The following is a 72089-nucleotide window of genomic DNA, read 5'->3' as shown; positions in this document are numbered from 1 at the left end:
TGGGGGTTCACTGGTCCGTGTTTGATGATGGAGTAAAGCCAATATGTTTAAAGCATTAGATGGTGTTTAGTGTAAGAATGTAACTTCAGTATTCTATATATGAAGTTCTGTAGCTTTAATAGCCTCTACATCAAGTTCCTGGCATCCATCTGGGGTAGGAGTGGGGGGTGGGCGGAAGGAAAGACTGATTTGGGTGAAGGGGAGAAACTGGCCCGTGCACCCTGTGGCAGAAGGGAGTGCAGCCCCTCCAGGGGGCGGAGGGAAGGCCTGAGTGGCTTGGAGAGCGAAGTGAGGGGAAAAAGGTCATGAGCAGAAGCCAGAGTTTAGGCGGATCAAGGGCTGTAAAGGCCGCGGTGAGGATCTCATAGTGTAAATCCAACCAGGCTCTCCTTTCAGTCTAAAACCCTGCAGTAACTTCACTCTAGAAATTCGTATTTCTCGTTCTCATGGATTCTCTCTCTCTCTCCCCTCACCCTCTCTCTTTCCCTCTCTGCTCTTCGATCCCTAACTTTCCCTTCAATGGGCTCTCCCCAAATCTTAATTCATGAGGAGAGCAAGGTGTCAACAGGATGTTGACCATAGGTCAGTAACCACATTTTCCCATCAGCTTGACAACACTGAAGGTGATATTTTCCCATTCATCTATCTGACTCCTGTGTCTATGAGAGCAAGGAAATATGATTATGTATGATCCTGCCAAAAATCCCACAGTTTTAACAGCTGTGTGACTTTGGATATTTTGCTTAACCTCTCTGAATTCCAGTTTCCACAACTGTTACAGTGAAGATAGTAGAAACTTCCTTCATAAGGTTGTTGGTGATTTTAAGGAACTTGAGGCAGCAGCTGGCACCCTGTATGTGCTCCCAACACAATAGCTATTAACAGCAGGGACCATAACCTAGGCACATAAAATGAACAATGCAAGGTGCCCGACCTCAAGAAGTGCACAGTTATTTCTGCATTCAGAATGTTTTTATACTGGTAACTCCGTCAAAGCCTGCCCTTCAGAAGACACAGGAAGCAAGTGACATTGACACAGAATTCATCTGCACAGCAGGTTCCTCCGCCCCTGTCTGCTGAGACTGGAATGAAATAGAGGCTCTGGGAAGGGAAGACTCCTGTGCACTCTATGGAGAGCCCACAGGGCATCGGTCACAGAGGTGAGTTTTTGTCTAGGGAAGGGCAGAGGGGGATGGGGAGAGGAAGAGAAGAGCTAAAGCCATTCAAAATGGGCACAAATGGAAGCATATGCAGGAGGGGGGAGAGAGAGAGATGAATGGGGTAAAGGGACATAGGCCATCTGCAAGGTAATCGGAGTCAAGAAGAGAAGACTGTGATGGGGGATACGACACTTGCAGCACCTTTGGATTGCCACAGGTGTGTCAAGTAGCAGGGACCAAATCCCTGTTTTCTTGTGATAACGTGCAGACAGCACCGTAATCATGGCCGATTTTTGTGGAGCTCTCACTGTGCACTCCACGTGCCTTATTCAACATTCCTGACAACTGTCTGAGACATCTTCTAGTCTGTTGTACCCATTTTACCTATAAGGAAACTGAGGGTCAGGGAAGTTAAGCCTTTTCCCCAAAGTTACAGAGCCAGTGGGTGGAGGAGCTAGGACTCTCGATTCAATCTAACTCCACATCCCCATGTTCTAAAGCATATTCTGGGTCATTTTCATGAAGAAATATTCTATGGCGGATAGCTACTAAGTAAATCAGTGGCCTTCCGACATAGGGAGTTCCCAGTCCCTGCCAAACAGAGGCTGTGTCAGTCAGAGGGTGAGGTGGTTATAAATGTCACCAAACAGAATAAGGCTAAAGTTTTCCAAAACCACAGCTAAGTGTTCTTCCTACCCTGAGACTTGTGACTTGAGAAGACACTGCCTATGCCTTCTGCAGCAAACCTTAGGACTTCATTATTAGGGGTGCAGCTCTGGGGGTAGAGTCCCCCAAAATAAAATACCAGCAAGATCAGCATGTCAATCTTTAGACAAGGAGATCAAATACATTCATACAGAGGAATACTATTCAGCCATCGAGAAATAACATTGCAGATACATGAAAAGGCATCTTTGATATTAAGGAAGTTTATGATACAAAGTAGAATATTATATATATTGCATTTTTGATATATGTTTTATTTATATATTCACACATACATATGAGAGAAAATAAAGAGGAAAGGAAGAGGAAAAGGGAAGAATCTATATCAAGTTTATAATGGTAATATATCTCTATATAATAGAATATTTGGGGATTGCTTATCTATATCTTCTGTATTTTTATTATCTAAATTTCCTGCTTTTCTATAATTATCATGCATTTATTTACTAAAAAGGAAAAAAAACCACAGGGTTAAAGCTAGGCAATTTCTTATTCCAAGAATACAAAACAAGCCAGGTGTGGAGTCTATTTTATGCAATGTAATCACTTAGCCACCACACCTTGCACTACTTCTGGTTTGGCTTATTCTTTGCACTTCAAAACCAGGCTGAGGACACATGCCTTTATTGGTGACCTGTGCTCAGGGTAGGTGCTGCTCCAGTCCCCACCCCCCAAAGATGAGAGGTGTCTGGGCTCTGCCACCCCCTTTTCCAGCCCAGCCCTTCTTCACATCAGACCCTTTCCCCAGATCGTCAAGAATCCTGGCATCTCTGGGCCTCCTCACTCCGTTTGCAGCCCGAGGATACCTTCAGCCTCTCTGCTCCATCCACCTGTGCCGTTGTTGTCCTTGATGCTAGCCCACAGCCGTGCCTCCTCTTTGTTTTGGGTGGCCAGGGGTTTTGTTGTGTGTTTTTAATTTGTGTTTTCTTTGCTTTTGCGTCTTAATTCTGAATATAATCCTACCCTACCTCCAAGAGGTGGAAGGGCTTCCCTTCTTTGCCTGCAATGGGATGTTTGAGAGGAAAACTGTAACTAAGGCACAGATGGAGAGAGGCCACAGCGGGGGGTTAGGACAGCACAGCGGAGCAGGCAGGAGAGAAGGCCCCTCCCAAGGCAACACAGAGCCCACCACACAGGCTGACACTGGGGGCCTGCTCCAGCTGCCAGGGCTGCTGGTCAGAGTAGGGACAAGGTTCACGCTGTCCCAACTATGGTGACTCCCTGGGCTGTTCTGCGGGGACCCCAGACCTCAGGAGCTCTCAGAATGTTCTAACCAATTCTGGAAGATGATGGAAGCACAAGAGGAGACCAGCCCATTGGCATCTGCTCACCAGGCTCCCCGCCCCTCACCCCAGCATGGCGCTGCTTCCGCACATCTCCACGCTGGCCAGGCCGAAGCCTTCCAGAGCAGGAGCAGCCAGCCGCTGAAGACACCCTGGGAGAGGGTGGCTGTAGGGCCCTTTGCACCACCCTGCAGGATGTCCTTCTAGAACCTTCCTGACCTCGAAGATCAGTGCCCACGTGATCTTTCCCACCCACAGCCCACAACTGCCAGAAGCACAGCAGACGTGCCCTGGCTGTTTCACGTCTCCAAACTGCCACACGAGCTGGGTCTATATTTTCAACCCACCGAGAAAACAACTCGATATTGGTTATGAATTTAAGAAACGACCTTACTAATGGCATCAGGCTATTGAGCAGCATTCACTGGCTGTCGATTTACATTATGTAATGCAATGTGAAGCCCGATTTCCCCGTGTCACGTGTGTAACGATTAAATTATCAGCAGATGGGAAGTTGTTCTGAGCTGTAACAAGGTCCTATAAGGTGCTAATTAACTTGGCACCTTTCTAAAGAAAGAACTTCTGTCACATTTTGATAGGAAATGTTGCCACTGGGGGATACGTATCGGTCCTCAGTAGCACGAGGGCTTCCTGGGGAGATTTTTTCCTTGTTGTTAGCTCCTGAGAAGAACAATGGGGCCTTAAACTTACTGACTCTCCCATTTGGGTCCAAGATCCACACTGCAACCAACCCTACTGGTTCTAAATGAGAAGGAATCACCCTTTACCAGTGGGACAGTGATCACTAGCATTGGTGTCCGCGAGTCTTCAGAAACTTCTGGCTCCCTGAGTCTCTGCTGGGGGGAGCTCAGGAATGCCGTGTGGTTGCTCCACAGGCTCCCCTTCTTTCTCCTTCATATCATCAGATTATGCCAGATTCTTCCAGCCTGCGGGTAGGGGTGAAGATCACAAAGTGCTCAGGATTCACCAGTCCTCCTTTTCTCAGTCTGCATGGCTCAGTAGTGAACCTCGACTGTTACACACTTCCCCCATTCAAAATCATTGGCATAACATGTTTATATTATTTTGAATTTCTGTTGCAATAATTGCATTGTAGTTATACTTTTACAAGACACCTTTGTCATTTTAAAATATACATATCGGAATGACAAGATTATCTTGGATTTGTCCTGCAATAACCCAATGGTGAAGATAGAAATGAAACAAAATTACCCATAAATTGGTAATAGTTAAAGCTGGATTCTGGGTACATGGGACTTTATTATACGAGTATCTTTTATCTGTATTTTGTATGTTTGAAGTTCAAATAAAATCTTTAATTCAACAACAGAGAGAGGTTCAGAAATTGGGTTGTGATGCTTTCAATAAAGATTAAGGAAATTTATTTAGATTGATTTCTTTTACAGTGAAGATTTTCCCAAGGTGTAGCTCAAAAAAAGAATATTAGGGCCTGGCTGGCGTAGCTCAGTGGATTGAGTGTGGGCTGCAAACCACAGTGTCACAGGTTCAATTCCTAGTCAGGGTACATGCCTGGGTTGCAGGCCATGGCCCCCAGCAACCACACATTGATGTTTCTCTCTCTCTCTATCTCCCTCCCTTCCCTCTCTAAAAATAAATAAATAAAATCTTTTTAAAAAAAGAAATCCAATGAATATATTTTTTAAAAAAAGAATATTAGGCATATAGGACCCAATTTGGGCTAATCTTAACTCCTTTGAACAAAATAATCCAAGATCTTCTCCCAGGCCCTGATGGACAGAGACACTCTCAAACAGGCACACGGTGTCTCTTGCTCATAGATGTCACGTGTGCAGGAAATGTGGCAATGACACAGCCAGGGAGTCTGTGTGCTGAACTGAAGAGAATGACGAGGAAAGGAATTTCAGTTACAGGGAGGAGCACAACTTCAAACCATGCGAGCAATCGATGGATTCGGGGTAATAACTTGGCTTTGGATCATCTTGCATTTCAGCTTGCACAGACAAGACAGAGAAAGACATGCCTCAACTTTCAAGTGAGGTACATGGGTATTAACCTTCTAATTCTGTAGACAGAAAAACTGAGGGCCAGAAGGTGAAATCCTTCCCCAAACACGTGACATCGGTAAAAAAATAGAGAAGGTATTCAAAACCAGGTTGCATTTGCTCCACAGCCACCCTCTACACCATCATGCCTCCCAGAGCTGCCAATTTTAGGATAAAAGGAAGAAATAAAGGAAGAAATGCATTTCCATGCATTTCCAAATATAAGGAGAGAATAATTATTCATGAAGTAAGTGTAAAATAAGTACAACTCTTACATACCTGAAACAGAAGTGGAAATAGGTGTGGTGAATTACTATGCTTAAAACCATTCCTATACTCAAGTAGGACTGAAAGGGTTCAGCAGGACAAAACAGTCGGTCTCCTTTTGAACGAAGGTTTGTGGGGTGAGGGGGTTGGCAAGAATCCTTCTGGTGGATAACACAGGTTATGAAATCCAGCATTTCATGAAGTAAATCCTCAGTGTTAATTGCTGACATCCCAAAGGAGGAGTAAGAACTGGAAGACAGCAGAACACACTTCATAGTCACTTGAGTAAAGATTGGTTCTTAATGTAAAATGAGAAGTCTGAGACAGAGCATCTGAGAAGAGATGTTTCTGGAAGATATTTATTGAGTAACAAGAGAAGAGTAAAACATCTACCTCTAGAAAACCAAGGAGTCCAGTATTCCTGAATAAATTCTACAGAAAACAGGTCAATCAAAATACTATATGAAAACTATATATTATATCCTACTTTTGAAGAGTAGTAGAAGCATGTTAAAGGCTCTGATAAGTCCCATACTATAGAGACCTAGTGGGTTTGGAGTATTTCAGCTAAAGCATGAAATACCCAAACATATTTCATCACTGAGCCATTTTTCATAACACCTATTAGTATCCCATGAAACTACAGTTCATGGAGACATCGCTCATAAAGGATGGGAGTATGTCGGTGGAACTCCTGGGAAGCTATATACAAAGTCTACACTGTAACCAAAAGATAGGAATGGGCATTAAAGCCTCCTAGCTCCAAGACACTATATCCAAGTAGACCTCCAACCCAAAGCTAAGCTGTAATTAAAGTTAATTTCATAAGGAGACAACAAGTAGTATCTAGGCCAGTATCAGAGAAACGACCTTGATTCTGTTGCAGTACTCAGAAGCAACTATGTGAGGGGAACAGAACTTGAAATGGGCATCGCAGGGTGGGTAAAGCTAGTGGCGGGGGGAAGAGGAGACAGGACTGGCTTCGAGCATGGGCAGTGACGGTCTCAGAATGCTCTGGCTTCACTATCACTACATGAGCCATGTGGAGAATTTAATTACTGGCTGCATTAAATTCAGTGTGTGCTTTTTAATAACATGTGGCATAGCACAGGTGAGAACAATTCTGTTCCTCAGAGCAATTACACAGAAACACCTTATTTTTCCATCATTGTCAATAAACAAAAGCAGGTGGTAAATGTGATTAACTTCTCCCAACTTTTGTGAGTGTGCCCTAACAGATTAAATAGAACTCCTTATTAAAATAAAGGTATTATTTCTGTCACTCTTTCTGTCTATCACAATCATAAATTCATCCTATAAACCTGTTAAGTGAGTCTTATGAGCTAATACTTTCCCAACTCATTATGTTTTGTGGATTTTACTCAGAAGGCCACATGCTTCTGGGTACTGTTTCCAAATTAATTTGGCTACTCTAGAGCAGTATTTCTCCACGTGAAGAGCCTGGGCCAATGATAATGCCCCTTGTAGTTGTTTTGTATAGATATTTTCCTCAGAAATTTTCTCCCTGAGCCTTGTTTATGTGTTCCTTCTGCCTGCCAAATCTTACCCACCTCAGTCACTGGCCTTATTTCACCTGATACATTCCCATCCATCCATTAAGACTCAGTTCAGGCGTTATATACTATAGAAAGCCTCTTACCTGCAGACAATATAAATCTAACTTAAACTTAAGTTAAGACTTAAAGACTAACTTAAAACTACTTTCGGGGGGAAAAGTGGGAGGAGTAATTCGTCAAGTCATGTAACAAGAAATATAGGACCAAAGCCTAGCTTCAGGCATGGTTGGATCCAGGAGCTTGAATGATTTTATTAGGGCTTTGTCTTTCCCTCCTTCTCTTGAGTCTGCTTTCCTCCGTTCTTTGGTTTCATTCCTAGGCAGATTCCCCCAGCAGTTCATCACTGTAACCAGATACCAGCACTCTCAAATTTAAGGGTTTATTTACTAGCTTCCATATAAGTCTTTGCAGCTAAATTCTAATTACCTTAACTTGATTGGGGAGGTGTATCTTCAGCTGCTTTAATGTATGTTCTATTCATAGGCAGACTCTCAATGTGATAGGAAAGATGACCAGTGGTCACCCAAATTTATACCCCATTGGATTAGCAACCTAAAACAAAATGAGTCTCTGCCAATAGTTGCATCATAAAATTTCTAGGGGAGACACTTATTTGTCTGGACCACACATCAGCATCAGGGTTTGCTGAGCTGGCCCCGCTCAGACCATGTAGGATTTATTCTTAACAAGAAAGAGGTCTGTTGCCTGCAGGGAGAGGAGGGTACTGGAGAGACAAATGCAATAGTTGTCCTTGACAAGTGTCCTGAGCCTCCCAGCCTGGATGGAGAGCGTCTTTCTCCAGCTCTCACTGAATCCTGGGCAAACTCTTATTGATACAATTAACATAAAACATTGGTGCCTGTGTATATCCAGCCCTAAATGACTGCATATTTGTAATGGGGTGGGGGAATGAGGGACGAAGCCACCTCATGAAGCTCCAAGCAGAAGTTATCAGTAAAAAGTCTTCCAGGAGGAAGTTATCAGGAACATCAGTAAATCAAGGTGACGGCCCTGGTATAAAGGGGTGTGGACTTTGCAAAGAGACGGTGAGAGGGCGCTGCTGCCAAAGGCCTGGGTGTGAGAACGAAGGGGCCTTCTCCCAGCACACACATTCTCCTCCCGGAAACCTGCATGCAGAAACCTCCGCAGCCTGGCAGCCACCTGCCTCACCTTTCCCAGATCGCATTTTAAATACGCTTTCCTAGTCTCCCTGAAAGTGCACCTATACGTATCAGACCGCCTATGATGTATTCTTCCCTCCCTCTCCACTCAGCCTGCTTGGTGACCGCTTGTCACTCCTTGTCATGGACACACAAGTTATAAGGGGTAGGTGAAACCTTAAATTTCCTTGAGTATAATTGGTCCATTTTACAGGTAAGGAAATTGACTCCGAAGATTCAATTTGGCCATAGTGACACAGCTGCTTTCCTTTAGAAGGCCATTCTTGATGGTCCCCATAAGTCACCATAATTGCTGTAACTGACTTAACCATCACTGTAATCAAAAAGTATCCACATGAAAAAGTGAGACCGTGCAGAAATGGGACAAAGGAGCACACCTGTAACTGATGTATCCTGAATCTATAAAGGCCCTTGATTCCATGAGTTCTGGGTTTTGCTCACCTGTCCAGTTGTATTGTATTTGGCAAAATAATACTGAACTAGGAGGGAAATGTCATGAGAGAAGAACTTTTTGCCTATTTTTTCCATAGGTATGCCCCTAGGACCTAGAACAGTACTTACCACATAGGATGTTCTCAAAAAATACCTATTGAATAAATGGATCATTGCTTTAAGTACTTTATGTGAATTAATAAATTTAGGCCTCACAACTGACTTATGAGATAAATTCCAGTATCCAGACTTTATTGATGACAAAACCGAGGCACAGAAATTCACATACTTTGCCTGAGACCACATGGCTCCTAAACCCTGGTGGCAGGATTAAAACCCAAGCAGTGGGGATCCGGAGTGCACACTCATAACTAAACAGGCATCGTAAGTGACAGATGGACCAGTCATCCAAGGCTGTGTAACAAGTACCCCAAACCTTAAGGGCTTAAAACACCCATTTTATTTTGGCCAGAAATTCAGGAAAGTCTGGGCCAGTCAGTTTGTCTCTGATCCATGTGGCCCTAGGTGGGGCAACTGGGGCTGGAGGAATCTATTTCCAGGACTGCTTCTTCGTTCCCTTGTCTGGCGCCTTAGCAGCGGTGACTGGAGAGCTGGGCTCAGCTGGGCCCTCTGTCTTCACATAGTCCAGAGCCTGTCCACACGCAGGTTAAGGATCTCAGAGGAAATATTTTAAGAAGCAGGAAATGCTGCCTCAGCCCAGGTCTGGAAACTGGCACAATGAGACACGGCTGCCCTGTTCTAGTGTTCTGAGCAGTCAAAGAGAGGGAACCCATCTCCGTGTGTTAAAGAAACTGGAGCCATTGTTAGCCCACCAGAATGGAAGGCTGACCTAGTATGGAGACGGTGTACACTTACTTCACCCAGTGTTATTGATACCTCACAGTTCGGAATCATGGTTCCAGAAGAATTCTCCTCAACAATGAAGCATTGCTGGTCTCCACGTGTTAGAACTCTGTTTTGTCGTTGTGACAAGACTTCACCATGACAGAACCTAAAGAAGCATTTCCGGATCTTAACACAAATCTTTGCAACCAAATTTTAATTACTTTGATTTGGGAGGGGGGGTCTCTTCAGTCATTTTAATGTACATTTTATGCTTCCAGATGCTCTGTCCTAGTTTCAGAAGGAAATGCTTCTCATTATCATAAAATTTACATGCTCATACATTTCACTGAAAGACTTAATCTTTCTAGGTGATAATAAACAATTCAGTAATTTGGAGGAAAAACGTCATAGAAATAATTGTGAAAAGGTACTACAGAAATCTCCAAGACAAGAGAGGCAGGATGATTAAGAACAAAATTCATTTCTGTTCCTAATTCATCCCACATGTGAAAAAGTCTGCTCAACCTCTAGGAACCTAAGTTTAACCATACGTAAAATAAAATACTCTTGTGGATAGAGTCCTCGACTGTGGCTCAAAGCTTCTTATATTGCTTCTAAGTCCTCGTACTACCAATAACTGGTTCTGTAAAATAAACAGTGTTTCATAGCTCAGATTTGGTAATGACGATGAGTAGTCAATATTTCAAAAATAGTTGACCGAATAGTCTGTGTGGCCCCGTATTTCTCAGACTCCCCTGCAGTTAGGATCCTGCCTTGTAATTAGTTCTGACCATAGAATGTGAGCAGAAGCAACAGCGCCACCTCCAGGCCAAACCAGATGAGAACCCAGGCCTGCCTAACCCTGAAGTCCTGATGTTTAACTTCCTTCCAATATGGCTTCCTGTATTGCTTAACCTATGTGATTAGGTGTTTGTTTCAACTGATCTACAAGGACTTACCAAGGTCTAAAATATTTTGTTCCCTATTATAGCTTTTGTGCACAAAATTTTGAATTCTGAAATTGGTGTTCAGTGTTCCACAGGTCTACGTTGACAACAGAAGTAAGAGTAACTGGATCTATATTGATTAAGAAGAAATCACACCTACCTTCTCCCTGTCCCACCCATGTTCATTGAGTTTGGGATTTTTCTTTACCATTTGTTTGATTGTTTGTTTGTTTGATTATTATCATGCAGTCTCTGGTTCCATCAATTCCAAGTCAATGGGTTTAAATGGAAGGAATCAGATACAAACAATTCAGATTGTTTCATCTTTGATCAAAGTTCACTGTTCTTTACAGACACAGTTTCTACAGATTCAAGCCTAAAATCAACCTGAACAAAGTGGAAGTGCCCCAGGTCTTGCTCTTACTAAAATATCCAGGGCTGTTTCTAGTACGTGTTGTTGGTTCACAGCCAACCTGTCTGAATCCTAGACTGTTTAGCAAGCAAATGTGTCGCTCTCTTGAAAAATTCTGAGTTTTGACCATGCTCTGTTAAACAGAGAGAACTGCAGGAAGGTTTGGAACTCAAACACATCAGGACATCAATGAGAAGAGGAAGGAAGGAAGTGGGGTTAACTAAAGTTGCACACACGGAATCGTGGGCTCCCCCTGCTGTACATTCAGAGTGCCCAGAGGCAAGGGTTTAGCTGCAGTGAAGACAACCACAAAGAAAAACAATAGCAGTGACAGCCACAAGGACTCTTCCTCTTAAAGAATTGAATGAACAGAGAAAACCCAGGGCAGCTAGGGTGAGTGTGACATGGACAGCACTCTCTATGTTGGCTTCGGGAGTTCCAAGTCAGGTGTCCAGATTTATGCCTATTGTACCAAAGCAAATACCTGACAGTCAACCATCCCCTCCTTACCCACCCTTCCCATTGCCTCCTTCTCACATAGAAATGAATGAAAACCACCTTGCCAGAAAAGGATCAAGATAAACAATAATAAATGTGATAACAGATGTGGCACCAAAAAAAGAGCCCTAAACATGTTCAAAAACATCGGGAAAGTATTTATATCCATAAATAAGAATAGGAAGTTGCATAAAAGGAATAACCCGAGAATACGAAAAGACAAAGTAGAGGGACTCCCCCAGAACACAGAACAAAGCAACAAGGGAATGTAATAAGGAAGCATGCACTCATTTCTATGTTTATAAATAAAAAGGCAAATATCTGGAAGGAGCATACCCAGCAGTGAACTATTTGCCCCTGGAGAGGGTGATTAAATTGACTAAGGATAATTCATCTTTTATGTTACACGTTTCTGCATTATTTTTATAAGCATTTATTAATTTACAACTAAAATGTAGTCTTTTCTTTAATCTCACTCATAACAAACAATTTTTAAGAGACTGTTGCTGCACAGACCTCACAACCAGGTATATGATATACTGACCCTCTGAGAAGATACTCCTATTTCTTTTTATAAGCTGGTCTTTTTGAGGACTTCATTTAGCTGAATTAATACTTTAGAGCAGACTTTCTGAAAATGAGGTTTTCCCCATGCACTTACTAAACCAGAATTTCAACAGATGAGGCCCTCGAGACTGCATCATAACAAGTCTCTCGGTGATTCTGAGTACCCCAAAGCTATGAGACCCTCCACTGCAGAGTCCAGTTTTGTTTGGGACAATCGATGATGCTGAGCCACCAAGGCACTGCCCTCCTCAGCAAGCCCGAAGCCTCCCAGCCAACCGTTTCTGGAACTGCCGTACAGCTCTGCTGATTTCCAGATCAAACTAATGCTTGCTGGATGGAGTCTCCAAACCTAGATTTGTAGACCTTGAAATCTAAAGAAACTGGGGGGCTGAAGGATGCTCAAACATAAACCAGATTTGAATTTTCCAACTTAAAGAGCACAGCGAAGGCATTATTACAACATTCTGACCCTTCGGGCTCAGGATGGCCCAACACTTGGGGCTGGATTGCGAAACCAGGGAGCACCCTTTTCAAGATCAGTATCATTGCCTGACCTTCCAATAGAAACAAAACAGGCTCCCAAACTCAACCTAGCCTGGAAGTCAGGCTCTTTAGATCCCGAGCGTTTGTTTACTCCTGAATAAATTCAATACAGCACAGTAACCATTATAATAAATGTAGATGTCACTAATTACAACACTAGATTTTAAGTGCAATGCTAGTGTCTCAAGTGGCCTTTAAAACTAAGTAAAATCACAGCCAATTCAAATTTAATTAAAACTATCAGTTTAATTTAGTTTGCTTTTACAATAAAAACTACACTTACCCATTAACTGCATTCCGAATCTCCCATTACACAGAGCAACCAGCAGCTTGCGGGCCTCCACTTCAGTGACTGCTGCGATGCATTCATTTGCCTTGTTATCTAGTGAAGTTTACGTTGTTCTAAATCCAATAAATGACCAGGTTCTGTCTTTGAAAATGAGCCTTTGGACTCATTCAGGTAATTCACCCTGTGATTAGAACAGGCTTTTGGCCAGCTTCTTGGGTTTTTGCAAATTCATCCCAAGGCACCTTTGTTCATCATGGTATCTGTTCTTAAGCTGAACTCACAGTTGCCAAGACAGAGCCTTTGCAAACTGCATGCAAGAACACTGGGAAACTGGGCAGTCGCGATCTAACTCTAGACCTGCAACCGCCAAGCTGAACGGCCTTGGACAATCCTCTTCCCTTTTCATTTTTTGTTTTGCTTTGTTTTGTTTGGCCTCAAGAAATTTATTTGTATTGCTTAAATATTCCTCTTACTTTCCTTTTTTTACTTATATTTTATTGGTCATGATATTACAGTTGTCCCAATTTCCCCCCTTTTCCACGCCTCCACCCAACACCCCTCCGTGCCCTCAGGCAATCCCCCCCACTATTGTTCATGTCTAAGGGTCATGCATATAAGTTCTTTGGCCACTCCAATTCCTGTGCTGTATTTTACACCCCCATGGCTATTCTGTACCTACCTATTTGTACTTCTTAATGCCCTCACCTCTTTACCCATTCCCCCACATCCCTCTCCAATCTGGCAACTGTCAAAACACTCTCTGTATTCATGATTCTGTCTCTATTCTTATTCACTTAGGTTGGTTTTCTGATTCAATTGTTGATAAATTTGTATTTTTTGCCATTTTATTATTCATGTTTTGATCTTTTTTCTTAAATGAGTCCCTTTAATATTTCGTAGAATAATGGTTTGATAATGATGAACTCCTTTAGTTTTTTCTTCTCTGCGAAGCTCTTTATCTGCCCTTTGATTCTAAATGATAGCTTTGCTGGGTGGAGCAATGCTGGTTGTAGATCCCTGATTTTCATGACTTTGAATATTTCTTGCTAATTTCTTCTAGCCTGCAAAGTTTCTTTTGAGAAATCAGCTGATAGTCTTATGGGAACTCCCTGTAGGTAACTACTTTTCTCTTGCTGCTTTTAAGACTCTCTCTTTATGTTTAACCTTTGGCATTTTAATTATGATGTGTTTTGGAGTCGGCCTATTTGCATCCACCTTGTTTGGTTGGGACTCTCTGTGCTTCCTGGATTTGCATGTCTATTTCCTTCACCAAGTTAGGGAAGGTTTCTTTCATTATTTTTTCAAATAGCTTTCCAATTTCTTGCTCTTTCTCTCCTCCTTCTGGCACCCCTATGATGTGGATGTTCAAATGCTTTAAGTTGTCCCAGAGTCTGCTTAAACTATCCTCCTTCTTTTGGATTCTTTTCTTCTTGTTCTGTTTGGTTGTTTTTGCTTCCTTGTGTTCCAAATCATTGATTTGATTCTCAGCTTCATCCACCCTACTGTTGTTTCCCTGTAAATTGTCCTTTATTTCAATAAGTGTATCTTTTGTTTCTGACTGGGTCTTTTTTATGCTGTTGAAGTCCTCACTAAGTTCCTTGAGCATCCTTCTAACCAGTGTTTTTAACTCTGCATCTGATAGATTGCTTATCCCCATTTTGTTTAGTTTTTTCTTCTGGAGTTTCATTCTGTTTTTTTTTTTTATTTGGGCCATGTTTCTTTGTCTCCTCATTTTGGCAGCCTCCCTGTGTTTGTTTCTATATATTAGGTAGAGCTGCTTTGACTCCCTATCTTGGCAGTGTGGCCTAATGTAATAGGTGTCCTGTAGGGTCCAGTGGCATAGCATCCCTTATCACCCAAGCTGAGTACTTCAGGTGTGCCCTTCCTGTGGACTGAATACACCCTCTTCTTGTAGATGAGCCTTGGTTGCTGTTGGCAGGCCAAGGGGAGGGATTTACCCAGGCCAGTCAGGTGCAAGGACCAGTTGTGCCCACTGACCACCAACCTCCACCATCTGTGGAGGATTAGCTGTGTAGAGGCAAGGTTGTGGTGCACTGATGTTGTCTATAGCTGTCCACTGGGTGTGTAGGCTCTGGGGATCCCCAGGTGGTGCAGGCCAAGGTCAGGCCCCACCTGTGTTCTGTCAGAGGCCACTTTGCCTAAGCTATAAAGCAATCTGAGATGGATCCTACTTGTGCTGGGCTTGGAGATTCCCAAGTGAAGCCAAGCTGTGAATCTAGTCTGGCTGCTGCTAGTGCTGGGCCTGGGGTTCACTGAGGCCAACAGTTGCTTGTTTGAGAGGATTTAGAAGGTTGTAAAGCATGACACAAGACCAGCCATTCATATCGAAAAGTCACTGATAACAGCTTGAATGGGCCCAGAAGTTGAGAGGAATGGAGTCTCCGGGAATCTTCAGGGCAGGGAAAACAGTATTAGCCAGGTTGATGGAGTCTTATAAATGGCACCTGTCTGCCAGCTCTCTGTTTCGGGGGGCAGGAGGGTTTCAGAACAGAGACAATGACCTCTGCCCACCTTTCTGGGAGAAAGCTGTCCCCCAGTTCTCATCTTGATGCCAGACACTTCAGTTCCTCCCTGTATGCCACTGGTGCCTTTCAAGCTGATACCCTAGTGCTGGAGCTCAGAGGGAGTAAGCCTGAGTAAGTCTGTGTGTGGGTTCTTTAAAAGGAACTGCTTGGGACTCCACGAGTTTCTTCTACCAACTCAAACTCTCCTAGTTTTTACAGCTAGAAGTTTTGGGGACTTATCTTCCTGGCACTGGAACCCTGGGCAAGGGGGCTTGTTGTGAGACTGGGACTCCTTGCTCCTGAGATATCCCTCCCAAATTTTTATCCACTACACGTGGATTTGGGGCCAGCCCATTCCGCATCTCTGCCCCTCCTACCAGTCTGGATGGATGTGGTTTCTTTAATTCTGTAGGTTGTCTGACTTTCATTCAACTTGATTTCTGACGGTTCTGAATGATGGCTATTCCATAGTTTTGGAATTTTGATGTGGTCATGCAAGGAGGTGAGCTATGTTCACCTAGACCACCATCTTGACAGGAAGTCCAAACATCTTTCCCTCAGTTTCTTCTTGTGTAGCACTGAGGAAGATGAAGCAGATCAGTGCCTCCAAAAATTCATGATCTTTGTCATACGAAGTATTATCTGTCAGCACCTGCAATTCGCACATATTGACTACAATAGGTTTCTGCGGCACCATCTGCTTCAAACTCATCCTCAACAGTAGTATTTATAAACTCATGCAGTTTAATGTACTAGTTAAATACATTTTTCTAATAGGATTAAACTACATATACAATGAAAATTATTAAATATTTATCTAATATCATCTTGTATGCCCCAGGGGGTTATGCATCACATTTGGAGAATGTTAGCCTCCCTGACCACTGAGATCTTTTCCTGCTCCAGGCATTTACAAGTCTATGAAAAAGAATTTCATCCCTCGATTCAGGTGAGCAACTGCACACACACAAAAATGAACTGCTTTCAAGGCTTGTCTGTTGAGGGAAAAGCACAAATCAGAAGTGAAATTCAAGGGGTTATATATTTTATTTTAGGAGAGAAAGGCATTAGTAGTTTAGCAAACTCATGACAAACTGCACAATTCAGCCAAATGTTGAAGAAACATCAACTTTGGAGGAAGTAGGAACTGAAGTATAAAGGAAAAATAGAACTGTAAAAGGTTTGCAATATTTTAACCACACATGAGAGAGCAACCTGGAACACAAAAGAAATCCAATCACATCTGTTTTGGCCTCAGTGGAGATTTCACTAGGTAAACTCCATGTTGGGTCATCCTGGTTCAAGGATGGCTCTTACAGAGATAAAAGTATAATGAGAAAAACCACATACAAATGAAATAAGGAATCACTGGAGAAGATTCCACACATGGTGTGGTTGTGTGCACCTCATGGCGAGATCTGGGAAGGCATTAGGAGGGGATTATGCTGCTAAGAATGAGGTCATTGAGGGAACATGTTGAGATTTATGTAGAAGGGTTGACGTAAGGCTGACTTTTATAGGGAATTCAGAGAACCAGGCCGTAACTTCTCTTGGTAACATTAAGTCAGTGTTGTGATAATCAGGTAGCTATAGTCCCACTTTAAGTCACCAGTGTGTCTGCATGAACAGAAAGGGAACGCTCATGGCCATGGTGGCATGGGCGAGTCGGCACAGAGCAGAGCAGCTGCCCGCTCTTCCTGAACATCACTCGGGAGGCAGCGGGGCCAGGACAGAAAGTAACAGTAACCTGTCCAACCTGAGAGACTGAATAGGCCAGGCCACAATGACAACAGACCTCTGACCACAGCCTCTGCAGCCCTAGGTCCAGAACAGGCAGGGCTTTGTCAACAATGCCCGGCTTCCCCAATTTTTGCCTCCTCCAACTCATGACCAACTAAAGAACGTCAAATATGCTCCCCTAGCCAGCCCCACAGGATGTCCTGCTTCTAGTCAGGCCACCTCCAGCTTACTTGTGCCAACAGCCTCCAAAACAGGATCCACCAGAAACCTTCCCTTTTTCATTGTCAAATTCTTCCTCTTCCCTGCCAGCCTTTGAGTCTCCACCAAATGCCAGTTTGGCCTGCTGTTTGTTCTCACTGGGTAGTCATTGTTTTATTTTTACTCCCATCTGAAATGGCCTAAAATTTTGCCTGGTGCCCACATCCACCTCAAACTGGTTTAACCAGGAGACAGACTACATGCCTTTGGGCTGCACTCATCTGGTCCACACATAATTCACACATTGCCCTTTCGCTCAATGACACAACACAACACACACATGCACACTTGTGCATGTGTACACACACTACCGTCATTGGCTTAAATCATTTATGTATGCAACTCAATTATTTATGGCCTTACTTGAAGTGTGCTTAAGGCTTCCACCTACATTTACCCTGGTGTATTAAGCCTGTATGGGGGCAATTACTTTAATTTATGTGACACCTGGGGCAGAAACCAAGTAGAGGCAGGCCTTCACCAAAAGATTTGAGGACATTGCTGCTATTGTCTGCTGCTACCCAGAAAATGAACATGTTCATGCTGGACCCAACATATAAACAATTTTTTGAGATGCAAGGATCAGCAAACTATGACTCTGTGTCTGGTCCACTGCCTGTTTTGTAAATAAAGTTTTATTGTCACACAACTACACCCACTGACTTATTTGTTATCTATGACTGCTTTTACCCTGCAATGGCAGAGTTCAATAGCTGCAACCAAAATGGTATGGTCCACACCCAGACCCATCCTTTTCTACACTGTTCTCTGCCTGGAAGACCTGACAGACTGCATCTCCCAACTGCCCTTGCCCATGAGCATCCAGTTGGGTTTGATCAATGGGAAGCACCTTCAGGAAATCAGAGGGTAGGAAGAAAGGCCAGAGTATTTCTTCCCTGCTTCACCACATCTGTGATGGTATCTGTGCCTCTCCACAGTCACAGCTCCTTCCAGATGGTTCCTCCTTCACAAGCATGTCACTGGGTTCTCATAATGCTATGGACACCCTAGGGGTTGAAGCAGCTTCCTATTATGGCTTGTTTCTAAGGACTTCACTTACCACCCCTTGTTTATTTTAGTAACCCTGCCTACATTTCAGTCCCTCTGCCCTCTATTTGAATCATCTAGGAACAATCCTGCTCAAATCTTGGTCACATGAGTTCCTCCATATGAACCACTTAAAACTCCATTTGAACCATCTGTTTCTTGCTGGGACCTTGACCAAATACAGCCCTTGTTTGTCTTTCAATAGCTCAGTAAATCAACTGGCCTAACCCACTCACTCAGGACATAAGGTCCATAAGGTCAAAACACATTCACCCAACACATGCACGAACACACAGCATTTTATCAGAGGACAGGCATTTAGAAGCTGACATTTATATTCATAAAAATGTCTTTTAATCAGCCTTATTCAGTCCCATTCTGATAGTGTGCTACCAGGATAAGAAGCTTTTTCCATGCGCAATCAGAGTTTATGTAAGGCCGTCCATCCATATGAGCAGATGAACATCATTACAAGCCCGCTCTTGAGACTGCAATGTTCCCAAACATTATGGCTACACAGTCAACAGCTATAATGAGTCAGGAGCTCACTGCTCACCAATAAGTTGCACTGGCCTTTTTATTCTCTTCTGAGTCAATCTCTTTATTGTTTCACTCCTCTGGTAGAGATTGTTTTAATATGTCCCATTTCTGAGCAAATTCTCTTAGCTCGTCTTCAAAATTCTGAAATTCCACTTGGGTTCCCACTGGGATGTGTTTGTTTATAAGGTCACAAAAGGTTTCTTTAAGCTAAATCAAGCTGGGTAGCATTGCTGTGCTGAAGTTTTCTATAAGCAATATCTGTAACAAGGCAGAGTGCAGTTTAAATCATTTGTAAGAGACTGAGCTCCTTGTCCAGCTGACCCCAAGGACATTTCTTGCCTGTTTTTTTTTACTTTTTTATGTTGAATGACATAATGGATTTGAAAGTTCTTTGTGAACCATAAAGACCTTTCTAATGTAGGGGATTATGACCATGATCTCAGACTTTGGGAACATCCTGTCTTCTCGGGTTTATTTTATCCCCCATTTTTCAGGGGTCATCAGATTCTAAAGGAGACCAGAACTGTTCTCCATGACTCCTTTTACACTGGGGTAGAATAAAACCTCATTCATTTATTTATGAAATAGTCACTGCATACTATTGATGTGCCAAATGGTGCTAGGAATAAAATGGTCTAAAAACACAGTTCCTGTCCTTCAGGAGCTTAACATTGGTTTGGTTTTTACTCTATGCCAGGCATGGTGCTAAATATTATGTTCAAGTTATCTCAATTAGTCTTTATAAGTTTATTACATTATTCACTTTACTAAACTAAGTACATTTTCTACACTTTACAAATAACACAGGATTTTTAAAAATGATGTCAATGCTGAACATTTATTGAGTGCTTGCCATGTGTCAGGTAGTAATGCTTTACAAGCATCTCAGTTAATCCTCAAAATATCCCTAAGAGCATTATATTATCCCTATTTCCCAACTAAAAATTGCACTTATTGGCCACATAATATTGGAAAGTATGATGCTAAGCACTTTATGTGCATTATTTCATTTAATTCTTTCAAAAGCATTATGAGGGAGATACTACCATTATCCAAATGCTTAAAGAACATGCCCAAGTTCACATGGCTGGATATGGCAGAGCTGATATTCTAACTCAGCTCGTAACAAAGCCCATGACCTTAACCATGACACTAAATAGGCTCTGGAACACACATTTTCTACCAGAATAACTAGCCCTCTGATGAAAAACAAACAAAAAGATGTCAAGGTACATATCACAGCCAACACTGAAGAAGAATGGTTGAGAAACAAATATGAAAGCAGATGTTGTCTTTATCCCCACTATGGTCTTTTTTGTTATTTGGTGGCTTCCAACTTTCAAACACAGCTTCAGTTTATCTTAATTTACCAAAGGATTTCCACTGTTTGTAAATACGGTCTCCAGTAGATCACTAGCAAAGAAACACAAAGAGCTTAAAACCTTGAATTCTCCTTAATTCACTACTAGGACCAATTCCTGAGTATTCCTAGAGAGAGGCTTAAGAAACATGGAATTTCTATCAATTATGATGATTCCTGAAAACTACTCCACAGAACACACATGTGCAATGTGTATGCCACACACAGGCACATGCACACACACACACACACACACACACACATTCACACGAGTTTTTTTGGTTACTTTCAGCAAAATCCCTGCATTAAGCAAGAACTCAATGCATGGCTGTAGAATAAAATGGAATGAAAAAGAATGGACCAGAATAATATAGAACAATAAGTCATAAGTTCAAATGGAATGAGACAGCATAGACTAAAATGTCTAGTAATTAAATATAATAGCATAGAATGGAATGGAGGAGAATAGAATGAAACAGATGCCTGACGTCCGATTTAGTTCAGTATATTATCATTTCTTTATCCTTGTGGAATTCAAGAGGAAGGGCCTGTCCAATAACTGGTCCCTGACAGCCATAGCAGTTCATGCTGGGCTTTGTAGACCAAAACAGAGCCATTAAACAGAGAAGTCACCTCCATCCTGAAAATCCTCAATTCAGAGCATCCAACACCAAGAATCTTCTTTTATTTCCAGGTGTAGGAGTTGCTGGGAAATCCTAAACTCATGTTGTTCCCTTTTAAGCTCTGCCTTCCTTGGAGCTGGGTAGCTCCGACATTCAGGGCTCTTGCAAATGCTGGACCTGAGACATATCCAGGACAAAGAGATTTTCAAATAAAATCACATATAAAGAGTGTTAGCTTTGGGTAATTTGTCCACAGCCTTCAGAAACACTGTATTGAAGGGCTTGGATATTGCTAAGAGGTTATGCAAATTTGTCTAACTCTTAGTTGTCTAATATCTTCAGAGAAGGCGCAGGCACTTCCAAAAAGCACTATTCTAACAGTTTCCTGGGTCTCCCTGGAGCCAGGCCTGTCATTCTCCCAAGAGGGATGTTATCCTGGATCGCCAGGACATCCTCTGGGACTATGTCCTTAAATGGTAGGATGTGAGACTGGAAATCAAGAAGAAAAACTGAATCCAAGAAGGCTTATGCTAATCTATTTAAAGATGGTGGTGGAAATGGGGAAGTCCCTGGTGAATTAAGAGAGTCAAAGTGTCTCCAACATCAGACCACAGACATTTCGCCAGCTCCCCTCATACAAATATGTTCATATTGGCTCTGTTCTTCTGGAGAAGCCTGACTAATACACCGTTCATTGTTCTGCCCTTTCCCCCATTAATACATAACATATTAGTGTTTCCCTCATTAATTCATATGTCAAGACCTAGCTCTGTGATATAGGTATAGGTATAGGTATAAAAAGAGAGAGAGAGGCAGGGAGGAGGGAAATTTATAAGAAATTGGTTCATGCAGTTATTAAGGCCAACCAACGAAGCCACATTGACTAGGGCTTAATCAGTTCTTGTTTTTAAGCAGTGTTTTTTCTAAGAAAAAAAAACACACACAAAAGTAGCACAGACTATTTGTTTTAGCCAACCCTGACTGCTAATCCATTGACATAGAGTTTTGAACGGCCATGGGTAGGAGCAATGCAGCCCCAGCCAGCAAAGATGCAGGGGGAAGGTGATCCACAAAAGAGAGCGTGGCTTCCTTGCAGAGAGTCCTTTTGGTCACTCATGGTGAACCCCCCAACTCCACTGCTCTGAACTGATGTTCAGAGAAAGGAACACATGACAGGAAGAGAGCTTAACATCAAATGTCAAGTGAACTTTCAACTGCGATCCTCCTAACAGATGCCTTGGGTAAGGATCCTGGCAAGTGCCTGTAGCTGTTTGTTTATTCACGTGCAGACAGGAGAGGAGGTGAGGAAACAATTCGGAGATGAAGAACTCCAAATTATGAGAAGAATGCCAACTGTCAATAATCAAAATAATTCTTCTCTGCATAATCAACATCACGTTGGCACAGCTGCTGACGAAGAAACAATAAACACCAAGTAAAAATAAAAATCTTTCTTTTTTTTTTAATGCTACCTTACAAGGAAAAGCTGTACTGGAGCAAGGCTTTGTGAAATAGTTCATAAAGAATGCAATCAAGATTTTCTTGAAATTACAGCTGGCATCTTGCATCTAGCAAATGTCTTTCTTCCCACATTATTATTTACTTATACCTTGAGAAGATGTTTTAACTCTAAATTGCTAGAGCCATTTGCTTGACAGTTGACTGTGTGCTTCCCCATGGCACACCTCAAGTTGGAATATTGGGATTATATATTATTAACAGGACGTCTATCATGTGATTAGGATTATGTGGTACTGACACTTGGCCAGTACTACAGGGTGATTAGGCACTCTCGGGTCTCAGCCTTGCTATGTGTTTCTGGCATCAACCATTTTCTGGAAAGGAGACAGTCTCAGGTTTCTTGAATTAAATGTCAGAAATCCAGACTCATTAGGATGTACAATGTTGGCTCTGGAGTCACACAGCTTGGGTTTGAATTACACTCTGCCATTTACTATCATATGACCTTGATAATGTCACTCAACCCCTCAAGGCCTCAATGCACTCATCTGTAGCATGGAAATAAGAACACTCCCTTCAATGTCTGTGGTGGGAATTAACTAAAGTACTAATTTGTGGGACATGCTCTGCACAATGCATGGCCCGTAGTAAGTGCATGATCAGTGGTAGCTGTTATGCATGCTTTGGCGTTAGCTCAGAGCAATAATAAAGATTAATTAGTATTATTATCATTTACTAGTGATCATTCATAAATGTTAGTATATCTAGAAAATGATAAAATCATATTACCTACTCAGAACTAAGCTCAAGGCCTCAAATGCATCAGGAAGGGATGAGACGAGAAAGGTGGACAAGGGGTAACCAAGTTCATGGACTGATGCTTAAATAGCACCTCCGCCTCTCATTCACAGCCTATTTGTTCTTATAGTGCATGTTATTCTAGCAGGTTTAATTATCTGGCTTCCAGCTCCAGAACGAATTAGAGGCAGATAAGTGGATGGGAGCAGAGAACTGCGGCAAGCAGACACACTATTCTCTGTCAGGTGCCCCGTCCCTGCCCCCAGCCCTCCACTTCTCATGGGCCCACACCACCATTCCCTTCAACCTCCCTCATATAATATGACTTCGGTTCCCCTCGCTACCACAGCTCTCTCCTTTAAACCCACTCCATCTTCTTTCATATCTTCCTTAAATCAAAATTAAATGCAATGTTGCATGTGTGGCTCAGCCAAAAATTATTGGAGTCCAGGTTTTATGAAGAGGTCACAAACCCAAACACTTCCAGAGACAGCGAGGTATAGTATGTGAGTAAAGAAATCAAGTATAAGGCAGTAAGAAATGGTGTCTCTTGTGGTGAGGAAATGAAGAGAAGATGCCCAGAGGCATTCTTGCATCCATCACAAGAATATCCAATAGTCTGACCCAATAGACAATTTGTGTAAGCCAATTGGGATGTGGCATTTGGGCCCAATAAGGCTGAAGGAAAGAGTGGATATTTCAAGCTTGGGGAAGAGGTGTCTTCATCTCTCCTTTTGGGCACAAACAAGGAAGCATGGACCACCGTCTTGTTCCTGGATGCTATCTTACAACCCTGGGAGGAGGGAGTCAGGGTGGAAGAACAGAAAGGGCCTGCTCCCCTGACGGCGGCCTGAACTGCTCTGCTGACCAATCCTAGAGGGCACCCCAACTCTTGACGTGAATAAGGAAAGAAATGTTCTCACTATTTAAGCCACTTTGAGTTGGGGCTTCTCACCTTGCCCTCAACAGCGTCCTAGAAAACACAGAATTCGAGTTTTAACTTTTAAGTGCTGTGGCAGCCGAGACTCGGCTGGGAGCGACCCAGAACCCTTCAGCACTGGAAATGTGAGATGCGCTCTGCATGTAAAAGACAGAATTAGAAAGGCTTAGTGTCAAAATACATAAAGCATCTCACTCATATACTTTTTATATTGATTACATCTTGAAAAAATATTATTTTGGGCTATGCTGGGTTAAAGTAACTGCATTCTTTAAGTTAATTTCATCTGTTTCTTGTCTTTCTTGGAGTGTGGCCCCTAGAAAACTGGAAATTGCATGCGTACTCCTGTTGTATTTCTACTGAACAGCGCTGATCTAGTTACTGTACTCAGTCCAATCAGCCTAAGGATACTGGGTCCCAGGGAAACCAGTTACTCATCCATCACTTACTGTCAACAAACATCTCTGAACTTTTCTTATCCTTTCTTATGCTAAATCGTTCTTATCCACTCCATTCTCTACACACTTGTTTCTCAGCCTAAGTGAAGAACTTACATTGACCCTAATTATAGCTTAGCCTAAGTCCACTGCAATGGCCCAGTGGTTCACCAGAAGGCGTGAGGGAAATCTGTGGGGCAGTGTGGCTTGTCACATGAGGCGAAGGGGCACTTGGTGGGCAGGGACCTGCACACCTAATACTGGGTAAGATAACTTCCCCCTACGCCATTCCTATATATGAAAAGATACGTTTACACATAACTAGCCAGAATTGAATTCCATTTTAGTTATAAACACAGGTAGTTCTTTTGCATGAGGTTAATGCAAGGGAATCTTCCAGGAAAGCAACCACTGTGTAAATCGAGGGAGAAGGTTGCTTTGTTCTGTTCAGAACTTGAGAAGTTGTCACCAGTCTAGAGAATCACAGCATGTATCACAATACCACTGCTGGCATCTGGGTCGAGGGCACAGCTCAGCTGCCTTGGTCTACGAGGGAGCCGTTACAGTAAGGCAATTCTACGCACATGTACAAACATACTTATTTCATCTTCCACCCTTACTTCAAAATGTCCAATATAAGAAGTGTCAACACTTTTCAGCTGAGGATAGGCTTACTTCTCTCAAATCCAAACTCATTCATTATACCAGAGGCAAGCAACTGTGTAAGGTCAGTTCTGACATAACACGATGTATGTGTTCCAGAAACGTCACCGCACTACGCAGAAATCACACCCTAAACATCAGTGGACCTGGGGGAAAGAGGAATGAGGGGCACAACACTCAAAAACTTTGGTAGTGACATTAAAAAAGAGAACCTAGTGAAAATGGGTACTCAGGTTCACAGGTGTTAAATGTGTAAAAGAAATGCACGGGCGCTCCAACAAAAGGGGTGTGCTGCTGAGAGAGGCCTGAGGTCTGCTTGTGTCCGTGTGGGCAGCGGGAGGGCTGTGGCTCGTGACTTCCTGTGGGGGCAGAGGCAGGAGGGTGGTCTGAGTGGAAGCAAAGCTGGAGCAGCGGACCGGGGCGGGGAAGCTTCCAACAAGAGGGGTCTGGCTGGTATCTGAGCCTTGTGCACACTCGAGTCTTGTGTGTTCTACAGGCTGCACTCCCCCGGGTCACTTTTCTGTGTCCACCTTGTGCTTCTCATGGATGAAGTCATGCATAAGCAAATGCAAATGCTCAAGCCGCTCCCTAAGATATCAGTCACGTTGGAACAATTCACATTTTGCAAAGACAAGTGTCATGGGTAACAGAACCGACGGCACTTCATTGGGTCTCCTGGTGTAGTTTTATTCTAAAATTACTTTCCTTTTATTTCTTTACGTTACATGTAAAGCATTACACTGATGTTTAGAAACTTCATATATAGGTAACTTATGTTATCTATGATCTTCGCAATAATGAATGTAGGATTACAAAATATTCCACATAAAGAGGGTGTTGGGCCAGAGAGGGTTGAGAACCTCTGTTCCAACCTACTGGGTAGTTCGTTGTTGAAGAATTGTTTTTCTAGGTATTTGTTATTCCTCTCTAATGGGTATTATCCACAGATCTGTACCATTCAAATCATTGCACCATATTACTGAAACAATTTTTTTCTAGCACGGGACCAAACAAGGAGCTCAGGGCATGCCACTGAAAATCACTCTCCAGCATTTCCATTACCAGCATCCTGGGCATTCATTCATTCAGTCCCCACATCAGCTAACCTTTCCTGTCTGTCCGTCTTGTACAGGGCCTGGCAAAAGAACCCTCTGCCCAGGGCCGACCTGGTGCTTGACCAGCCTGTGCTGCCTGCCACATTCACATCATCCTGTAGTCTAAAATCCTCACCAGGGAGAGAAGCACCTGTCATTGAACTCTGCCGAAAAAGCCAGCACCTGCTGATATTCCTCGGAGAAAATGATGCCCTGAGTGGAAGGAAACCAGTGCTCCGTGGTCTGATGATGGGCACTGGAAATATCAACACATGAATACGGTGCCTGTGTTGGATTTTGGTTTCTGTTTTTTATAAACAGAGTCATTTTCAAAGGAAAAGGAAAGTGATTCTTGGCCTGCAGCCATGGTTCCCAAATCCAATCACCTGAATAGCATTCTAAAACACACCACCCCCAGGCCCTACTCCAAATCCATGGAGGTAAAATTACTGGGGGTAGATCCTAAAACCTGGCATTAATAGTTTTTTGCAGGAGTTTCTGGTGCTGAGCAGCCATGCTTAGAAGCAAGTATCTCAACCATCTACTCCTTCAAGTACATAAATCATGAGTGCCAGCACATGTCCAGTACTATGCTAGAGGCTATGGTTTTCCAACTTGTAAAAGACCCACGGTATAACACAAAGTCATGATTGTCATACAAGGGGGAAACGGTCTGATAAAACAGTGTTTCTCAGCCTTCTTTTCATTATCGTCACCCAAAAATCAATCATTTTTTAGGTATTGTTTTCCTCATCTCCCCCCAACACACTGTGAAATTTTATATACTGTATATCTGTTTGTGTATTGTTTGTATACCTTTTATGCATTAAGAAAATAATTGTTTGTTCCCCAGGAATGAAGTTTGGCCCCCTTAGAGACGATATCGCTCACACGGAGAGTGCAAGTGGTGGAGGTGTAGAGACAGGGTGACGGAGTGCGGGGAAGGGGTGACTCACCACCCAGGACAGTCGGGGAGGGTGGAGCAGGAAGTGAGTGGCATTTGAACCAGGTTTTGTGGGATGAGTAAGATTTGCCATCTGGGAAAAGGGAGCGAGGCGGTCCTAGGAGGAACAGCTTCCAAGCATATTTACTAAACGTTTGTGCAGCATGTGTGCCCTGACACCTGCACATCCACAGAAGGAGTGGGGAATGTAAAAATATGAATTCCAGCATAATTTTATATACAAACGGACTCTTCTGAGGCATCAAATCCAAGAGCCCTTTTCGAGGTGGGGGTGGGGGGTGCACAGGGAGCAGAAGGAACTGGGAAGAACATTGAGTTATTAAAGGTAGGTATTTGGTTCCTTTAATTTCAGCCTGTGTCTCAGATAGAAAGACTCCTGAGTAATAAATAATAGAGCACACTTTGGGCATAGTTCATTCACCACACTCCCAGACACATTTCGAATACCATTCAAAGCGAGTCGTGAAAGCTCTGATTAATATACAACACAGAGCTCTCTATATATACTCTCAAGGGTAAAAATACTGCTGAAAAGCCAGTTCTTTTAAAAGCTGAGCATCTAACACCACCTGTGAATGATAATAAATGGCAGGCTGAGCCAGAGGTAGACTGCCCTCTGTCTGGGCCTGCAGGTTTTATATCCACAGAAATACACACCCGTTCTTGGGCCAAGAGAACAGAATCATCTTCTGGTGAGGCTAGATTTCCTGTGAGACTCCAGCCATTCCCCAGTCCTAACTTGGTCAGAAATAGCAACCCCAACTCTCGTGGGTGATTTTCCTTTCCTTTATTCCCCCCTCCATATTTCCCATTCAAACTCTACTAAGATTGTGTGCCTATTTGCTATTAAAATAATATGGCAGTTATTTTTCCTAAGGTCAGAGACATTTAGGATTTTTCAACAACCTCATGCCCCATGGAGCTTGTCATCCACTAAGGGACAGGACTTAAGCACAAAACTATGTGATCAATTTCAAATGTATCATAAAAAGGAAGAATTAAATAGTATTAGACAAATGCAACAAACATAACATAGAACCTACGACTTCCTGTGCAAATCAGGATGCTTCATCCTATGCAGGACAGAATAACAAATATGAATCTATTTTATGGGTAAGTAAACAGAAGAAAAAGCCAATCCTCGCGAAAAAAAATACAACCATGTTTACCTTCTCTTATTACAATTAGAAGTCCATCCATTTGAATGAGTACTATCCAGCAACAGATTTATTTCTTAATGGTCATCATGGGCCAGAGAGAATTACATAAGGATATTATAGCATTGCTTGTAGAAGAAAAAATACTAATCCAAGTGCCCTTCAAAAGGAGATTAGTTGCATGCAAAGAGTACTTTTAAGCAGTATTCAAAAAAAATGGACTAGGGCTATAAATACTGACGTAAAAACACAACAAAAATATTGCTGGGTAAAAAGAGTGAATTGCAGAATGACGCACCGAGTGTGCGTCCATTTGTACGACGTCGCAGGAGCGGCACACAGGACCCAGTAAACGAGCGTGTGCTCAGAGGATCTCCAGGAGGACACATGCACAGGGCAACGGTGGCCACCTCTAGAGGAAACTGCGTATGCGAAGGTTGGGGGTGGTAAAGAGATATATTATTCATTACATTTACTTCACTATTATTGAAAATTTGTTCCATCTGATTAGAGAAAAACTATCTCCAACAGCAAATATGGAGAAAAGTCGCGTTAACAACAATAGAAACTTCATTTTGTGAGCTGCCCTCCATCCCAAGTGTGCTTGCTTAGCAAGACTCTCTAAATGGAACAAGGTAAGTGGAATTGCGTGGGTGGCCAGTAAGGTTCAAATTCTACTGGAGGGAACTGGGGAGTGAAGGATGCCGAGGTTCACCGGAGCAGCTTGCAGAGATGCATGGATGTGGGTCATGGAGACTGGAGGGTGCCCCTCTGGTGGGAGACTATGGGTGGCGTATGGACACTCTGTTGGACAAACCTGATTCACATAAAAAAATTATTCCCTTTTCAAATTTTTTTATTCCTCAGATAGAACAAATGAGGAAGTCTCGGTTTGGTACAAGTACATCTTTGTGACCTCAGGACACTTCCCTGTAGTTAAAATTTGGTAACAGTGTTTGGATTTGACCGTATTTCTTTTCACTTGCACCTTTCTTTGAGCAAGTGACTCTGGTTTCCCATTCATGATCGTGAAACAAAGCTTCCTTCTAAAATAAAGGAATTAATTTTGATTTTTTAAATGCCTCATTTTAAGTGAAAATATGAAGTAACAAACACAAGAGGTACAGGAGGAGGTTAAAAACCGTGCACGTGGTACACGAACGACTGCAGTTCAGGAAACAGTGACTTCAAAGGGAAAAGGAGCCTCGGCCTGGAGTGGAGAGGTTGCAGTCGTGTGGTTGTGACTAGTGGTGATTTTTCTATTTTCATCCCACCGAACAAGCACCGAATAAAAATGAGGTGGATTATTTTTTAGGGAACTGCAGTTTCATTCTTATTGCCGATGGTTCTTAACCAGAGTATCAGTAGTTTCCTTGAGCCGATTTCTTGGACGACTAAGAACACGGGACTAAATATGCAGGCACAGACCCCGACGGCCTAATGAGAAGTGCGATGCCTGCCGGTGCGCAACACTGGCCCCTTTGTCGGCGTCCCGTCCCGTCCGGGGAGAGAAGGAGCACCTCCGCTGAGATCCCGGTTCCCCACTCTCTCCCCTCCCGTGCCGCCACTTCTTCATTAGCTAATCCCGATTAGAACACTTTTTCATACTAACACCATAAATCTCTGCCACTCTCAACAGCATAAATTATTGAGTAAATAACTGTATTCTGTGTCTGTCCACAAAAATAAAAACCTTTTTTTTTTCCAGTCCATGGGACTCAGAGCTGCCAAATCAACAGTCATGCCTTCTGACTTGGGGTTCTCCCCCTCTCCATCACTCCTCTGCGAAAGCAACACTTCTTTAAAAAAAAAAAAAAAATGACCGTGCCCTTCTCTAAAATCAATCATAATCAAACCATGCTTTTCTTCCATTTGTGAGCGCCGAGAAAAGCTTGCTCGTTATGTTAAAATCTACCCCAGCCGTTTACTGGCTGAACGGCCTGGGACCCCCACACCGGCTCAGACCCGGGCCACATCATCCACCCACGAGAGATACCTCGGTGGTGGTGGTTTAAAATAAACGAGGGGACTGCAGAGGCAGTGTTTAGCACGGCGCCTGGAACAGAGGGCACGCTCGTTGTTCGTATGGTACAAACCAGAGTGGTGGTTTTCTGTTGTTGTTGTTGTTGTTGTTGTTGTTCCTTTTGTGGTAATTCCTTAGCTCAACGTTTCATATGTTAAACTAATTAAAAGAAACATACCTTACCCCATGGTCAATTTTCAGACTCATTTATTACTCATTTCTCTATGGTTTAATTTAATTAAATAGAGCAGCATATCAAATATTGATTTTAATAAAATTTTGATTAAGATTTGAGCAACTACCAAATACAATTTTTCATGACATATCCTGCATTTCGAATGGAACCAACCTGAAAACCAATGTGCTTTTAAGATAAGTGATGCTTTATATATATATAGAAACCTCAGGCCATTTTCAGAAATAAAGAGAAAATAGCCTCACAAACTTTTTATTCACAAAGATAAGTGGCAATGTCTGACTGGTGTTTTAAAAAGTTTAATCCAGCTTGTCTCAGCTCCAAATGGTTGTGAAAGGGGAAAAACAATAGAATCAATTCCTTTGGCAAACATTAATTTAGCATCTACTATGTACAAGGCATTGTCCCCCACTGACCAACACAAGAAGAGGTAAAGAGGAGCCAATCCTATAGCCAGTTTTAATGTGTGAAACAATTCAGCCACACACAAAAACTAATTTTATTAAGTAATAGCCATAAAATTGCATGTATTCCAACACTTGAAATTGCCCTGTTGTGTAATTTGTGCGTATAGGCTCAGTCTTATGAGAATATAATGTAAATGTGGTAGTATAAATTATCAATAGTATTATATTAACAATTAACTGTAAGTATAGGACATTTAATAAGTTAAATATTGGGTTTGATGGTTAAGGGCTAATCGTTTCTAGCCCATAGCTATCGCAGCAGCACCACCTAGAGGATTCTAAAAGGTAACACAGGATCATTTAGCCCCAACTTGCCATTCTCCCTATATAGATAAATGAAGCCAGTATAAACGGAAAAAGAAAAAAATAGCTCCTAAATTTTAACATCTTATGTCATTTAAAGCGTTCCAACTCTATCCACATCATTTAGCATCTTCTGAAAACTTGAAATTTTTAAATAGATAAATGAAACTGACCAGTCTCAAACACACACTGCAGTTGGGCAGAGGACCCCAAGTTCCTCCTGGAGGGGCAGGCGGTACTGGCGTGTGTGCCGGAGCAGCTGGGCCCCGGGCCACAGCAGCCTGCGCCTGGGCTGCCCCCCGAACCCCACACGCCCACTTCCTTATTCTGTCTTGATCCTAAGCACCTGGGTGCCTACGCTGACTTCCAAAGTCATATTCCTGAGCCACTGTCCAATATTTATTTAGAGGAATTGAGAAGAAATCAACTTTCTGTAATTAAAATTGTTTACACCGCATCCACTTACAAATCCTCCTCTACTCATCAAAGCTGAGTCTGTGTTCTGGGGGTCAGGTGGAAAGCAATAACAAAACATTTCCCATTTTTTACGATTCTTATTTTCTCTTCTATTATTTTTTGTCATTTTTCTCAACCAGGAACTGCTTTGGAGGCATAGTCAAGAGATTAAAATTTAGATAACGAGTCAGCTCTTTGTGAGAACTAACACTCCTGTGTTACCTGGTTTCAGGATTCCAGCGGACTTTGCTGACTCTCCGCTGACTGCAATCTCACAGGCCAACAACGGCAAAAAAAAAAAAAAACACAAAACCGCACATCGAGTATGGCTGGCGCCAGTCACACCCATGAGAAGCACTGGTCTTCGTTTCCACTGGAGGGCGCTGTCTGCCTCGGTGAGATGGGACTGATTGGCATTTTGCCAGGCAAGGTATTAAATATAGAAATCTGAGTCAACCTGCACTTTGAAGTCATGGTTCGTACCTGAGCACACTATTAAAGCCCACGGTGGGAGCGGGGGGGGGGGGGGGGGAGTGAGGAAACAGTAGCCCATTCATGGTGATTCTCTAATTTTAGATAATACACTTGGGCCCAGTATGCCAAAGCAATACTAGGTTTTGCCTAGAGAAACATTTTTCCCATACTGTATGCTAAAGCCATAGCTAAAGTCGTACCAAACAACAATAATTTTAGTTCTCTGAAATGCCTTTTTTTTTGTACACACTTTCCCTCCATTTTATCTCCACACATATTCCCCTAATGAGTGTCAGATTCTCCTTTACGACTCAGCTTAGATATCACTAACTCCAAAAACCTTTCCAGGACCCCCCACACAGGTCAAGGTGACCTCCTAAGTGCCCCAGTTGCAACCTATACTTCTCCCATAAGGAAACCTGAGGCACAGTTTTGTAATTACTTATTAACAACATCCCCCGCTAAGCCACAGGAGCTGTGAAAGCAGGGGGTGTCTCTGTCTCGTTCACAGCCCTGTCTCCCCACGGTTCTGGCTCTAATGCTCCCTCAGCATTACTGAAGGAAGGACTGCCCTCTATAGCACGACTCGCCTAGGGAAGGACTCGGAAGGTCCATAGTCTCCATTTCTCTGCCTTCCAAATATGTGCCTCAATATTCCCACTCTGCTTCCTCACTTCCCTTATTCTCTTAATCCCTAAGCTGGCTAGAAGAAAGGCCCAAGATTCCACAAAGTAAGTTGCTTCTTGCTAGTCGAGGTTTGTGGCAATCCCGCTTGGCAATCTCTTCACTATCTCCAGACTCATTCTGGAATCCACAGACAACCCGTCTCAATTCCTGAGTCAGCTGCAAGAGAAGTGGTCAACCAAAATATTTACAGAAGGGATCTTTTGGGGATGCCTGAAGCAGCGGTCAGCTGATAAGGAGACGAGGCCCCACCCTCTTTACAGGCAAGTAGCAAAGTCCTCTTCTCTCGTGTATCCAGTTGGTATAACAGGAGGACAAGGGAGTTCAACTTTGTTTCTGGCTGGGCTAGTGGCTGTGTCCACGGAAGGACTGTAATACTTTGCAACTGGAAGAACATAGGGCAAACTATGTAACTTGAAGAGTATACAGTAGGCACTCAAATACAGAGCCAGAGCCATCCTGAGAAGTTCCAGACTGGTATGAAATGAGATTTATCACTCTGGGTTCTTATTTATTCTGTCATTTGACTTTTTTGCCTCAGAGAACTATTTTCTACATCTGCAAGATAGGACTAAGCCTGCCAAGCTCCAGGGGCCATTGTGAAGGCAAATGAGACAGAGCCCATCGGAGTGCCTTTGAACTATGCTCAGCTAACTACAAGGGAGAGACTATTAAGTGTTAGTGGAAGGGCTGCAAACCGTCCCTTATCCAGTAGCCATGTCTTTACTTTTCAAAGGTCTGGAAAGAATATTTCACTGCTTACGTCCTGACAGGGGTTTAATTAGAAAATAAAACTCATAGCAAAATTATCCTAACATATTTAATGATAACCACTAGGATCCTGAGATCAAGTAGAAATTATTAAGGTGCAATAAAGGGGAAACATATGCAGCTGTAGTGTTTTGCTTATGTTCATACTTAGAATTGTGTAAATGGGAAGAATCTACATTCAGAGTCCAAGTAAATATTTTTCAGCCAATGCCTTTACATAAAGTCTTTATTCATTCATTAAAAAAAGTCTTTGACATTACTGGAAATTGGCAAAACACAGTATGAGAATGTTATAAGACTGATAAAAGATGCCAAGCCTCAATTTCAAGGGGCACCAGGAATCCCTAGTGGGATAAATATAAGGAAAACCATACAAAATGGAACTGCCACCTATGAGTGATCCACTGTCTCCACCTCCTCCCCAGCAAGTGGTGGCATCACCGTTTCTTTACTTTAGCCGAACAGATAGGTGTGTAGCGCTATCTCCCTGTGGTTTCAATGCGCATTTCCCTGGTAGCTAATGATGTTGAATGTCTTTTTTGTTTTTAGTTGCCGTCTGTATATCCTCTTCAGTGGAACGTCTTTTACCCGTTATTCTAATTGCATCATGTGTCTTTATACTGTTGGATTTTGAGAATTCTTTAATTATTTTATTAGTTGGATGATATTTGAATAATGTATCTAAATGTCCCTGATCGGATACATGGTGTGCAGATACTCGCTCCCAGTCTGTGGCTTGTCTTTCGTTCTCTTAACACGGTCTTCACAAAGCCATGTTTTTAACTTAGACTGAGTCTAATTTATCGAGTTTCCCCTTTCTGTGTTGTGCTTTGTTGCTAAGTCTAAGAAGTCTTTGCCTAACCCTAGAATATAAGGATTTTCTCTTATGTGTTTTTCTTAAAGTTTTATAGTTTTATCTTTTATACTTAAGTCTATGATCCATTTTTAGTTCATCTGTATATAAGGTGTGAGCCTTAAAGTCAAGGATTTCTTTGCTTGTTTGTTTGTTTGTTTGTTTATGGATGTTGAATTTCTCCAGAACCGTTTATTGAAAAAGCTATGATTCCTCCTTTGCAAGCTCTTGCCCCTTTGTCAAAACTTAGGTATATTTTTGTGAGATGGTTTCAGGGTCCTCTATTCTGTTGCATTGATCTGTGTGTTTGCTCTCCACTAACACCACAAAGTCCTGCTATGTAATGGGTCTTGAAATTGGATACCATGATTTCTCCAACTTGACTCTTCTTTTTCCAAATTGTCATAGCTATTATATTTCTTTTGCTGTTCAATACAAATATTAGAAAGTTCTTCTCTGAATCTATAATAAAAATCTTGCTGGGATTTTGGCTGGAATTGTACTAAGCCTGTACATCAATTTGGAGAGAAATGACATGCTCCCATTTATTTTGATCTTCTTTTCCTTTAATCAGCAGTTTGTAGTTTTCAGCATGTTTTGTTAAATTTATACTTGAGTATTTTGTTTCTAGGAGTTGTTTTTGTAAATCTGTTGGTATTTTCTACATATTCAACCATGTCATCTCCAAACAGGAGCAATTTTATTTCTTCACTTCCATCTGTCTTTCTTTTACAGTGTTTCCGTTTCTTGCCTTATTGCACTGGGTAAAATTTCCAGCACTGTGTTGAACTAGTGAGAGAAGACAGACACCCTTTCCTTGTTCCCAACTTTTGGAGGAATGCATTTAATCTTTCAACATTAAGTATGTTATCTGTAGCTCTTTGTAGATGCTCTTTATAAATTTATAGTTGTTTCCTTTATTCCTAATTTGCTTAGTGTTTTATACAATTATGAATATTAAATATTGTCAAATTATTTTTCTGCATCATGTCATTATTTTTCTTCTTTAGCCTGTTAATATAGTGAATTACATTTGCCTGATTTTTGAATGGTGAATCAGACTTGCATCCCTGGGATAAACTCATGGAGTATATGAATCCATTTGCTTTTTGCCTTTCAGTAGGGGGAGGATAATGACTTTGTCTGGTTTTGGTGTCAGGATGCTAAATTCATAGAATGAATTGGAAGCTTTCCTCCTTCTACTTTCTTATTCTTCAAGCATTTCATTGAAATATCCAGTGAGCCTCCAGTGGAGATTTCTTTGGGGGGATTTTTCAAATTATGAATTCAATGTCTTTAATAATATAGAGTTATTCAAATTATCTATTTAATACTGGATGAATATTTGTGGTGGGTTGTTTTAAGGAATTGGTCCATTTCATCTAAGTTGTCAACTGTATGTATGTGGCGCTATACATAGTGTTCCCCATCACTTTTTTAATCTACAGAGTATATATGGCATTCCATATTCCATTCCTGACACTGCTTTTTTCCCATTTTTGTCTTTGTCCATCTTGCTAGAGCTTTGTCAACTTTAATAATCTTTTCAAAGAACCAACTCCTTGTTTCATTAATTTTTCTTTTGTTCTTGTTTTAATTTTTTTATTTCTGCTCTTATCTGTGTAATATACAGTCTTCTGCTTACTTTGGATTTTGCTCTTGTTTCTCTAAGTCCTTGATGTGAGAGCTCACATTAGTAAAGATATTTCATCTTTCCCAATGTAAGCATTTACAGTTCTGAATTTCTCTCTCGTCACTGCTTTCGTTGTATCTCACAATTTCGATATGCTGTATTTTTATTTTCATTCAGTTCAACATAATTCTTTTTATTTCCTTTAAGATCTCTTCTGTGACTCAGGGATTACTTAGAAATGTGCTGTTCATTTTCCAGGTGTTTGGAGATTTTCCTGTTATCTTTCTGTTATTTGTTTCTAGCCTGACTCCACTATAATTGGAGAACATACTCTGTATGGTTTCAAGTCTTTTAAAATTACTGAGGTTGATCTTACAGCCCAGGATGTGGTCTATCTTGGTATATGCTCCATGGCCACTTGGAAAGAATATGGATTCTGCTGGTGCTGACCAAAGCATTCTATGTAAACTGAACTGTCAGTTGAAGATGTTGAGTTTTCTATCCCTGGTGTCTCTCTGTCGGATTCTTCTATCAACTGGTGAGAAAAGGGCATTGAGGTTTTCAAAGATCATTAAGAATGTGTTTCCTTTCAATTCCATCACTTTTGGCTTTACATAATTTACAGCTTTGTTGTTTGCTGCATACATTTTTAGATTTGCTGTGTGTTCTTGGTGGAGTTACCATTTTATCATTATACACTATACTTCTCTGTATCTAGTAATTTTCATTGGTCTGAAGTCTATTTATCTGACACTAATATAACCACTTTTTCTTTGGATTGTTTACATGATATATCATCATCTGTCCTTTTATTTTTCTACATGCATATATTGTTATATTTGGAGTCAGTTACTTGTAGACAGCATATAGTTACGTCATTGTTTAACCCACTGTGATGATCTCTGTGTTTTTATTGGTGTATCTTGGCTGCTTATACTTAATGTAACTATCCATATGCTAGAATGGGGGTGGCAATCCAGCCTCCCCACCTGAACTTTACTAAAACTGCTGCAGGGAGTGGGGGAGGTGACTAACACCCAGGAGGATGAAAGGACTAACTGCCTACTCAGCCTTCTCTGACAATACCCTGGTGAGTGATGGAGGAGTTCAGCAAGATGAGAGTGGAAGTCTATACTTTGCACTTGTCCTTTGTGGCATTTGGCTGAAAAAGAGTGGTTATTTCCTAAGTATCTATCTTGTTGGCAGTCCCTTGTCTGGTCTTTTGGCTAGAGAATAGGTTTTTGTTGGAGCTTTTTAAAACTTCTGTGCCTGTCAACACTTCTGGGTGACCAGCTGCTTCAGCTCCAAGACTGGAATATATGTGGCAAAAAGAAAATCCAAGTAACTTACACTCATGTCATTCTTTGGGTCCAAATGTCCTTAGGCAATTGGACTGATTTTCTCCCTCTTCCAGAATCTTGTGTTTGTATAATCTCCAGACTTTTACTTATATATAGTGGGAGGAATAGGGAAAAGTGGATCTACTCCATCTTTCCCAAAACAGAAATCACTGAACATTTTTCAAATTGATTCTGACCAATCTCTCTCTTTTACTGGTGTGCTTAGACTATTTACACTTAATGTGATCATTGATGTATCAGGACTTAATTCTAAAACTACATTGTTTGTTTTCAGATTGTCCCATTTGTTTTCCATTCCACTGTTTTCCCTTTTCCTTTTTATACTATTTTAACAATTTTTAGTATTCCATTTTAATTTATCTATTTACTGTTTCATTATATCTGTAGTGTATACTTTTTTAGTGGTTACTCTAGGGATTACGTACCTCACTTTTCACGGTCTACTTAGAATCAACACAGGAACACTTCAGTGGAAAGTAAGATGCCTACCCTCACACAGGTCTCTTGACCCTCCCCCTTTATTTTGTACTTACTTTACATACTACATTTGCATACTTTGAAAACCCAGAACAATGTTTTTTCAGCCATCAAACATATTTCGAAGACAAAAGAGAAGAGGAAGAGTCTATTATAGGCATCAGCAATTTTTTTCAGTAGACAGATAATAAACATTTTTTCCTTTTCAAGCCATACAGTGTGGGAGTAAGGATTGGGAAGTGCCATGTGGAATCTTCTGGAATGTGGGCAGTGTTCTATTTCTTGGCCTGGTTGGGGGTTACACAGGAGTTCCCTTTGTGGTGACCCAACAACTGTTTGTTTCATTTTATGTACCTAACTTTCGTCAGTGACTCGCTGACTACCTCCGCCTTATGCATCTAAATTTTGCATGTACCATGCCTACCAGTGAAAGTAATTTTAAATAGATCAAAGAGCTTGAAAAAAATAGATCAGAGACCTTGGGACTAGATTATCAGAAAAAAGGGGGGGATAAAGCAAGTGCATAGGATTTATTGTTCCTGTTGGCCCTTCCTTCTTTGAACAAAATTGATACATGAGGAAATGTTTACAGTTTGCCCCCAATGCTCGGATACTGAGAATATCTGTTTCATGCAAGGCACTGAGATGGGAACTGCTTGTGGAGCTAGAAGTTTAAAAATGGGAATTGTGAAAAAAATGAGATTAGAGTTAGATGAATTATGTTAGATGAATATTCTAATTAAATAACAGGAAAAAAGGAATAAAAGAAGAAAGGGAAAGACATTATTCAGTGAGAAAGTCAAACATACAAATTCTAGATATTTTTCCTAAGGAGGGTATGAAGAAAAGAAGGTTGAAGAGAAAGCATTTAAAAAGGAGACAGGAAACAGAAAGGAAGTAGAGAAGAAAAGTCTAGAGAAATAGAAAGATGAGGAGGGAAAATGGGGAGAAAAGGAAAGGAGGGAAGTAAGAAGGATGAACTAAAAAAAAGAAGACATAAGAAAGAAATGTGCTTAAATCACCCATATTGGGTACCTGGTATAAGCCAGGCATTTGACCCACATAATATCATTTAAACCTCACAAAAACCCTCTAATGTAGATATTATCTTTCCCATTTTATAAATAAGGAAGCAAAAGCCCTGAGAATTTTACTCAAAGAAACACACCTAGAAACTCCGACCCTAGCTGCATGCAATGCCAAATTCTATCTCTAGGAAACCATTTAATTCCAACAGGGAGGACTCCCTTATGGGAAGTAAGTGCTTATGTTACACTTGAGTTCTAGGAAGAATTACCCTAGAAGGTTTCTTTGTCCTAATAAGAAGCAGAAAATGTTTGACCTTCTGAAACCCTACATCTATTATCCTGTAATTCTATGGCATCAGGTCAGTTATATGGAATACTTATTGCTGTCACTGACATCATCTACTTCTGCCAACCTATTACTAAGGGGCATTTTCAGAGAGTCTAGTACTTTCTGGAGAGAAACCAGTAGAATACTAGTGGCAATGCCTTACTTTATGAGAAAATGGGCACATAACATATTCCATGGCTCAGCTGATGGTATTTGTCAAGTAGGAAAGAATGCCAAAGAGATAAGGGGTGGTACAGAAACTCCCAAGAGAAAACTCAAGATTATCAAGTTACCTGAATTTCTTTGGGCTAAACAGAGAGCAGTAGCAAATTATCAAAGACAGAGACCTCAGAAGAAAATCATCTTATTTTGACAAAATTATGTGAAGAATTATGGACTTTGTCTCTGCATATACCACAAGTTTGGGGGTCACTTCAGAAAACTTTCAAAAAGTATTATCATTAATTCTTTCACTTAAATTCAAAGTTATTTAACACTTAGTGTGCATCAAAGAAGGGGTGGGAAAAGGGGAAGGGAAGGGATAACTCACTGTATTGAGAATAGGATAGGGAACATGTCCAACCCTGCCAGCCTACTTTATATAGCACAGCTCTGGATATTCATTACAGTCCCAAAAAGGCATAGAAATTAAACCAAGCTACCTCCAAGGAATAATTAGAAGTGAAAATCGATAAGGAGAAAATGGCTCATATTCTCCTCATTGATTTCCTGTGCACAGTGAGTCAAACTTGACTGTTGGTTAGAAGTTGGTTTGGCTATTTCTTATTACTTTTGCAGCAGTTGGGTTCTCCTGTCAGTGCCTTTCACGCTGGAGTCTTTCGTTGCTCTAATCACAGCTGTCAGCTATCGAACAAGTTTGACACTCTGACTCCAGAAATAAGGGGATTCACACTCCATGCATATGCAGTTGGTTCCTTCATTAAAGCTGATTGACATAAAAGAAATGGTGCACTGCCACTGATTTTATAAGCAAAACAAATGGCTACACAATCAAGTAGGGTTCTCCTTGATCAGAAACACCCAGAGAGCCCCGAAGTCAGTCATCCCACAGTCAACGGCCAGGGTCACTGTGAATATCTGTACATTTAGTACTTATAAAGGTAGATATAGGCAATGAGTCAAGAGCCAGATATGTATACAAACACACACACATACACACACACCACATTTCTCCACAAGCTTAGCTATCCATTCCAAATCATCTTCGTTGGCCTTCTGGGTGTTGAGTGACAAAGAACAGTTAGCTATTGCGATCTGGATTTCTTGAGAAGCATGAGTTTCTTGGAGGAAAAAAAGGAAGATAAGAGTGATCAGAATCTCCTCAGAGGATTTCTGTACATAATTTAATGTCATAAAATGAAAGACTATGAGTTCAAATGGATTATCTAATCCAATATTACCAACAAGTTCAATATTGCTTTAGAGCATCTCTGTCAAGGGCCCATTCAGATTCTAGTTGGCATTTCTAGCAATAAGGATGCCCTGTTTGGTGTGAGACTGCTTTCAGGAAATGGGAGCCCAAACTGAATCAGTACTATAGTCATCATAGCATGGTCCCTGTGGGGATGCACTCCCAACCTATAACTTGTATGTATAATCAGAGTTTGCCTTCCTCAAACCCCAGGACTTCATGACTCCAGGTACAAAATTTTCCTGCCACACTTCATTCAAGTTGGTCTCTGCCTCCCAAGCTACTGAAAAAGATGTTATCAATGCCCTTCAAGATGTCAAGTGACTTCTGACTATCCCTAATTGATCTTTAACTTATTTCCTCCATCAGTTTCTTAATACCCAGTGGAATGCTCTCTTCTGTGGCGATTTATAGAACATCCCTCACTACGACCTGCAATTTTTCAATGACTCAGAACTGTTGACAATTAATGACCATGAAAGAAAGATCCTAATGGAGTCAACAAAAATACTGGTAAGTTGCAATTCTTCAAATGAATGAAGAGCAGGGATACAACTAGATGAGAACATAAGATGTAAGATGGCGCTTACCCTGCTGTTTTGGGGGTGGGAGGTAAACATATATAGTATTGCACTACTCCATGCTGATATATTTCTTCTTTAATAAAAAAATTTTTTTTAACTATCTGTGTCATGGGAACAAACTTTATCAGCGCTGCACAAGGAAGCACGCCAAGTGTCAATGAGTCTACTACCAAGTATCCAAAGGAAGTCAAACCCAGCGTCAGAGATACCCTCCCCTGTGTATGCCCCGGAGCAGGTATCCCACTTGGGGTATTGCTTCCTTTGTTGTATTTTGTCTGTCTCCCGAGCTAGACGATACCCTGGGCCCTGCAAAGAGCCTGGCACGTGGTAGGTGGTCTTGAGTAAGTGGCTGTTACATTAATGCGTACCTAAAGGAATGAATGAACGGATGGATGGATGAACGAATGACCCGGAGCCTGGCCTTTGCCCCGCACCGATCCTTGGCCTCCTTGCCCCGCGGGCATAGGTGAAACTCAGGTGAGCACAGGGGACCAAAAACAACAAACCCCGCCTACGGCGGCCGGGAGGACCAAGCCAGTTCTGGGCGGAAAAGCGCTCTTCGGCAGCTGCCCGACCCTTGCGCACGCAGGCGCGGGGCACCAACGCTTCCGGGAGGTCACTTCCTCCCCCGTCTCTTAGCAACGGCTGGAAGCGTTGTTGACATCCCAGGCTGCAGTAGCGCGGGACTGAACCCAGAGTTTCGTGGCCAGCGCGATGGTAAATCTGGGGTCTCCGTCCACTACCCACCGCTCCAAGGGCGCCGACCCACGTGGGCTTTCTCTACCCTCCTCTCGAAGTCGATCCAGGCCGGGCCAGGGCCACGGCGAAGGCTGGAGGCTCCATAAGCTTCTTGGAAGGGTGACTGGAAGACCCTAGAGACGAGAGGAGGACCCTGAAGGCGGGGAAGAAGATGTCTAGATGAGGAACCTATCTTGGGGCATAGATATCTATGGGGGTGATTTCTGGAGGTGGTACTTGGTGAGAGGAGATATCAAGACAGAGAAGACAGATATTGAGGAGATGAAAGATCCTGTGAGGGATGAGAGAGCTCTATCTAGAACGAGGAAAGTGTGAAAAGGGGAGGAGCGAGACAGAAAGAAAAATCACCCTGAAAGGGAAGAAAGAGATAGGACAGGGAGCGCAAGGCAATGGAGAAAGGGGAGAAAGAGAAGATATTGCGAGAAAAGAAAACCAAATAAAGAGAAAGAAGAAAAGAGGAAAGGGGGGAGAGAGAACAGGAGTAAAGGAAGGGAAATGGAGACGGGGAAAGTGTGAAGAAGACTAAGGTGAAAGCGAGGAATTTTAAGAGGAATGAAAAGGGGATGGGGATCAAGAGATTGTAGCAGGAGGGTTCAGAAATCACAAGAGGAGAAAACAACTGGGAAAAGAGAAGGAAAGGCTGGGAAGAGCAGAGGGAGGAGTTTGGGAGAGATGTAAAAGAGAAAAGGGTAAAGGAGGACAGTGATTGTAAGGAGCTGTGGACGTTGTCTTGGAGATGGGGAAAAAGTGATAAAGTAGCACCACCCCCCACAGCATTAAGTGCAGTGTTTCCCAAAGTGAGATGCAAATATGAGTTGCTACTTGAGATGGCTCAGAAATACCAAATAAGAGAGTAAATCACATTTGAGAAAGCTGTTCCTCTTTCATTTTCTTTTCAACCTTTCGACCATATCCAGGTGAAAGTTTCTGGCAATATTAGGTCGTTACACCACTAGCATTTCAAAATTTCAGTTTTTCACTAAAGAACAGACCTCAGGCTCAGAGATTTATTTAGCGTATAATGTAATATATTCCCCCCTTTTTTCTTGGTTCTTTGTTTATGACTAATAATATCAGATTTCCATTTCTGGTAGTGGTGTATAGTTTGCTTTGAAAGTGCAGTCATTTAAGCTTTTAGAAGTGAGATGATTTAAAGAACATGCTAGCTGAATAATATAGGTGATTTTCCTAATGCCAAAAATTGTGAATCTAGCACATAAATGCCTAGAATTCAGAAAACACCTGTATAGTCATAACAAGGGAAGAAGTAAGTTTTCTCGTCCACATTACATGCAAAAGAAAACTGTCTTGCCTAAGTAACATAATGTTCATCTGTATGATGTTGAGAAGGAAAAAAAATATCACAAACCCTTTTAAGACAGTGAAGAATAATGTTTGAATTCAGAATACCCAGTGATCACTCAGTTATGAACAATATGCAGGTTTGGAACAAACTTCTTGAGTTTAGCATTTGTACGAGGAAAGAAAACCACTACAATATAGTTTATTCATAAAATTCGTTAAGAAAGCTGCTTTTAAAACCCAATAATGGGGTTCTAACATATTCATGGTTGAACATTCAGTTTGCACTGAGAACAAGGCCATATTAACCAAAAGATCCTTGGAATCTCAGAATATGTTTTTAATATGTTTTAGAATATCCTGAATGTAATCACCTAAACTCCCAAGCAGGTAACATTTTGAACTGAAAATAAGATTTCTCATTAACAGATACTTTTTGACAGAAAGTGGCAATGATATAGCTCTATAAATATTAAAATACTATAATGTAGAAGGGGAATTTTTCATACAAAAAGAGAAAGATCAATGAGTGGAAGATAGTCAGGAGAGGAATTCTGTCCAATGTAAAGAATACTTTGCCAGTAAATAGAGACAGATGAAAATGGAGTGAGCTCTCGTGAGGCAATAAGCTTTCTAATTGTAGAAGAGTTTAAGCCAGGAGGTCTGTCACGGCTGTCAGTCAGGGGTCCTGCTGTGTTGGCTTGGATACGGGACTTGACGATTTCAAAGCTCTCTTCCAAAAGTCTGAGATTATAGCATCCAGTACCTTAGATTAAAGGGAAAGGGGAGTAGGGATCTTCCCAAATATTATTCTCTTTAGGATGGAGGTAACCGCAAAAACCCCTCAGGTTCATTGTCATTCTGGTCTCTAATAGGCAGAGGTGGAGGAAACCCTAAAGAGGATACAGAACCATAAAGGGGTCATCGGAACGATGGTTGTAAATGCAGAAGGTAAGTACATCGCAGGCTGCCTTCTTGACCTCTGCGGAGGCCCCGAGCTGCCCTTTGTTGTTGTGCCACACCCCACAACCAGCCTCTTAGAGCTTGTAATCAAAAGCAGAGTTCGTATATTTCAGCTACAACTTTTACTTGTCAAACATCTATTGGGTATTACATGTCCAGCACTCTGCTAAGAACTAGGGATATAAATATAAATAAGCTGTGTCTTAAAATGTCTACATATTGCTAAGAAACACTATACATTGTCTCATTTTGAAAGCTTTGATAACTATTTTCTATCCTTTCAGGAATAACAATAAGACTTTTATATTGAAGATAGAATATTATTGCTGGCAGTATGTTTTTGTTTTAACATTATTCCGCGTTTCATTCTTCATTTTAAATGAAATTGTTCCTTTGCCATATTTAATGAAATCTTTGAAAATTAATTGTAATTTATATGATAGTCTTTGTGGTTATAGTATAGAAAGGACTGATGTATTTCCACCTATGAAATCCGTAGACTTGTTCCAGAAACTTGCTCCCACTCCACAGTCCCTGTTAATCCACAGAGCATTTCTCTGGCACATTGCTTGCCACATGCTCAGCTATGGTGGCAATCTCTTAAGGGCTCTTGCTCAGTTGCCCCTTGTGGCACTTCTTGCCCTTACTAATTTGGGCATTTGTAAGGGCAAGAGGTGCCGCAAATCCCAGAGTATTAGTCGAAACAAGAGCAGTTACTTCATATAATTCATGTGGAACAATGGGGTTGGCACATTGCCCACTCAGTGCTTGGCAGCAAAATCTCGCAGCTAATCATTATTTTGGAGCAAATCCATCAATGTTTAGTGATGGCTTTAAAACTTAAACAATTTAAAGTCTGTTTAAACTCTGACCTTCAATCCTTTATTATTAAAAGTGGAAAATAACCTCCTTTGTTGATGGTTGTGATAAGTGAAATAATAATTGTCAGGTGCTTGGCACAATACCCAACACTTAATAGAATTATAAATACATAATTCTGAGAACGTGGGCATTTTTCATTGATATGTACAATTAAAACATCTGATGTGTTTTACAAAATGAAATTAAACATTTCAGCATCAAATGAATATAATAAGTGCACCCAGCTCGGGTGGTCAGGAGGGAGTGGACTTAAGATGAGCCCTGTAGGTAAGTCAAGATCTGTGTCTACTATTTCCAGGAAGCAGTCCAGCCCTAGTGCACAGTTCTGGCAGAACTGATTTTAGGTCCATGCATTTACTGCATACCCTCTGCCACACCCCCTAAGATGGGTTGTCTCTGTCACTTCACAGAAGTGCTATATTCTTTTCCTTTGGCTGCCATACGTAGTTATTATCTCTCAGCTCTGGAGGCTAGAAGTTGAAATCAAGGTGTGAGCAGGGCTAAGCTCTCTTCGAAGGCTCTACGAGACAGCCTTCCTTGCTGTCTTCCAGCTCCGGGTGGTTTCCAGCAATCCCTGGCATTCCTTGGCTCATAGATGCATCCCTCCAAGCTCGGCCCCCATTGTCAACTCCAAGTCTCTACTTTCTCTTCTTAATGACATCGGTCATGGGAGTAGGTCCACCCTAATCCAGTGTGACCTGATCTTAACTAGTTATATCTACAAAGACCCTATTTCCAAATAAGGTCACAGTCTGAGATTTAGAGTAGACCTGAATGGGGGGCGGCCACTGTTCAGCCCAGTACAGGTGCATTCACCTGTGACATCCAGGATGACTCATCTAATGTATTATTTTGGAAGATCTTAAAGTACATAATCCTAGCAATATGCACAAAATGTCTGAAAAAAATCTACACTCTAATCTGTAATGTCAATCCTAGGAATTTACCCTAAGAAGTAGAGAAGGAAACATGTGGGTATGAGTGATACTTGCAGAGGCATCATGTAGAGCAGCAATAAATAACCAGACAAATAAGTCAATAAATCTGTCCCAACAGTAGGGGAAATTTTAAATTAATTATGCAATATTTACTTGATGAACTATTGATCTATTTAAAGTGTTGAAGAATATGCAGAGTCATGGAAAACTACTCACAATATTAGATGAAAAAAATCAAGGAACATAGCAGTATCCAGCATTTTCTAATAAAAAAAGATAGCCATGCACACATGTACACTTTAAATAAATATGGAAGAAAGGGCAGAGATATGTTGTGGTAATTATCTCTGAGGGGTGGGATTAAAAGTGATTTTTACGTTCTTTTCCTGGGGATTCTTAGCACTGTTCTCATCCAAAAGCAACAAAATAGTATTTTTAAGACCTATTAACTTCTAATTAACCTCTGTAGGAATTGGGTTGTATTAGGATTCAGTGCACTTTTCTGAAATCCAAATTAATCTTTCTCCCAAAAATATAAATGAGGAGCTTATTTTTATGGTCAGATTATTAATAACCAGAGTGTATGACAAGGATGTTTATTAATAGCATGTGGTATAAGTTGTGTGACCAGAATGTAATAAAATACTCCATTTCAACAGCCTGTTCAACTTTAGATGAAAGTGCCACTTATAGTAGTGTGGCTTTGTAGCTTTCAGAAGTCCCAGGAAATTTGATACTGAAAATATTTAACTGAGATGGTGTCTATATGTTCTTGTTCTCTGCTCGTAGTGTTATTCCACTGATTCCAGGCAAATCATTTTAGCATATTTTCAAGTTTTAAATGTGATTGTATATGAGCCTTCTACCATGTTCATACACTGAGACCTCCTCATATACCATGTTAAGTAGGGATTTTTGGTTCCACTGTTACTGAAACATAGACTTTTTATTCATGACAATTAAGTAGACTTATCAATTTAGCCCAATGTTGAATGGTATACACTTTTATTAGAGAAGATTTTTGTTAACATTGGTTTCCCACTTAGGAAACCTTTCACTGTTTACAACATTACAGCACTGAACGTTGATGTAGATGCTGATGAATATATTGCGTGCGTGTCTGTTTCCCAGGCAGTCACATCTGTCGTATATTCTTAGGTATACAAGCCTGATTTCTGTAGGCTCTTAATTGTAAATACTCTTGACATTACCAACAATCTATTCTTTGAATTTCATTAGGTTTTATCAGCCATCTAGCTAACTCCCTTTATTTTTGAAATACAATCTATCGACCAAAGTACAAATGTTCAGTGGAAAAGTACCAGCTCACTGGGATAATAGTCATTTTAAAGTAGTGCCATAAATTCAGCAACATCAGATTCATACTCTCTGTTCCAGACATTTCATTTCAGGGATTTATACTACACATATATGCAAACGTGAAATGGCATGTCCAAAGACATACTCTGTAGCCTTGCATATAAAAGCCAAAGATTGGGGACAGCCTCCGTGCTCGTCAGGAGAATATATTAGTCATGTGTATTACAGAGCACCCATTTGACAGTCATGTTACGTGATCTTTGTGAATGACCTAGCCTTACGTGTATTGAATGGAACCATTTCCAAAGTGCATTAAATGAAAATAATTTAGGTGCAGAATAGAGAATGATACAACTAAAGACTTCAAACACAGACATCCTTGAATAGACTTACAATGCTTCTGGAAGGATACCAAAGACACGGGGAGCAGTGGTTACCCCTCAGAAGAGGAAGTGGGTGAATTTTACACCATGTGCTAAGATTACTTGTTAATAAATTATTTTGTAATTACCTTGCATGGTACCCAGCAAGAGCTCCACAAATATTTGTTGATTTGTTCAAGTGTCTATAGGGGGTATAAAAAGCTCCAAGACTTTCCATGGTGTGCACTTACTGTGCAGAAAGGCTGGCTGATTTATTTATTGACGTGGATCATGGATAGACAACTAAATAGGCCTGAGCATCTGATTCATAATCTTGTCATCTACATTTTAAATAATTTATTCAGGTTGTATTTCTTGTTTTGACACTGAGCAATGCAGACTTTGTATGTAGTCACTATTCAGGATGCAAAATAGAACTATTCGTCAAAAAGTGCTCTTACAAGGTTGAGTGCTTGCTACGTTTCACCCTCCTGCTGCTTGTTAAAGACACATGCCTTTTGATGTTTCATCAGGTGTGAAAGACAAAACCGACTTCTGGGGGAACGCAGCCAAGAAATAATAATGTGAAAATTAACAAGTTTATATAAACTGTATTTATTGAGTAGGTTTTCCTGTAAATGTTGTCCTTGTATTGTTTGGCGGGACCTATTCTAGAGACAATAATTTTCGTAAAAGAGAAAGCAACTAATCTGTTTCCAAGTCAGAATTGAGGCTCTCAAAGAGTTTCATGAAAAATGGTAACAGCCCAAGTTTGTAACGCTAGTCCACTTTTAAAGTGCTCATCTCGCTTAACAGTTTCTGCCATTACCTTCGCTGAGGGAGAGCCAAGAGCCACGTTAGCCTCTTTTATTGATTGGCTGCAATTCAGGTACCTGAAGAATCTGACAGCGATCCCCAGTTCACCTTCATGTGCCACCCTAAATTAAAGACACATTTGCAAATCAAATCCCTGGAACTCTCTGGCTATGTGGAAATTCTTAAAATAATGTGAAGGCTGTTTCTGATTAGATGCAATATATGCAAAATACCTAGCATGCACCTGTTAATAAGCGCTGAGCGCTGAGTGACCCGAATTAAGCTGGATTGATTTGAACTGAATTGAATTATACTTGCCTATTTGCCTGTCTAGATTCTTCCAGTTCAATTAATAGGCTCTGTTTTAAATGTGTATCATGGAGCAATAGAGCACACAAGTAGCCACATTTAATAACGCTTAAACCAAGAATGAGTGCAAACCAGGAGATGCCTATCAAGACCACAGTGTTTTTGTTGCTGTGTTTTCTAACATAAAATTTAAGGTTTGCTGACTACTGCATGTTACAAAGAAATTTTGAAAATCCCTTTTGATATGCTGTCTAGCATGTGTGCAGTTATATTGCTGCCTAATTCTCACCTCGGGGGAGAAAGTGAGCACAGACCAAGCATTGCAAAGCAGACTCACTGTAGACAGGACACTCGAGGAAATGCATTCGTGTGTAGTAACATGTTCAGCTAGTACTGTGACAATCAGTCAACAACTCCCAAAAGATTGGCGTAGAAGAATGTTTGTCACACCATTAGTGACAAAAACAAAAACACGATACCTAACAATCCACCAATTAGGATTGATTACAGTAGATCCATAAAGTTGTAAGTATACAGCCATTTGAAATAATATTGATGGCACTGTCACCAACAAGGGCTTGTATGCTGTCACTTAAATGTAAAAAGCAAGCATCAAATTTGTAATTATACTTTGACCCAAGTATTTTAAAAAATCCATGTAGAGACAAGACGATTGGAAAATAAACTACAATTGTCACTAGTGGGTAATACCAGCCTCCACTCTTTCTTTCTCCTCACAATTGTAAGTATTTTCCATATTTCTACAATGCACATATTACTTTTATAATCAGAAAAGGAAAGTTTAACCCCACATTAAACCGCGCGGCAGGCATCCCGATCCGAACCACCTTGGACAACTCGACAACCGTGCAGTACGCAGGCCTGCTCCACCAGCTGACCATGAAAGCCAAGAGCACCGTACGCGACATCGACCCCCAAAACGACCTCACCTTCCTGAGGATCCGGTCGAAGAAGCATGAAATCATGGTCGCCCCAGGTAATTGGCATTTCACTTCATGCGCAAAGCATCTTCCCACTTTATCATACAGAAGCTTTGTTTCAAAGAACAAGAAGTATAGGTTTAACTTTATTTTTATTGTTGACACTATTACAGATAGATTTTAATATGTGATATGGCACATAATGTTCTTCACTGTCTCCTTTGAAGACAATGTTTGAGGCTGAAAATTGCAACTTCAAAATGTTGTGATATTACTGAATTTGACCTTTGAAGAAGCTGAATTTTTCCCACTTGCATTTATTATCAGTAATCAAAAACTTAGGAGATGTAGGTCTCATGTTGGGTGAACTTAGCACCCAGATTTTCTGAAGAGTGGGAGAAATGTCTCCTGTCCAGGGGACAAGCCCGGGAGTGGCTCAGGGGCCTGTGGAGTCTGCTGTCCCCTGTGGGAGCTCACGGCCACCTGCCTGCTGAGAGAGCGCAGCCCCCCAAGCACTTCTTCCCGTGAAGGACTTGCTTTTGCGGTTGGTAGACGTCAGTGTAAAACAGGACTCATGCTTCTAAATCTAGTCTAGAATAAACTCTGTAGTCGTCCATCTGCAAAATGAGAATTACCCATAAACTAAATACAGCTTTCTCTACACCTGTGTTCTCACCGTGGCTGCACATTGAGATCACCTGGAGAGCGTTACAGAAATAATGATTGGCACCTGGACTCCACCCCACCCCAATGAAATTAGAGTCTCTGGGGCTGGGCCCCAGCTAATGGTGCATTGTAAGAGCTTGGCAGATGATTCTGACGTGGAACCAGGGTGGAAAACTATTGGTCTACACGAGGTCCAAGTGATGTTTCGAAGAGAAAAGGAGATTAGCTGAAGTATTCATTTGTTATATTTAATTTTTAGAGCAGACTAATTTTTCCCACGTCTTTCCGCAGATAAGGAATATCTCCTGATTGTCATTCAGAATCCATGTGAATAGCTCCGCTGCAACCGAGTCCACCCTGCGACGCTGGGTTGAAAACACTGTACTCCTTAATGGTGACTACGATTCTATTCCCATATAACTTTGATCCTTTGGACATTCTTTTCTATTTTTTGCATGTAAAGCATTGTACACTTCTTGTCTGTCCCCCATGAGTGTATTGTAAAGTTCTGATTTAGCTATATAATACATAAATTCTGGTGCGTATGCCTCTTTTCTTACAATACACAAAGTGAAGGAGTCTAATGTGCAGACAGCCTTCCCTAGCGGTAGCTCTTCCATGGAAGTTAACTGTCACTGACAGTCCGTGTGGAGGTAGGACTGCACCCGACTGTGAACATGCCAAGGAGACTCAGGGGGGCACTGCGGGAGCTAGCAGGGAAGTCCCAGCCCTCCAGGAGTGTCAGGTGCTTTCCCAGGTTCGGTACAGAGGGAGAGAGATCAGAGGGCTGTTAGCCGGGTCAGCCCCGCAGCTGAGCACCGCCTCCTCCTCTTGCAGCACTCTGCAGAACTGCCCTTCTGTGGCACTGGCCTGAGGGGACCGGAGCCAGTCCTGGGCAAGGGTGCATGCTTCAAAGGCTGATGAGATAACTCCAGAGGGTTGTGTTTTTACTAAATATTTCAGACCTTCAGAAAACAGTGAAAATCATGCAATGTAACAGATTTCCAAGACCCACATGGAACAGGTATTTCTATTTTGCCATATTCACCTTATATCCTCTTTTTTAAATTAAGCTTTTTTTTATTTTGAGATAAAACTGAGGATTCACCTCAAATTGTAAGAAATAATATAGACATCCTTTGAACCCTTTGCCCAGGTTCCCACTATGGCAACATCTTTCAAAATTATTGCACAATATCGCAAGGAGGAAATTGACACTGATTCAGTCTAGATACAGAACACTGCCGTCCCCAGCAGGGCCCCTCCTGGTGCCCTTTACTAGCAATCCACCAGCCTCTGACCCCTGGCAACCACTAATCTGTCCTGTTTCTGTAATTCTGGCATATCAGGAAGATTATATAAATGGAATAATGCAGTACATAGCCTCTTGGAATTGACTTTTTCAGTTCAGCATAATTCCTTTGAGATTCATTCAAAAAAGAAATGAGATAGCACAGATAGAGCCACAGCCTGCTCCTGCTCTGTGTGCCTCTGTCCTCTCCTTCCCCGGAGGACTCTAACTAGAAGGAAGCCGTCAGTCTGCACAGGGGTCCTCGGGAGCCCACACCTGAGCTCCCGAAATGCCTCCACAACAAGCTAAGTGTGAGGAATGGTGTACAGTAGGTTTACTGGTTCAACCAAAGCCATGGCCCCAGCTTGCATCCTGGGAGGCAGCCGGGGCCAACCCAAGTAGATGGTGATCTGAGCAGAAAGGAAGGGCTGAGGCAAACCTCTCAGGTTAAAGGGGCTGACTCTCCCTCCAAGTGGTGACGAGAGAGGAGACAGATCACAGATGGAACTCCCAAGGCTTAGAGAGACAGAGGAGGCTGCAGCCACACAGCCACAGATGTCTGTGCCGCACTGCAGAGCCAGTACTCCTGGGGGTGGGGCCCACACATGCATATTGGAGTATTCTCTCCAGGTAACTGCAATAACCTCCAGGCTGAGACCAACTCAATGGTAATCAAGAACAAAGGTTTGGGAGTCATGTGTCCTGGGTCCTTCTTATTCTGGCTCTGCCATTTGTAAGCAAGGTTTGTTGTGTAGAATCAGCTGAGCTGGTGCAGCTGAAGTGCCTGACACAGAATGAATGCTCAACAAGCGTTAGCTTCTGCTGCTGCTTCCAGTGTTACTCAGAGTGGCCCATGACATACAAATGTGAGTTCCGGGAACAGCCCTGAGGTTCCCCATATCATCAAAGCCAGCTGAGCCCTAGGTTTACAGAGATAACAGGACAAATGGGGAAATGAGCTTAAGTTACAACAGGAGTCGGTTCTTCTTAACTTGTGGGGTGAATAAACATGAAAGAAAGATTATAGGAATGGAGAACCTATACTACTGCACATATCTGACTTTCGAACAATTTTCTGACACTTCTGACTTCAAAAACTTCAGACTTGTAAAAGAGTAGAAGGAATGGCACAATTTTAAACACCCATATACACTTCACCCACATTCACCAACTTTTAATATTTTACATTTGCTTCATCTCTGTCTGTGTGTATGTATATATACGTAATAATGACCCCAGTTTCATTCTTAAGAAATTTAACATTGATACAATATCACCTAACAGACAATCATATCCAAATTCCCCCATTAGTCCCAGTATGTTTCTTACATGTTTTTTAAATCCAGGATCCTTTCATGGGTCACATGTTGCATTTGGTTGTCATGTCTCTAGTTTTTAGCTGTTTTTAGAACCTCTTTTTCTCTCTTCTTTATCTCCAGGTGGTGTCAAATTTGTATTTGCTCTCCCTAGAGTCCCCAGTGCCACCTGCTCCCTGTCCCCCTTGGGCCCCTCCTGGTGAGCAGAGACAGCCTGTAAATAGAGGAAATTCAGCCCACCAGAAGGTCTTAGTCACAGGTGAATGCTTCCCTTCCTTCTACACTGTGACTGAGACCAGACACATCACCCTGGACCCAACCTCATCCTTCAGCCCAGGGAGGACTGGGTACCACGATACCCACTCCTCCAGGGACAGCTGTAGCATCTGCTGACAGTTTCCGACACAACAAGATCTTGTTAGAATCCAAACAGCAAAGAAGTGCATTATTGAGGGAGAAGACCACAGAGATCATCTATCTGACCACTTGGTTTTATTTTTATTTTTATTGTTTTATTAATGTTTGAACACAGTTGCTTCCATGTTCCACCACCATTTTCCCCCGCCCCACCCACCCCCACTTCTCACCCTCAATCCTTACCCTCCTTTTGGTTTTACAGGTGGAAGTTCCATCTGAGCCAATAGTCAGGTGTCTCTCAGTAATCAGGAGTGTTTGTATCGAACTAGTTATGCCTATGAATTGATGCTTATCAGAGGGTTCATGCTTATTTGAGATAACCCCCATACCCTTAAAAATTGTTTTTAGGAGGTACATATTAGCTCATTGTTATAAAAGTACCAGAGGTAGCATTTGATTCCAATACCTAAATCTGTCCTCTCCCCACAGCTCCCCAGCCCACCCAGAGCTCATTGGCAGATGCATGGCTGGGTGGTAAAGCCACTTCCTTCCTCTTGGCCCAGCCAGAATTTCAAGCCCCATTTAAGATGTAACAGTGGGAAATCTCTGGCAGGTGCAGAGGACAACGCTGCAAGTGCCAGGACTCTGTGTGGGTTCTTCTGGGGAAATACAACCCTTCCTTCCCACTGGGCAGTAAATTCTGCCATGGTCCTGCCTGCACTTTTGCATCCAGAGGAAACTGTAACCCTTTGTTAGAGACGGAGAAGGTGGCGGCAAAAAGCAGCAGTTGCCAAAGTCAGTTACATTGGAGGATGATAAGACCTTTGGGAATTTGTCCCACCCCTCTCTGCCTTCCAGCACACAGACATTCATATTCCCTCTTGGATTCATAACAACATAGCTCATTAGCTCTATTTAAAAGATGCCTGGACCTAAAGATTCACACCCATAGAAAACCATTGGTAAAGCTCTCATTTCCTAGGAGAAGTACAAGGCTGGGCTCACTGGTGCCTCCCCTTAGTCCAACTTGGTAGAATTTTATCTGAATAATAAGAGAGCTATTTGCAGAATCTCTAGAGGGACATACCCCAACCATAAATATTCATGAAAACGAACCTGAAAAGACCAGCTTAATAAAACCGCTAAAATGTGTCTGTGGGTTACTATCATCGTGACCCCCCAAATCTTCACCACCAAAGGGGAGCACCCAGTAGCAGGGAGGCAAGAGCCTGCCCCGAGCTCCTGTGGGTGTTCGCCCCCTACAGGCCCTTCTCCTCAGCACAATCTCACTTTGAGTAGAGCACACACCTTCTTCCAAAGAAACAATCACCATAGGCTTAGACTTGGATTTTCCCCCTTCCTGGTCCTTGACAAATTACAATTAACCCCCAAACATCTTTGACATGGGGTGAAACATCCTTACTTCTCTGATATTACAGAATAATGTGATGCCCTTGAATAGAAAACTAGAGCATGTTTTGAGGAATTAGCAATAGTCATCCAATCAACCAAAACTTGGTCTTATATTCTGTTTTTTTTTTAAAGTAGGTCACATTTGGAGTCACAGCGGAGCTTTCAGAGTGGTGGTAACCTCTCCAGTCAGGAGCCCTACCAAAGAATAATTGCTCTCTCAACTCCTGGGAGTTATGGGGCTAGAGCTCCGTTAACATGAAATCACCTCTAATAATGAAAACTGGAAACTCAGGTTCCCCTGGGGCACATTGGAATATTTCTATTTAATACATGCAATATTTAAGGCTAGTAAAACTTTTCTATATATTTCTTATGCAAGCTTTGACATAGAGGGTTGGGTTAGCCAGGTACTCAGCCATTCCTTGAACACAGAGGAGACTGATTTTTCTGACTCCCTCCTGGGCTCTTACTCTGGGAAACCTCCATTCCTTATTTCCCTTCACCAGACATGACCTCACGACTCCCTCTCTAGGTATCATTTACCTTGAATGGTCCCATTGCATGTTTTTAAATTGTCCTTCTTTGGTCAACTTGACAATGTGAGACACAATACAGTGCAGTAGAAAGAGCATGCGACCCAAGGTCTGGCTCAGCTACTTAATTACCAGCAGGGTGCACAACTTCTTTGGACCTCAGTTCACTTCCCTACAAATGTGAAGAATGCTCACCCACAGTGGCCTTGCATTCTGAAGTACACAACACAGAATAGATGCCAATGATCATTAATAATGGCGATGGCAGCCAAATAAAACAAATTTACCAGAATCCAAGGCATTAGATACATCTCACCATGGCCTCTTCTAACTTAACCATGTGCATAAATATACTGAAGGACTTGTAATCCTGCTGGGTACACAATTTTGTCTAATTCCTTCACTTATCATTGAATAAGTACTTCCACAGTCCTACCTAGGGTTTATATTGGTTTTTCTTAAAATCTGTATGTACTTCCATCAGATTTGTTGGTAGTGACCTGACCCAGATGAGGCCAATGAGAGATGCGTCCTTGGTATTTAGAGTTGGAAGAGAGTCAGAGAGCAAGTCCCCACATGGCTGGGCTTACACACAAAAGCATGGCTACTGGGGATGAGTATTTTCCACAGGGCAGTGGCAGAGAGAGCCGGTCCTCAGAAGGAAAGAATGCAGAGCAAGGGAAGGATGTCCATTCTATGGGTTCCCTGTAGGTTCTCAGCTACATTTTACCCTTGGGTTCATAAGATACCTTTAAAGCCTGTGGTAGGTTTTCCTGTTTTGTGTACACCGCCAGAATGGATTTCATCTGCTGCCTGAAACCAAAAAGTCCTTACCTAACACATTTTGGCTATATTTGGGTCACCCTGGGATACTTTCATCAGACACAGTCAAGAGCCCAGTGGCTTCCCAGGACGTGTACATTAATCAGAGGCCCTGAACAGATGGGCTGGGGTCACTCACTCCCTTGCTTCAAAACATACCCTGCGGCTTTGGCTAGACAAAAGAATAGGCCACTACTGGGCCTTCCGGAGGCAGAACTCTGTGTGGGGGAAAGGAGAGGGGGAAACATCCCTCTCACTGGGGTCTCCAGTGACCTCCCCCTGGTGAGTGGCCTCTGCCCCTGTCATTGACGGGAAAGAGAATTGACCGCATGGACACTGGGCAGAGACATTCCCAAAATACTAGTCCAAGTGGCCCAGGGTGTCTGGAGTGGCAGAAGCCCATCTGAGAGAGAAAAACGGTTAAAGAAACACGGAACAGACTCGTCTGACAATTTGCTACCCCTTGGCCCCAGAAGATAGTGTGGCACCAAAGAAAGGACATTGTTTTGTAGCCAGACAGGTCTGTGTTTGATGCCTGGCCCTGCCAGTAATAATAATAATAATAATAATTATTATTATCATTTATATTATTTTAGAAAAAATAGGAGGAGGAGAAAGAGAAGGAGAAATAAAGAATAGCAGCAGCTAACACTTGTTGATCACTTGCTATGTAACAGACACAATGGATGTTCACATTAGTCCCATTTTATAGACAAGAATGCTGAGGCCTAGAGTAGTTTCAGGGCTTGCCCAAGGTCAGTCAAGCTGATAAGTGTCAGAGGAGGCACCGAAACTCCGATATCTGACCAGGGCACACACTCAACCACTCCCTTAGATTGTTGACTCAACAGACATGTGACAAGGAAATTAATGCCTCTGAGCCTTAGAATCCTTACCTGTAAAATACAGACCATGATTCTCACAAGTTGTTGGGAGACAGGAAGAAATGATATAAAGCGCCTGATGCTTAGTGGATGCTTGACAAAGAGCAGTTGCTGTTATCACCATCACCACCATCAGTACTACCTATAGAATCAGCAACTGCTAGAAGATGACAATCGTAGCAGTTATGTTATTATAAATATGACCAATGTCACAATGATGACTTTCGACAATAGTCCATGGGGCTCTTCAGGTAGAGTAGTTACTCCTAATCCTTTCATCAAAACCCTAAAATCAACAATCAGCTATCTATCTGGGTATCTGGGTCTGCTGGATGTCAGACCACCATTCTACTCATGGAATTTCATCATTTCAGGAATCGCTCATGGGGCCAACCTCCCCCTCAAGGAGGCATCTGCTCTTTTGTGTCACCAAACCTATATTGTGTGTACACATACATCTAGTTTTTACTATGCTTTATTCCCCTCCTGTTCTGTCCACATTTGTCACCCATTTGAACCATTCCTTCCTTCCCATTCCCCACTCTGCCTACATAGGATCAGCCTTCCTGTTTGGATGGGTCAATTCAATGTATCAGACTGGTTTTCTGGTCCGTATTAAAAATCCAGTCAACAGAAATTGTGCATTTGAGAGTCCATTAGGCTTAAGGACAAAATCTGTCTCATTCTTATGCCCCAGTACTTGGCAGAAACACTAGTGCAGGATGGGTACTCGGTGCCTATGGGGTCAAGAATCAATATCTCTATTCCAACCCAGGCCCTCTTTTAGAAGCACCACTCCCTTCACCATGATATTGGTTGCAAAGGGGTCTACCAAGTTAATGTAAACCTTTGAAGTAGACATAATTAGCTATGTCCCCCTGAGAATACTCCAGACAGGGTTCTGACCAATTAAAAGCTTTGAAACTTCTGAATTCAGACTGCAAAATGAATTAAGGCAGGTCATTGACTCCCACAGGCTTTCTTCCACATTGGCTCATGCACAACTCTCTGCTCCTGAGTAGAGTAGCTCCTGAGTAACCCCAAGGAAATATGTGGGGCCTCCCCATCAATGCCAGGAGGGCAGAGGGCCCAGCTTCTCAGAATAGATGCAGCACTCACAGCTGCACCCTTTGTGGAGCATGGATGGGAGGCTGTACCGGCCAGTCCTAGACTTGGGGGTAATAGGCTGACGCCAGCATCATCAGATTACAATGTCCCAAATGGCACCATCAGCCAGATCCTTTATCCAACATGAACTTTAAGTTGTTCACTAACTCCGAACCTTTCAATGGGGTATTTGATCATATCTCAGGGAAGTGGGGGGAAGTAAACATCTAGTGTCTCCAGGAGAAAAACACACACAAAACACCATCAGTGATGTCAGAACAGGAACGATATCATCTGAACAAGTCTACCTGCCCTTGGCAAGCCCAGCAATTTCCGGGAGATGCAGGCAGAGATTAATAACCATTTATGAAATTTCAAATTAATAATAATAATGGCTTCTGCTGAGAATATAAAGGAAAGAAGGTATGCTTCTTAACCAGGGAACCATGAACTGTGCAGTACCTCATTCTTTAAGCATTTAACCAATAATTAAGTTAGGCCTGGCGCAGGCATGTTAAAGGCAAACTAGGAGTTCACACTGTGTACAGGGAAACAGGGATCTGGGCAGAATGAATTGCAAACAAGGCATATTCTAGGCAGCGGTCTTCAAACCCTGCTTCAGGAAGAGCCACCTTCCTTCACACACGACCTCAATGAGAAGCGAGCTGAGCAGCTTGCTCTCCATGAAGCAGGATGGGCTCAGCTTCCATTCCGCCTTCTTCTCCTGCCCTTGCCCACCCCAGACCTGTGGAATCAGCATCTGCACTTGGGAGGAGTCCCAGGATTCCCGTTCCCATGAAATTGGAGAAGTGCTCTGCCAGGACAAGGAAACCTATTTTCTCCAACTGGTGCCCCAGGGAGAGGGGTTGTGACCAGGGGAGTTTAGGAACACTGCTGCTCTACCATTTTTCTCTTCTGGAAATGTCCCCCCAGTGCCACGCCCAAGCCGCCCAAAGCCACAGTTAATAACAGGTAGGGAGAGACGTAAAGGAGTTTTGTATAAAAGTCGACTTCATCCCAATCCAAACTAAAAGTGAAAGAGAGATTTCACTCTGTGAAATCCAGCCAAAGCTGATCTGCTTGCCTGGTTTCACTCTAAGCATTTGTGTGACCCCTTGGGCTGCCAATGAGCGAGTCAAGCCAGTTTCCTATGGCATCTCCATGACCTTCACCTGCTCCAACTCTCTTCCCTTGGCACTGCCACATCCACAGGATGGTGCTGCTCCTACCAGAACTACTGGTTTCTGAACATCACAGACACCCTGGGAACCACCATAGTAGCAAGTGCGCCACCCCCCCACCCCCCCACCCCCCCGCTCACCTGCCACCACCATCTCCTCGCATGGCTGGCACGCCTGCCACCTGTAAGGTCCGCTCACAAGTAGCAGAAGGAAATGCCTCACTCTCCTTTCTGGAGTCCTCCAGCTCGGGCTCTTTGGTTTTCACATCCAGTGTCCTTTCCTGTGCATAGCCCCCTTCTCTAACCAGATAGTTCTTCCACTCAGAGAAGTGAGGTCCCACTGGGTTCATTCTGGTTTGTTCCTTGACTTCCCCTTTACTCAGGTTGAGTTCTCTTTCAGGAGGCTCCAAAACACCCATGCAAACAGGCTTCTGACAATGCCAGCCTACCTGTTGGCTAGACACATCTGGGCCACCACGGGGCTCAAACCGGCCTCTGACAGGTTTGTTCAGTGTCACACACAGTCATGGAGCCTATGCCATGGTCCAAATTCTTTATGATGTTACCCATTGGTCTCAAAACAACCTCACCTGGTAGACTTTATTATCCCCATTTTCCTAGTAAGGAAAATAAGGTTTGCGTGAGGTCATCTTACCCAGAGTCACACTGTTTGCTCAATTCAAAGACCCTCAAGGACAACAACCAATTCTTATTTATTATCAGACTCCCCCCATGCATTGTTCAGAGACTGTATAGCCTAGACTCAGCCTAGAAAGCTTGGATAAATTGTGTGAGTGCAATCCACATGACCAGTTTGGGGGCAAAGTGGGGCATGCACTTAAACAACTAAAGGTAAATTTATCGCAGGAGCACAGGCTGATCCACTCTCAAGATTGGAATAATGGGTTCCGACACAGCCAGGAACTCTGCCACATGTGTCTGGGGATGGCTGTACATGTGTGCATACATGTGTATGGGGAGGTTGTGAAAATCCACACCAAGACACTACCAACAGCCATTTCTGAGTGACTAGGATTATGCTTGACTTTATTTTCTCCTGTTTGCCCTTCTTCATGGTCTTTTTCTTTCACTTTTTTCTGCAATTAAAGCCTTTATAGAACTATGAGATGCATATAGAAAGTACATATATCTTAGCCCTAGCTGGTGTAGCTCAGTGGATTGAGCGCGGGCTGCAAACCAAAGTGTCGCAGGTTCGATTCCCAGCCAGGATATATTCCTGGGTTGCAGGCCATGACCCCCAGCAACCACACATTGATGTTTCTCTCTCTCTCCCTCTCTCTCTCCCTCTCTCTCTCTCTCTCTCTCTCTCTCTCTCTATCCCTCCCTTCTCTCTCTAGAGATAAATAAATAAAATCTTTAAAAAAAAAAAAAAGAAAGTACATATATCTTAAGTACAAAGCTCGATGAATTTTCACAAACTGAACACACACATACTCAGCATCTGAACCAAGAAACTAAACACAACCTGCCCCCCAAGAAGTACCTTCGGTCTTCCCTCTGGTTTCTGATGCCCACCCTAAGGGTCACTAAAAGCCTAGCTTTTGTCACCAGAGGTCCAGACTTAGTTTTCTTTCTTTTTGTGCACTTTGTACAAGTGGAATATGACCCGCTTGTGTCCAGCACCATCAGTAACTGGTAGGATTCATCTGTATTGTGTGTGGATAGTATCGAGTAGGTCACTCATTCTCATTGCCTTGTTTTGTTTTGTTTTGTTTTGAAGCATAGAAAATGTTACTTAATTTTTTTTCCTTTGGTGGCAGGAGGGAGTCTGTGTAGAAGGAAGAGTGGAGCCAGATCTCGCCCCCTTGCAGAAAGCAGGTCTCTGAAATCAGGGCTGCTGTATCTCAGGGAGATGGTAGAAAGAGAAAGGGGAAAGTCCAATGCTTTCCCGGATGCCAACAATTTCACCCACCATCACTATAGAGTGGGAGCAACACATGCTTTGAAAGCTTACGTTCAAATCCAGGCTTGGCCACTCACCTCTCCAGGGAGTATTGTTTCACTCCTTGAGCCTCAGTTTCTTCATTTGTAAAATGGGGACATTGATGGCTCCTGGTAGCAGACACTGTTGGCTTCCACCTAGGTCCCCTTAAACCCTTTTTGTCATTTCTGTGTGCTCTTCTGCTGGCTTCAGGGTGTTTTGCTTCCACCTGCCCTTGGGTTCTGACAGATGCTTTGTAAGCATGCAGAGAGAGCCACAAGTGCCTGACGTTTGCTCCTGGCATTTGGTCCTGGAGGCCCTCACCCAGCCAGCTGGGTGCCGGGTAAGGAAGTCCAGCCCCCTTGAGCCAAGGGCAGGTGCTGTTTATGCTCCAGAAGCCCCTGCAGGAGCCAACTGCAGCTTCCCTCCCCAGGTCTCCGCCTGAAATGACACCTTTGTGGGCCTCCTTCCTCTCCCACTGTCTCCTGTTGGTTCCCCCAGGAGATATTCCTGAAACAGTCCCACGCACAGGTATCCTCGAGCATGGCCCACTTCTAGGGAACCTGCCTTAAGATGCCCTCAGGGTTGTTAGGAGGTCTACGTGGATGATTGTGCAGAAACCTCCCAGCACCACCCAGTCAGTACCCACACCTATTAAATCTCTTTCCCCTGTCAGCTCCAGGTTGGCCTTGCTGTGTGGCTACAGGCGTCAAATCCTAAAATCCCCAGGGTTTGCAGGAACCATAAACATCTTGGACATCTCGAGTCCTGCTGAATTACCTTGAATCACTCCCATCTCTCCCTGAAGACTATTACAGTGCCTTCTAAATGAAATAACCAGGGACAGCGGGGCCGTCCCCACCACCACCACCCAAGCTGTATTGCGCTACAATCAGCACCATCATCTCAAGTGGAGATGAAGCTGTGGAGAGCGGATATTAAAGCCACGGGCTGCGCTGAGCTTCCCAGATTGGAGGCCAGATTTTCCACCACCTGCTCCCTCCCCACAGTGTTTGCACCCCCTCGACCCCACCCTGGCCTGCGGGGGGGAGGTGCTCAGTCCTTGGGGAGGGTGGGCAGCCCTTTGTGTGAGCACCCACTCTTCCTGGGAAAGAGATCTTTCGGCACCGTAAGCTAAGAAGAAAAAAGGCGGTATTAAAAAGAGAGTGGAGAGGGGAGATACAGCACACATGGAATTTTCCTCTCTTTTGTAAAGAAAATTCATTGTTTTTGAATAATCCATGGCATTGATCTGCATTCTAAGGGCAGGCTTTAGACTGATTTCCCTCAACAAGGGAGGGAGTGTGGGGGCCAGATACTGACAAGGAGCATTGGTTGAATATTAATAGTTGCCATTTGTGCACCAGGCGCTACTTGAAATGCCTAACTGTCTTTGAAGGAAGCATGTTAGTCTTTGATTTACAGATGAGGAAATGGAGACTCGAAGGAGGCAAATGGCTTCTCCTGCCCGTGCAGCTGGTAGCAATGGGGCTGAGAAGCACCCAGTCCAACTTGCCTCCAAGGACGGATGGATTCTTAAGCAGAGCTATTGCTAGGAACTAAAAAGACCTGTTGTAGTTCCTAGGGCTGTCAGTCATAACAAGGGACTGCAAACTGTGTGACTTACGACAACAGAAATTATTCTCCCCAGCTCTGAAGGCTCACGTCGTTCCTTGCCTCTTCCTAGCTTCTGGTGGGGGCCAGCAATCCTTGGCATCCCTTAGTTTGGCACTGTGTCACCCCAATCTCTCTCCCCACATCATCGTGTGGCCTTCTGCCCTCGGTGTGTCCCTACCTGTTTGTCTTCTCATCTTATGAAAACACCAGTCATACCACAGGAAGGGCTCCCTGTGCCGGTGTGACTTCATCCCAATTAATCACATCTTCGATGACCTTGTTTCCAAATAAGGTCGTATTCTTAGGTATTAAGGTAAGTACTTCATTGTATATTTGGGGGGAACACAATTAATCTATAACAGAGGACAAGCAGCCAGAAACTCAGTTTTTAAAAAGGAGATTCGGAGAGTGAGGAGAGGCTTGGCCTTCTCCCTGACAGAGGCATCTAGGATGGGCTGCAGTGCCTTTGATCTTGAGTCTCCATCTCCATTTCTGTGAGCCTACTACTAAGCAGGTGTCCCCAGAGGAAGAGACCAGCTCACAGATGCACTGCAGCAGGGATAAGGATGAACATGGGGGTGGGGAGGTTCAGTCTTTAAAATGTGGCACCCTCTATATTGCAGTGTTCTGGGGCAAGAGCTCTGTAAACCTGTTCTGATGAAGACTACTCTTATAAAATGCTTTATTAAACTGAGATGGTGTTCTCAGCTGTAAGCATGGAAACCAACTCTGGATGATTTTTAACTAAAGGGGAATCTATTTTCAAAATAGCATCTAACTCACACAATAGCTAGGAAGGTTGAAGGACCCAGCTGAAACAATGGTGGAAACAAGGAGTCAGAGAGACTGGACCACAGTCAGCATTAGAGCCAGTCTAGTGAGAACACTGGTGCCACTGGGCATAATCCCCATTGCCATGGACTTATCATCATGACTGCCTATAGACCCTAGAGATCTGAGGCCACCCCAACTGCCAGCAAACACTCCCCACCTCCCTGATTTTTTAGGCCTCTAGCTCCAGATTATAAGTCCTTGGTTGAATCTAGCTAATGTATCTGAGGTCTAGCTGCAAGGGAGTCTGGGAAAGCATGCATCTAGCTTTGTGAGCTTTAATAGAAACAGCCTTTGCCTCTTACAATGAGCCACAAACTAATAATTCCACAAACATAGGAAGGGAGTCCAAATGGTGGGAAAATAATGAACAGTAGTTCTTAGGGAAGATTAAACTTGCTTTATCCAGGAGCAAAGATAAGGTAGGAATGTCAAGGCCAAAGCTATTAAAATGGAGATCATGACTCACAGACTTGAAATATTGGTGCCAGAAGTTTCTGAGGGGCTATACAGACAGAAAGTAAATCAGGGATGTGTGGGCTACAGATGTGGGAGTGGGAGTGCCTGCTAATAAGTACAGGATTTATTTGTGAGGTCAGGAGAATATTCTGAGATTAGATAGTGGTAATAGTTGTACAACCAAATTATACACTTGAAGGGGGTAAATTTTATATTATGTGAATTATATCTCAATAAAAAAGAAGTCTCAGAAGTGATTCCAGACCCCTCATATCTGCAGGAGAAAGAGGACACCAGGTCATAGAAAAGTAATGGGATGGTCACTGGGGCAGGTGTGTATGGAGGAGAGGCACAGCCCCTTGGCTTTCCCATGATGATAACACACTTTGACAGATGTGTATTGGTCTGGGGAAGTAGAGCAGAGCTGACCAACAATGTCAGTAGTTCCGAATATCCCATTTTCTTCTTTGAAGCTACTCCGCACCTCTATTCACTGGGTCGCAATGAAGACACACATTCCTGCTATTTCTGCTCAGAGTCATAGAAACAGAAGCCGAGTGGTGATGGTTTTCTACTTGAGATGAAAACTTTTTCTGTAATAAACTCCTTTGGGAGCCATAGTGGGACAGGTAATATGGAGCTAAAATGTCAATTACACCACAAATTCCCTAGACCCTGTGCCAACCACTGTTCCACTGAGTCCTCTCCCTAACCCTTTGTGTGTGGGGGCTTTGGCGGGGGGGAGAGATGGTTATCATCTCCCGTTTGCAGATTAGAAAAGCGAGTCACAGAGAAACTATGTGATTGTCATCTAGTTCCTCTAACTTGCAAGTCCTGCTCCCTTCAGCACCTCAGCTCCCTCCAGTATATTGAGACCAGGATGCACATTCCTTGAGAGTAACCAAAGTGGAGGGGACAGCGGGGAAGCAAGAAGAGAAGGGCATGGAAGAGTAGCTGCGGGAGGTAACAAGTGACTTCCAGGAGTGTTTCATTTTCAGTCTGGGGTATTCCTCCCCAAACCTTCAGCCAAGTCTGCTGCACAGACAAAGTTCTTGGGTAAGTGGGGCTTTTGGGGACAAAGTTTTATCAAAGACTTGTCAACTGGTGGATTGAAAGGGCGTCTCCCATTCAGATCAACACTGGCAGAAGTAAAGCAACAAAGATAACATTCAGAAATAGGAACTTCCTAACAGAAGCCAGAAGTCTGATCTAAATTTGAACGTGAGGTTGTCAAACCTCCTTGTAATTCACAGGTGTGTTTAGCTGACCATAACTAGGTCTTAGGGGGCAGAGAGACCCCCTTCATTGTGAGGATTCTACATTTTTCACTTCCCACATTAACCTTGGAGCTCTGTCAGGGAAGGGTCAAAATTTGATTCACCCTTGCAGTGACTCTGTCCAGCACATGGTAGGGACTCAATAACTGTTTGTTGAATGAATAAATTCAGGGATAAGGCCTCACAGGAACGGATCACTATATACATCAGAATTTGTATTTGCCTATAAATTAAAAAAAAAACAATAATTAAAATGTTAAAATGCATGAGAAGTCTGAAGGTGAGCAGTTGAAGTCTATATGTCACAACGTCCCAAATGGGCTCCTTTCATCTTTATCATACATCTTCCTGGTCTCAGGATGGCTGCTGTGCCTCCAACACCACGCTCATGTCGAGAGAAAGAAGAGGGAAGAGACTGGTGGTTTTCTCTGAGCCCGATTTTAGCTGAGAAAGGAAGCCTTTCCCAGGTCCCTCTGTCTACATTTCACTTGCTAGAGCTGGCTACAAGAGGGGCTGGGAATATAAGTAGAGGAAAAGAGAGTTAAATAAATAGATGATTACAGTGAGTATCTGAGGAAGGGCAGGTGTCCCTTGTCATTCTTTTCAACCGAACTGGGGATCTATTTGGAATTCAAGCACTGTGCATGTCATTCCATAATAGTGATGGAAGAAAACAATAGGAGCTTGCAAATGAGGAAACCAAGGCTTGGAGAGATGTAGTTGACTGAAGTTAAATGCCTGGGGCTCAGTACTAACTCTGGGGGATTTAGAAGCTCAATGTCTTTCCATGTCCTCCCTGGGCCAGGCCTCTGGGATGCTCAGGGCCCAGGAAGAAGGTGGCACGGGCAGGAGACAGGAGAAGCCCCTCATTTCCTCGTTCTCCTGTCCTCCAGCCTCTGTCCTGGGAGATTTGTGTGCGTGCTTTCTCAGACGCCAGGCCAAGCCAAGCCTCCCTGGCAGCACACACTGTTTGGAGGCAAAGTCTTCTATCAAACAAATTAAAGACCTCTCAGCTCTGCAACCCCGCTCCTTTCTGGCAGCCAGGGATGGAGAGAAGATGCTGGGGTCACCAGGACTCTGACTTTTTGCATCTGGGGCTAGCAGTGTGGAATAGTGCAGCAGATTAGACAGGGGCAGCCCTGCACTGTCATGGAGCAGGGTTCGGGATTGGGCTGGACCCTGAGATACAGAGAGCTCACATGGCCTCCCCCTCTGCCATGGCCACTCGGGCTGTGGACCGGCTGCTCTGCCAGCCCTCACCTGACTCACCATGCTGCAGTATGAAAAACCATAAGGTACTAGAGAGTTGGGGACAGACGCTCTGGTAACTCATTACCAGGACCCAGAGTCAGCGGGAGAAAGGGGGCAGAGGGTGGTCACGACAGCCTCTCAGAGCAGCGTGTTCCAACCTTGCCTTGGCCTTGACCAGCCTCAAGAACCAGCCACAAGGCTGTGATAGGTTTTCCATCACAACCTGGTACTCTCATCTATATGAAGTGGAAACATCTACACGAAGAAATCCTTACCTTTTCTACAGACAATACTCAGTGCTATGTCTTCTTCTACCCCTCCCCCATTTGTTTGTGTTTGTTTTGCAAATGCCAGTTGTGACCCACAAACATGATGTCAAGAATCCATGAGGGGGATCCTGCAGTTAGAATTCGGGTGACTTAGTGCATGGACTTTGCAAGACAATTGAACTGGATTTGAACTTGCTGGCATGTGAATCCAGCCAAGTGACTTAGCCTCTGGCACGTGGCCCACTTTTCTTAACTAACACCATGATCCCACGACCTGACCTTCCTCTGGACCATGGCATGGTCTCCGGACAGGTCTGCCTAAAATGCACCCTTGAACACCCGTCCCTACCCCATGCACCTTCCCCATGTAGCCTGAGGCATATTTGTAAGTATGGGCAGGCCTGCCCTTGCTCAACGCTTCCTTCCACACTTTCCCCTTGATCTCTGGATAAAGACAAAGCTCCTACCTTGGCTGACAAGCCCACAAAGCCTGAGTGGTTTGGCTCCTGCCCACCTGTTCCACCCTCACCTCTCCCGGCTCTCTCCTTCCCGCCTCCCCTGCCAGTCCATTCTCCTGTTGCCAGCCACATCTTCTCTTCTTGAGTGCATGTCAGTGTTCTTACCATGCTTCCTCTTGCCCCAGGGCCCTTGCACATGCTTTTTCCTCACCTCTTCCCTATGGGCACTCTTACCCACCTATCCTTCAAATCTCAACTCAAAGTCACTTCCTCTGAGAAGCCTTCCCTGATTTCCCCAGCCAAGTCAAACCCCCCAAATATTCCCTCTCAACTCCACACCCCACTGCCATAGCACTTGTCAGGATTTGCAGTTTTATATTATTTAGAGTTGCTGGGTTAACCCATTAGCTTCCCAAACCAGGATTTCTCATTCCCACTGGGAATTAGAATCAACCAGAGACATTTCAAAAAATGTGGAAGCCTGATTCCCCACCCCACCACCATCACCACCCACCCCAAGTCCAGTTCACCTGCTCTGGGGCATGGACATCTGTACTTTACGCCAGGAACGAGAACCAGTGGGCTTGACTCTCAGCTCCGAGATGGCAGGAAATGGCAGGGTCGAGGGTCAGCTTCGCACCCCACTGTGTGCCCGTGTTGTTTGTGGAAGGAAGGGAGGGAGGAGAGATGGAAGATGAGAGAGAGGGAGAAAGGGAGGGAGGGATGCAGGGAGAGAGGGAGGGAGGAAGGGAGAAGAAAGGGGGTTAGGAAGAACAAGCAGCCTGCTCACAGAAGGCACAAGTTCCCACACCAAGAAGCAGTGGCTTTGCCTTCCTCAGCACCAGCCCCTGCAAGATTCTGAGGGCCTGCCGAGAAACCCGGCAGGCTGACACTCAGAGGACCTGTGTTCTCGGGCCCCAGTTTACTGGGGAGAATCAGCTGGCTTTCAGCCTCCCCCAGAACAGAGAGGGTGTCCCTATAACTGGCGTGGGGGTGCAGGTGGGGGGCATAGTTCTAAACAGCTGAAAGGAGAGGACAGGACTTGGTGCCCATCCTCCTCTGACTTCTCACAGTGTGAGTGTGGCAGCACCTACTCCTGGCCCCAAGTTCCTTGCCGACTGTGTGAAGGTCTTGGCAAGGCAGGGAATGCACCAGTGAGGGGCAGAGCCAGTCCCTCAGCTAGGGGGTCCTGGGAATAGAGCACTCAGCAACCGGACTGTCCTCCTGAGCTTTGCAGTACTGCAGAGCAGAACTATGTCCAATATTCTATGGTAACTGATAAATCAAAGCATTCTAAATAAAGTATAAATATATAAAAATAAAATAAAGCTGTGCAAAATGCTGCCCAGGGAAGAACAAGGAACATAGGCGTAGGAGCCACTCAGCCCTGGGCCTGGGGCAGGCCGTCCAGCTGCGAAACCTTGGACAAGCGGCTCCCCTCCTCGGCTTCATCGTTCAAAGTCCATCGCCTTCAGCTCCTCCTTACACTTTGCCCAGGTGGCCTCATCCAGTCCCACTTTTGAGATTCCGTCTATAGGCCGATGACTCCCACATTTCCATCGCCATCACTGGCCTCTGCTCTAACTCTAGACTCGTCCATCCAGCTGCCTGCTTGATAATTTCCACCAGACTGTCTGGCGGGTGCCTCCAATAATAATAAACATGGCCAGAAAACCTCTTGACTGGTACCCCCACCCCCAAGCCTGACCTCTTCCCATCTACGCCAAGGGAACTCTTGGAGTCCTCACTTTCCCTCACAACCCACAGACCACCCATCAGCAAGTCCTATCGGTTCTGGCTCTAAAATAAATCCCCACCCACTCACTTCTCTGCATTCCCACTGGCATCATCCCAGCTGCCGTCACGGCTCCCTTCCTGTTGTCTGCAGAGTGATGGCCCCAAAGGAGCCCATGTCCTAATCCCTAGAGTCTGTGGAGATGTGATCTGGCATGACAAAAGGCACTTTGCAGGTGTGATTAAGTTAAGGATCACGGGACTTGGAGGTGGACCTGGGTGGGTCCAATGTCATCAGGAGAGTCCTCATGACAGAGAGACAGGGGGGCAGAGTCAGAGCGGGAGACGTGATGATGGAAGTGGAGGTCAGAGGGAGATTTAAAGATGCTGCCAAGCCAGCGTTCAAGACGCAGGAGGGGCCACAAGCTGACAAATGCAGGTGGCCTCTAGAAGCCAGGAAAGAAAGGCAAGGGCTATATTCTCCCCTAAAGCCTCCAGAGGAGCCAGCCCTGCCCACACCTTTACTTCAGCCCAGTGAGGCTCAGTTTATATTTCTCACCTACAGTCAGTAGATAATAAATTTGAGCTGTTTAAGCCACGAGGTTTGTGGTAGGTTGTTATAGCAGCAAGAGGAACCCAGTCCGCCTCTTCGCTGCCCTCATCCAACTGGCCTGCCTACGTTCCCTCCCTTCCCCTCAATCTACTCGACACAGCAGACAACATGGGCTTTGAAACGCATCTATCAGATCACACCATCTGTGCATAATACCTTCCATGGTTCCCACTGTGCTTAGAATAGAACTCCACCTCTTTACATGGTCTTTGCCAGTCTCTCTGACTACCTCCTCCCTCCCGGGAGCCCCCCCTCCACCAACTGCCAGAACCCCTTTCTTCTCTGGTCTTCTAGTCACCCCAACGCCTTTCTGTTCCTTGAGTAATTCAAGCTCATTGCCACCTCAATGCGTTTGCTCTGCTGTTTCTCTCCCAAGAACACTGCCGTCACCATCATTAGGGCTCAGTCTCAGGGTTTCCCCGACGATACCTCATGCTGAAGAAGCCCTTCATGCCTTAGCAAATCTCTGTCATGTTCCTCCACTGTGTTTTCTTCCTAGCATGTATCAGTTACTGAAATATTCTTGTTCATTTATTTATTTTTTTGTTCACAGTTGTGTGGTTGTGGGAGAGGGGCTGTATTTTTGTCTCCCCTCTTCATCCCCAACATTGTCAGCTCCATGGGAGCTAACTGCTTGTCTAATTGTTTCTCACTGCCCCGCACTATAGTGATGACTGGGGCATATAGCAGCCTTCAATATTTGTCTGTTTTGAGATGTGAATGCATGAATGAGTGAATGAGTGAATGAATGAATGAGTGAACAAATGAACAGTGCAGTGGTGGTAAGAGTCAGCACTCAGCAAAGGTTGTTTAATATTATCCTCATCACGCTGATCACCATGAGAAAGCTTGTTAACGGCGGAGCCCACACATCGGTGAGGCTTCCTTGTTGACTTCATTAGGTCCCCTCTAGGGGGATGGCCAGCTGGGATGGTTTTGGGTCTCAGCAACCCCCAAGAATCTGTGATGGACTGCAGGAAGTCTGGGTGGCTGAGACCCAGGCTGGTGGCCAGGTGTGAGAGCAGAAACTTCCTTGAGGGAGGCACTTGTGTTATTACGAGTGCTAACTCAGAGACACAACAAATGCCCACTCTCCGTGCATGGATGCTCACATGCATACACACACACATACACACACACTTCTGCCCCACCAGGGCCCTGCCAGACAGATCCAGCAAATAAGGAACCTCTGGAGGGTGGACTTACAGGTGTCTCTCTGGGTGCCGTCTGCAGCGACCCTCCCATCATTAATACCCCATGCAGCTGAGCACACGCTTCTTACTGGGATGAGTATAAATAAACAGAAACAGGATCCTTGAAAGAAATGACCCCAGAGGAAACCTGATCCTCAGACAATTAGAGCACTTCTGTTCAGATAATTGCCAGCTGAAGCAGTGAGCTGGGTGCCAATCCTCAAAAGGCGCCAGCGCTGCCACCCCAGGCTGACGGCAGCCCCCGCCCAACCAACGCACTGCGAGACGGCACTCCAGCATGCACACCAGCTTGGTCTGTCGCATGGTGAACGGACACAGACAGCGTTCAGGTGTGAATGGCACCTGTGCCATTTCCAGTGAATCTGGGGATATGTGTGGCTAGGGCAGGCAATCCCACCCATAGGAATGAAAGAAAAATGTTACCCCCCAGGGACAATGAACAAAGTCTGGGGATATTTTTGGTTGTTCCAACTGACATGTAGTGGGTATAGGCCAAGGATGCCACTAGACACACCTCAGCGCACAGGACAGCCCGCACCACAAAGAATTGTCAGCTCAAATGTCAACCACACTGAGGTGAGAAGCCGCCGTCTAGGGCACGGAGACAGCTGCAAGGGCAGGAGTTTCTACGGCGATCCGAACACACACTATGGGCCACTCAGTCACTGAATCCTCAAAACATGATAATGAGGTCTAATTACCATCCTCTTTTTACTGATATGGAAACCGAAACTTAAAGTGGTTTTTAAAAGTTGTTAAGCAACTTAACTAAGATCTTCCTGCTCTCTGTTGAGAGCCAGATTTCAAAGCGGA

General features: G+C 43.3%; 1 protein-coding gene across 1 annotated transcript; it reads left to right on the top strand.

Moving 5' to 3' along the window:
• Window positions 1-42083: 42083 nt before the first annotated feature.
• On the top strand, window positions 42084-51249 carry DYNLRB2 (dynein light chain roadblock-type 2). The gene is made up of 4 exons (XM_045819005.1): window positions 42084-42167; window positions 44387-44462; window positions 49931-50098; window positions 51000-51249. The coding sequence occupies exons 1-4, from the start codon at window positions 42165-42167 to the stop codon at window positions 51041-51043; spliced, it is 291 nt and encodes a 96-aa protein (XP_045674961.1). The 5' UTR covers window positions 42084-42164; the 3' UTR covers window positions 51044-51249.
• Window positions 51250-72089: the final 20840 nt, after the last annotated feature.

Source organism: Phyllostomus hastatus, unplaced genomic scaffold (genome assembly GCF_019186645.2).
Source record: "Phyllostomus hastatus isolate PE091 unplaced genomic scaffold, TTU_PhHast_1.1 phas_scaffold_345, whole genome shotgun sequence".
In the NCBI taxonomy this organism is placed as follows: domain Eukaryota; kingdom Metazoa; phylum Chordata; class Mammalia; order Chiroptera; family Phyllostomidae; genus Phyllostomus; species Phyllostomus hastatus.
This window is presented reverse-complemented; position numbering and strand designations above follow the sequence as displayed.

Bases quoted from the DNA above. Each gene is read 5' to 3' on its own strand.
- DYNLRB2 (XM_045819005.1), top strand. The intron at 44,463-49,930 runs GTAAGTACATCG...ACCGCGCGGCAG, and splicing joins GATGGTTGTAAATGCAGAAG to GCATCCCGATCCGAACCACC. The intron at 50,099-50,999 runs GTAATTGGCATT...GTCTTTCCGCAG, and splicing joins TGAAATCATGGTCGCCCCAG to ATAAGGAATATCTCCTGATT.